The sequence below is a fragment of the Hippopotamus amphibius genome, chromosome 12 (assembly GCF_030028045.1).
Source record: "Hippopotamus amphibius kiboko isolate mHipAmp2 chromosome 12, mHipAmp2.hap2, whole genome shotgun sequence".
Classification (NCBI taxonomy): Eukaryota; Metazoa; Chordata; class Mammalia; order Artiodactyla; family Hippopotamidae; genus Hippopotamus; species Hippopotamus amphibius.
Genome location: NC_080197.1, coordinates 94,646,763 through 94,718,851, shown reverse-complemented (window position 1 = coordinate 94,718,851; position 72,089 = coordinate 94,646,763).

Genomic DNA, 72,089 nt, shown 5'->3' with positions numbered 1-72,089 from the left:
TCTTAATCACTGCACCACCAGGGAAGTCCCTGCTGTTTTGGTTTTAAACTCTAGATTATTTCTTAAAGATATTCTTTGCATAGATCCATCTTTCTGACTACTTATAGTTTTCTTGTGATTAAAGGACTTACATTTCTTGAAGTGAACGTCTGCTGTTGAATTCTTTCAGCTTCTGTATGTCTGGAAAGGTCTTTATCTCACCTTCATTTTTTAAACAGATTTATTGAGGTGTAATTTACTTAGTATAAAGTTCACCCTTTGTAAGTTTACAGTTCAATATATTTAGAATTCAGTAAACATAAAATTGTGCAACCATTCTAAAATCAAGTTTTGAATATTGCCATCATCCAAAAAATTCTAGCATTCCTTTTTGCAGTTAATCCCTGCTCCAGGTCTCAGCCCCAAGCAACCACGAATTTACCTTCTGTTTATAAATTTGCCCCTTCTAGGCATTTCATATAAATGGGATTCTGCAACATAATGTTTCATATCTGCCTTCTCTTATGTAATGTGATGTTTTTGTGGCTTATCCACATTGTAGTAAGTGTAAGTAGTTCATATTTGTTGTTGCTAAATATCACTTCCTCATATGGATATACCACATTTCATTCTTCTTTTCACCAGTTGGTGAGCATTTGGGTTATTTGCAGTTTTTGCTAATGATGAAGAATATTTCTATGGACATTTATATACAGGTCTTTGTGTTGATATATGTGTTATTTCTCTTAGGAGTGATTACCTTCATTTTTGAGAGAGATTTTTACTGGGTGAAGAATTCTAATTTAACAAAAAATTTTTTTGTTCATTATTTTAATGATACTGCACCATTGTCTTCTAACTTGTATCCTTTTATGTGAAAAATCTGCTGTCATCCTCATTTTTGCTTCTCTCTACATAAAGTGTGCTTTTTCCCTCTGGTTCCTTGTTAGCTTTTCTATTTGTCACTGGTATTAAGCAACTTGATTTTGAAGTGTCAGTGTAGTTTTCTTCATGTTTCTTTGTGTTTCGTGATAAGCTTCCTCAATCTGTCAGTTTATGCTTTTCATCAAATTTGGAAATGTGAGGTCATTATTTCTTCAAATGTTTTTTTTTTCATCCACATCTCTCTCTCATCCCATCAGTTCTGCTTCTCAATAGTCCTAATGTCCACTATTTTCATTCCTTCTCATTTTCAGATACAGCCTTCCACTAACTGACCTCCCATCACAGACAATTACACCTACCAGATGGTGGTTTGTTCCTTTTCTTCTTTGCATTCACACTCCCTACACTGGGCGCTGCATAAACATTGAGTGCAATAAATGTTTCAGCTGTTCAAAAATTGTTCTAAAATTTATGTCATAGTTAGCTTTGTTCACCATTGTTAACCATGCTGGTTGTCATTAGAGACTGAGCCTTGGTTAATCCCAATGACTTCTCCAAATGACAATAAGTGACACATTTTAAGAAAGAAGTGCCTTAAGAGAGTACTAAACACAGCAGAAGGAGTAACTCTGGGCCTGGAGGTGTGTAGGGTTTTCTTAAGAAAAGCATCATGGAAGAGGTGACATTTGAATTGCATCATGAAGGAATTGTAAGAGTGTGTCAGACAAATAAGAATGGAAATAACATTCTAGGCAGAGAAAACACTGCACTCAAGACTCAAAAAAAATGAAAGAACTAAGGATCTTTTGTGCACAGTGAGAAGTTAAAAAATTCTGTAAGGTATGGAGAGGTTATTGGGCAAGTTGTTGAAGGACTATTCCAAAGGTGACAGTCCTATTAAATCCCTTTTAGAAAGTTTGTTGAGTAAATGGTGTGCTAAAAATATTAAAACAAACAAAAAAACACTGGTGGCTTTGCTTTTTGCATCTGGAATTTCTCTAATTGTCCACCACGGATAATTGTTCCAAGGCCAGGAAAGCCAACATTCCCTAGCTCCCTCTTTCAGACTGCCCTTGGTATAGACAACTTTCCTGGACTGATGACTCAACCTCCACGCTGATCTCCCTCCAGAATTTGACTTTTGTATATGCCTTCTGGTTCTATTGACCATGATCTCTGGAAAGAGCTTTACACCCTCCTCTTCCCATGCCCACCCCCACAGACACACACACACACACACACACACACACACACACACCTTGCCTTGGGTTATGTAGCAGTTACCTGCTGGGTCTCCACTCCCCCCAGCCTTCCTCATCAGACACTGGGATCAGGCAATTAGCAAAACAAAGTCAAAGGATGTTTTCAAGCAAAGAAAAAATGTGTTAGTGTCATCAAGACTATTAATATTGTCCTTTTTTTCTTATTAAATGTAAAAGCAATAGTCATTAAAATGTTAGAGTTCAAAGAAAACCAGGTAATGAAACTGTAACAAATTTTCTCAAGTGATAGGCCTACGAATGGCAATTTTGACAAATTAATTAAGGGCATAAGAACACACTCAAACACAATAAAAATAGTAAACTGTATAAGTTTTTTTCCCAGAATTAAATATTTGTCTAATATCCATTTTCTTCCCCACCATGAATTTCATTAATCAAAATAACATGAGAAGCCAGGAAAAGAGACAGAGAAGGAAGAGTGTGGTGTAAGATAACAAACACAAGTACTCATTATTAGACTGTAATGCAAAGTAATATTAAAATGTAAATCCCCAAAGCATGAATTTAGAGAGATTTGCATGATATCAGTAAGTCATTTATTATTAGTTTTTGTGCACTTATAGATAAATGTAGCCAAGAAAATCTCCATTTTCCCAGCTGCAAATTTTATGACTATGGTGTAATATTAAGCTATTGAATTGAAGAGTATTGTCCGCTTAACTACTAGTTTTGAATATAACATGAGTAATCAGCATGAAATAGTATTCTTAGACCCCTCATTGTAATCAGCATGTCATTGTTACAATATTATGGTACCCAAACAAAGTAGAGTCTCCTCATTCTTAATTTTTGAAAAAGTGTTTAAGGCATAAATTATAATAATTTCCAAACACATGAAGGACAGATTTGTAAGATTGCATCTTTCTCCTAAAAATGATAAGAAATTCACTAATGAGTCCATTAGACAGAGTCCATTAAAGGCGACAGGACAAAGATCTCTTGGAGACCTCATCAAGAGGAGACAATAAGCAGGATTAATTCAGAGTCCATTCAGCTTTCTGTGCTCAGATGGGAAATGAGATTTGAGTGACAACTTTATTTAGCAAGTCAAAGACAGCTGAAAATTTTATGAAATGGTGCAACTCACACGCAAAACAGAGCTGAGTTTTAGTAGGAGAGTTTGATTTGATACTGTGAAAAATGTGAATAATGCTCATTAGATATCAGTTAATAAAAGGCATGAAATATAAATTAACTTCAGGTTTGATCTGCATAAAGTTGACTTTGTGTTTGTGATAGTGGTGTTATCACTATACATTTATTAAACGGGATCTCAGTTATTGTTCTCCTTTTATACTCAACTCATTTGAAATCATAATAGTTCCTATTAGTTAGGCTTCATTTAAAACTATCATTGATTGTTTAAACATCCATCCTTGGAAATTTATTTATAATTGCTATTTTTGGTGCTCAGAGATTTTGCTTCATTCAAGAACAAATTTTTAAATTAAGAAAATGTCTCATATATACACACATACAAAAATAGCACAGTTACTGATACTTCAACAGCTCAGAAGATTGAATTCTAAATTTTTAGGGGGTTAGTGGAAATATTCCCATCTGAAAAAGCATAAAGCTGTATGAATTAAAACCCACTGGAAATAATAATGCACATATATAAATTTTATAATAAACATAAAATTTATTAAACTATTTATATTGTTATATTACATATTATTCTAAAAGAAGCTAAATTTTAAATAAACAATATGATGACAAAGCCTAACTATTCAATTGTATTCTATTGTATTCTATTGTAATCATGACAACACAACTTAATGTTCACAGAATTGTAAACATAAAACAGTCACTGAATTTTTTTACATTTTTAATGTCTTAACGATATATAAGTTCAACAGATATTTGTGTATGTTTAAGGATGTTTTGACAAAATAACTGTCCTTCTGCAACCATTTCTAAATTGTTAATACATTAACCAAAATAGCGCTAATGAAAAAAAAAAAGTTGTAGCTGGCAAATTCAGGTTACGCTGATTTCTGTTATTTTAAGAAATGAAATTCTCAGCGCTAGGTCCATTTCGGGGGTATTTTAGGTTCGTTAACCATGGGCAACCCATGACTGTAATATACCACTATGTCCCTGGACATAAGCCCAAGAGACATAAGTCTGAAAATTCAAATGAGATCACTTTCACAACAGTACCCCAACATTCAAATGTAACATTTCAGAGTTTTACTTCCTTTTTCTGATTCTATACTTATATTTCTTTCCTCTTATACTTAAAATTTGTTTCCTACTAACCTTAGTATTCATTCTTGCTCTATCCTACAACATTAACAAAAATAAATTCAAAATAACTGTATCAATATTATTAATACTGATGGGAAAACTACTGGTATTTTTCACAGTTGTTTTTTGTCCTTAGAATATATACCATTAAATGTATGCAGAGTTCTAAAGCCATTAGAAACACTTTTGTGTGTGGTTCTTCCCAACGTGGCATAGAGTTAAATTCGTATGCACTTGGAAGGCTTCCTTTATTTACAGCTCTGCGGTGCTTCATTAAAAGCACATACCATGGTTACCTCAACCATCCCTCTGTGAATGTACCTTTGTGTTGTTTCCAGTCTTTTATTACAGCTTGCCTTTAATTCAAATCTCACTATGCACCTGTGATACTATTACCTCTATTTAAATATGAAACTGAGATTCAAAGAAATTGAGTACTTTTCCCAAGTTTGTATAGCTGTCGGAAACCAAAAGCTTGCTGCGCATTTCTAGGTACAGAGCCTCACAGCATCCCCATCACCATCATCATTAACCGTTTTCTGCGCTTCATTGTTTCCAGGCATCTTTGTGAAAATGAACAAATGAACAAAAGAAAAAAAGCAAGTCTCCACAGGCACATTTGGATCCAAGTGAATATGTAAAGAAGGCCTGGGTGGGAGGAGAAATTATCTAACAGCGACGGCCAGAACCATCTCAACACCACTCCTACCCAGCCACCTCGTAAGACATAAGAGAACTCACTATACACCCTCGCATTTGCTTAACCAAAATGCCATATCTAATTGCCAGCAAAGTGGAGTGGAATGCACAAATCCTTTGTGACAATGGATACTGATCATATCTGCTTTGGTATCAGTGTACAGAGTTAACATGGAAATAATACAATTTTATTAAAATTCCCCCCTATTCAACAGTATGAGATCCAACAACAAAATACCTGATTTGAGTCTAGGTATAGTATACGAAAAAACAGTGCGTGATGAAGAATTTGTTTTTGAAGCCCTAATGACTTTCCTGCTCATGGGCTGTTTTTACATGACAGAAATTAACCACAACTTTGAAATGGCTGCTAAGATGTCAATGTTTCAAAAATAACAAAAGCCCACCCACTGCACAGGAGTGGCTTGCTTTCCTGCAGGGGTGTGCGTCTGAGATTCAAGGGAAACATTCTGCAGCCCCTTTTCCACTGATGCTTTGGGGTAGAAGTAGGGGGAGGTAGTGAACGGATTGTTCCTCTGCATGCAGGAGAAAAAAACAGAAACTCCCCTTAGTTTGAATTTATATTTAATTTTCATCAAGCTTACTTTGTCCTAGAAGATAGTGTATTACAAAGTTTCACCTCTGGGATTCAAGATGGCAATCCATCTCTTTCCCACATCTAAAACTGGAATTGGCAGTATTCTTCTTATTCTGTGAACTACTTTTAAATGACATGCAGGAGAAGAAAGACACTGTAGTTAAATATATAAAAATAAATTTTCTTGGCTTACAGGGTAGCAAACAAATATCTATGAGTAATGCCCCTATATCGCCAGCTAGCAGGGCACTTAATAAAACCCAAACAACTGTCACACACAGGTTATAAGGTCATTTCTCACATATAAGATAAACTAGAAATCTATCCAAAGGATAGAATCACGGAGAACGTTATGAAGTTTGCTGGAAAATAAAAAATGAGTTCCACATGTTATTTCATTTCCCAAGGGCACTTTGATCAGCATACACACATATTGTCAACGCATGCTGGGCCCCGGTGCATGTTGGGGACACAGAAACAAGCAAGTTCAAAATTGTAAATGTCATTTAGTAACAAATTAAATATTTGCCACAGGTGACAGGAAAACAAATAAGTAAAATAAAGCTGTATTTTTTTTGGCTGCCAACAATGTGGAGAAAGACATAAATGTAAAATATGAAGACACTGTCCTTCAGGAAGGTAATGATAAGGTTTATATTTATAACATTTCCATTTAAAATAGTCACAGAGGCTTGCACCTGTCAGTGTTTGTTGAATGAATGAATGAATGAAAATGAATGTTGTAGGAAAGTGCCTTTATGTGGTTGTGGAGGAGAAAAGGGAGTTCACGGACATGGTTTCCGAATGGTTTACGAAGCAACAATCAGATTTCCAAATAAAATCTAAGACCAAAGAAACCATTAGTTTTCAACACTTTCCAATATTGTGCACACCTGCACAACAAAAATTCTAGCCTAGTGGTGTTTCAATTTCAGTTATGCTAAGATTCACCTGGACATTTGTCCAAAATGGAGATTCTGATGCAGGCCTAGAAATTCGCATTCAAATGCGGTCCATGTGATTCTGAGACAAAGTGGCAGAGACAGTATTTCGAGAAACACTGCTCTATACCAAGCGGCAGGCCTGAGGAGAGGTTTGGGCTTTCCCTCTCTCCTCTGTGGATTTTCTTTGATAGCAGTTTTTATCTCGTTTGCTTTTATTGTCTGTACCACACCTCACTGTCCAATACCATACAGCCTTCTTATTGGGAAATACTATTTCTTAAGCTCAGAGTTTGTATTTGGAATGTATTGTAAATTAGAATCATTCCCACAAAAGCCAACATTTAAACAGAGAAGATCAGTGAATCAAGAGTCTGGATTCTCTGGTCATTAAATGGAATCTGTAGTACAGGGAAGACAGAGAGTGAGGAGTAGAAAGATGCTTTAAGGCTTTTCTTCAGGTAGAGAAAGACTCTGTAAAAAGGATGAGAAATTTAACATGTAAAATTTTTTTTCTTTATATTAAAAATGAATTAAAAGTAATTAAAATACATTTAAGGGTTGCCTGATAAAATTCAGGATGGTCAGTTAATTTTGAATTTCAGATACACAGTGAATACTTTTCTAGTGTAAATATCATCCTGTATTTTCATTTGCTAAACATGGTAGCTCTAATACTTAGCATGCAAAACTATTGTTAAAAACTACTTCTCTGGGGGCCATAGAGTGAAAAGCGTGGGTGATGTATTTTTGAATGGATCCCTGATATAATTGAGATCTGACTTCCACTTGAGGGAAACTTTACAAGATATTTCCCCTACCCTGGGAACTACCACTTATATCAGACATCTGAGAAATTTCCCCAAAGACTATTTTACTCAATCAATATAATTCTCTACCAGCAAGATCCTCTTAATACCCCACAGACCTTTTTAATGAAAGAGTATAGAGGGCAGTTCAGTGCACATTCATTTTTAAGTGTATATAATTATCTAATAACAATGTTGTATACATTAGGTTTTCTCTTCTTTCCCATGGGAAACTCGTTTGTGCCTTCCTGTTTTAAACATTCTTAAGTTCTGAGTATATTTTGTGTGTCTCTGGTTTTCTCAAGGCATCCTATTTACTTCTTTACAACAACAAGCATTTTTTTTTTTTCAGTTCAGTGCTTTTGACATTTTGGGCCAGATAATCCCCTGTTGATGGGGCTGTTTTATATATTATAAAATGTTTAGCAGCTTCTCTGGCCTCCACCCACTAGGCAGCAGAAGCACTGTCTGAGTGACAACCAAAAACATCCCCAGGCATTGCCAAATATGTGCCCAGACATTGCCACATGTCTCCTAGAGGGCAAAATCAACCCCACTTGAGAATCACTGCTCTGCATGGGTAGGTTGTAATTCACTGCAACTTCTCTTCCTTTCTCTTTCTTTCTTCTTTCTTTCTTTCTTTCCTTCTCTCTTACTCTCTCTCTCCCTCTCTCTCTCTCTTCCTTCCTTACTTCTTTCCTTTCTTCCTTTCTTTTTTTCTAAGATGGGAAAAGAGTAATTTGCCTTGCTTCTTATGGGAAAATGAAAGTGAAATTCTTTGTAGAATTCTAATTTTTAAAAATATGAACAGTCAATTACACCCAAAAATGGGTTAGGAAAAATATTAGTGAATGACATTGGAATACAATGAAGAGCATTTTAAGAAAAACATAGATCACTAAATAAATTATATATATATCAAATAAATTTTTTAACTAAAAAATATATAAACTGCTTGAACACAGTGTTGGGTATTTATCAGTATTGCATATTAATAACTTGGTAAACTATTTGAAGTGATAAAAAATAAGTCATGAAGGAAAGGCTGAAAGATTAAACTCTATAGAAGTTATCTATCTATATAATGTTATTTAGCATAATGATAAAAGTGAAAATACAACAAAAATATACCTTGCTAATAAATAAAAGGAGATAGAGGTATAATTTAGTATATAGTAGAAACCCTCCTATCAAGGCTACTGGGACAGTAGTTATATTGAGTTCATCAAAAAGCTCAAGTTCAAATTATTCATGAGTACCTTGAATAGTTTAGTTTAACTTAAAACATGTAACTGTACAGTTATTCAGCAGTCTTTTGTTGTAGAATCACCTCCTTCACTTTGAATATTAGTCCATCAATAAAATTTCCACATTCACTTTATTGCAGAAAACAAACCAAAATGCATCTGCAGTGGTTTCCAGGATATTTTTCTTTAAGCAAGATAGAATTTGTTTTAAATATGAGGGCAAAAACTCCTCAATATTTATAATGTCTTTCAGTATGTTGCAATTATCTATCCCACTCTATATTTAAAAGTATTTTTCACTTAGCAATTAATCTTTATTCTGTCTTTCTGAAGCATTCAACTTAATTTTTATTGAAATACCTCTCTTCCCACACTCATATTTTGCTGTTTTAAATAATATGAAGTTAAACATTAGTTTTACTTTACATATAAATCCCAAATGTCATGAATGAGTATGGGAAGAGCACAGTTGACTCTTGGTAAGAATACAATACACTGTAAATAAATACACTGTAAATAAAATTGCATAATTATCAATTCTTGGCATATCTCATTTTTACACTCTGATCTATTATCCATTCTGAGTTATTTTTATATGCAAATATTAATAGTGCAAAGAATAGACTGGGTTGGAATTTTCTTCTATTCAAAACATGCTTTTAAGAGCATGAAAAGATAAGCTACAGCTGGGGAAAATATTTCCCTTTGCATTTAGACTTAATTTTCAAATCACCTTGTAAAGTTCTACACAGGAAAAAATAAACAAATGTGATTTTGATTTGAATTGTATTGATTCTATAGGTCAGTTTGAGAAGAATTGACAGTTCTAATATGTTGAGACTTCCAAACAGTAAGTGCTCAATTTATTTAGATCTTTTATTTATCTCAGTAATGTTTTGCAGCTTTCTGGATAGAGGCCTTACAAATACTTTATGTTTTATTCATAGGTATTTCATATTTGTTAACTTATTATAAGTAGCACCTGTTAAATTCTTTTCCCTTTCTTTTTCTGTAATTCGGTATATTTTCCATATATTAATTTTTCCCTTTTCTTCTCATGTTGTGAATTATACTGATTTTTTCATGTTAAACTGAAGTTTCATTCCTTCAATAAACCCAACTTATATACTTTCATATAGACCTAGTTTCAATCTGACTATATGTTGCTTAGAATTTTTACATCTATGTTTATGAATAAAATTGACCTATAATATTCTTTCTAATAATGTCCTTGCCAGGTTTTAATATCAAGAATATGCTAGTCTATAAAATAAACAAATGGGACCTAATCAAACTTAAAAGCTTTTGCACATCAAAGGAAGCCATCCAGAAAAAAAGAAAAGATAATCTGCATAATGGAAGAAAATATTTGCAAACAAGAGACTGATAAGGGATTACTATTCAGAATATACAAACAGATCATATAACTCAATATCAAACAAACAAACAGACCTTATCAAAAATGGGCAGAAGAGTGTAAAGCAATTATATTCCAATAAAGAACTTAAAAAAAAGAAAAGGGCAGAAGACCTGAAGAAGACATACAGATGACCAACAGGCACATGAAAAGATGCTCAACATTGCTAATTATTAGAGAAATGCAAATCAAAGCTACAGTGAGGTGCCACCTCACACCAGTCAGAATGGCCAGCATTAAAAAGTCTGCAGATAACAAATGCTGGAGGGGGTGTGGAGAAAAGGAAACCCTCCTACACTGTTGGTGGGAATGTAAACCGGTGCAGCCACTATGGAAAATAGTATGGAGATTCATTTTAAAAACTAAAAATAGGGCTACCATATGATCCAGCAATCCCACTCCTGGGCATATACCCGGGGAGGATGAAAACTCTAGATATATGCACCCCAATGTTCATAGCAGCACAATTTACAGTAGCCAAGACATGGAAACAAGCCAAGTGCCCATCAACAGATTTAAGAGACATAAAAAAGAATAAAATGTTGCCATTTGTAGCATCATGGATGGGCCTAGAGATTATCATATTGTGAAGTGAGTCTGACAGAGAAAGACAAATACATGATATAATTCATATGTGGAATCTAAAATATGACACAAATGAATCTATATACAAAACAGAAATAGATTCACAGACATAGAAAACAAACTTTTGATTACCGAAGGGGAAAGGGAGGGGGAAGGGGTAAATTAGGAATATGGGATTAACAGGTGCAAACTACTATACATAAAATAGATAAGCAACAAAGATTTACTGTATAGCTCAGGGAACTATATTCAATACCTTATAACTACATATAAATATGTAAACTGGGGGGAAAAATGACAACTCTGCAATGTGATTGTTGTTGAACAATTCAGCGGGGCATTTGTTGGGTGGATGGCATTCCTACCCTTCTCAATTTACTGACAAAATTCCAATAGGACTTGCCTTCCTAAAATATCCGTCCTAAACATTCCAGTAATTACAGTGATCTTGCATTGTGTTTGAACTTTTATAATGCTGTAAACTACTTGGAAATAAATGGACCAGAAAAAAATTAAAAAAAAAAAAAAAGAATATGTTGGTCTCATGAAAGGATTGGAAATTGTTCCTTCTATTCTCTGGAAGAATTTCTGTAAGATTGGTGTTATTTCTTCCTTAATACTTATTAAAATTAGCCATTAAAACCATCTAGCCAGAGTCAAATCTTTAATTAGTGTAAATCTCTTCTAATTTTCTATTATTTCTTATGCTACTTTAAGTTGTATTTTTTAGAAACCTATTTCATCTATATTTTCTAATTTACTGACATAAACTTGTTCATAATAAACAATCAGAATATCAATATTTTCCATGGTATCTGTAGTAATGTCCTTTTTATTTTTTATTCCTCTTATTATTTGTTCCTTTGCCGTTCTTTACTTTATCAGTGTAGTGGAGAGCTATAAGCTTGACTAGTTTCTTTTTTTTATTTTAATCTATTCAATTTTTATAGTGAAAACCATAAAACATAGTGATAAAACTAATTTATTGAATATTTTCCATGTGTCATCCACTTATGCCATATGATTAGTTTCTTAAAAGAGCCAACCTTGAGCTTTATTGGTTCCCTCTATTGTATGTGTTGTGTATTCTAATAATTTCTGCTTTTATCTTTTTTTCCTTTCTTCTACTTTCTTTGGATATAATTTGATGTTCTTTCTCTAATTTCTTGCTATGAATTCTTAGCTCTTTAACTTTTAGTCACTTTTCTGCATTTGGGCTATACTTTCACCTTTAAAAAGTTTTAATATGCAGTAGTTTCTTTTTCATTTAATTCAAAATGTTTTCAAATTTCCACTCTGATTTCTTCTTTAACTCGTAAGTTATTTATAATTGTATTTCTTACTTTACAAAAGCATGGGGATTTTTTTCAATTTATTCTGCTATTTGTTTCTAGTTTATTATCATTGTGTTCAGAGAACATACTCTCTATGATATTAAGCTTTAAATATATTGAAATGCGATTTATGGCTCAAGTACAGGCATATTTTTATAAATATTCTATTCATACTTACTTTAAAAGAGTGTGAAATCTCCACATTTTGTGAACAATGTTCTATGTATGTCAAGTTTTCTAACAACCTTATTCAGATATTTAATATCTATGGGAATTTTTCATCTGATTGTTCTACCATTAGAGAAGTTATCCACATATTTACTATTTTCATTGATTTTTATTACTTCTACCACTCCAATCTTTCATCAAAAATATTTTTCTTCTGCTTGAAGAACAATTTTTGTTACTTTCTTTAGTGTATATCTGCTGTCAAATAATTTGGTTTCTTTTTATTCATCTAAAAATGTCTTTCTTCTTTCTTGCAGGGTTTTTTTTGTTTGCTTTTTTGTTTCTTTGGTTATTGGCTGATAGGTTTCTGGTTTTGAGGGTTCGTTTGTTTGTTTTCTGCAAATAGCATTTTTTTCAGTCGTTACAGACATCATGCCATTATTTTCTGTTTTCCAGTGATTTTTACTGAATGAAAATTCCACTAAAGACAACCTGTTGATTTGTTTTATGTTGTTTAACTGCTTTTAAGACTTTTGTATTTGTCAGTTTAGAGAAAACTGACAATATTGCTGCTGTCTAGTTGTTCCTCTCCTCTTCTGCTGGATCTCTGATCAGATGTGTTACCAAGTTCAGGCTCACACTGCTTGTCACACATCAAAACAATGAATTAAGAGACAAGGTGTTGGGGCAAAGAAGAGTGACTTTATTCAGAAAGTCAGCAGACTGAGAAGATGGCGGGCTAGTGCCCCAAAGAACCATCTTACTTGAGTTAGAACTTAGGTTTCTTTTATCCTAAAAGGATAAAAGGGAGAGGGAGTGGCTGGTTGCTGTAAAACTTCTTGATTCCAAATCCTTTGTTCTTGCAGCTGTCAACATAGTTTTAATCACGATGTTCCTGTAAAGCTCCAGTAAGACAAATGTTATTCTCTGTTCCTTGACTTTTGATCTCTATATGAATGAAAAGTGCTATACCTTTAAAAGTCAAGGCTGAGAGGCAGAGCCTTGAGAATGGCCTATCATGTACATTTCAGGCTATAGGCGACATTCTTTTAGACAAAGTGCAGAGCCAGCGTTACTAAGCACAGGCAACAGAGCACAAATGTTAGAGCTAAAGGAATAGATTCAATACGGAGTCAGGTTTGATCTCCTCTGTGACACATCTATATTAGACCTTAAAATTCTCTTGTCTATGCCTCTTAATCCTTTCTTCTCTACTTTAAATCTCTTATTTTTCATTATTTTTTGTTGTTACTCTTCTAACTTGTTCAATAAATCTGTTTTATCTAATGTGCTGTTATTCTCATCTTTGTGCTCTTAATCTTGATTATAATACTTTATAGCCCTAAAACCAACATTTAATATTTTCCCATGGTTTCCAATTCTCTGACAAAGTAATTGTGTGTTTTTTTCAATTATAAACATATATTTTTAAAAGTCTGTCCGATAGCTTCGTTTCTCCAATACATGAAGCCCTGTTTGTCTATTTCTATTATTTGTTATTTCTACTGTTTGTTCATGTTGTACTGTCACCTTGTGTGCCTGATTTTTTAATTGTATGCCAGACATTGTATCTGTAAAATTGTTTATAAAATTAACTTGTGCCTAAAAATTATCTTTCTCTAGAGAAAATCTGGAACCCTGATTCTCTCTAGGGAAAGATCAGAACACTGTGACCCCACCTCCCCTGGTACAAAGCCCCTTCCATGTCCCCTTCCTCTTGTTTATAGAAAAGCTGAAATCTCCCAGGCCTCCCTAAGTTACAAAAGGGCAGGCTCAAGTAGTTAAAGATTAGGGCAATAGAATTACAGATTCAGTATCTGATGCACATTCCTGAGTTGTCTTACAGTTACTATCACTGCCACCAGAGGGAAAAAGCTGACTGCATGATGACCAGACTGTAGCCATGATATAAGCTGTTCCATCTTGACCAATACTGAATCTATGGCTAGCACAATTCTAAGAACTGGACTTAAGAGAATGGGATTAACACTATTGCTCATAATAGTCTATATCTTTGTGGGCATCAAAACAATTGTAACTCGTCCTGCCTGTATATGTAAGCAGGCAAGTAAAATTGTCAGCAAAGAGATGATACAGACCCATGTCAACACCTTCTACTCTAAGAATACAGTGACCTGTGTCAGCAGGAAGAAGTTACAGAAGATAGACCTTTGCCCATAATCCCATAGAAATGGAATGATGTTCTGATGAGTGGGGATTTGTAAGCAGCTTTTGGCAGGAAAGAGCTCTTTGCAGGAAAGAGCTCTCTGCAGGGGACCCCTTTGTCTTGTCACTATAGCAAAGCCATATTGTAACTAACCTTAAACCGAGCACCCCCATGCTCTACTCATCTCCAGCCCAATCACACCTTTCAAATCTTCTGATCACACGATACCTTGCTTAACCTGTTGGTTTTTTCTATAGCTCAAAGAAGTAGAAATGAAGAATAAGTTATTAACCAATAACAAGATCTCTTCCTTAGCTTCCCCTGCAGTAATCTCACAAATTGTGTGAACAAACTATGTGAACAAGATAGCATCTAAAGAAAGATGACTAGAAGTTGACAAGCTTGCACACAGTGCGGGATGGGGAGGACTCTAACCCCTATCTCAGTGATTAACTGAGATTACTTTCCTTTTCCCTTTAAAAACTTTCATGGCTGAGAAGAATCTTGGGAGTTGGTTTTGGGGGACACTGAGTCTGCCTTCTCCCCATATTGCCCGCTCTCTGATTAGAAGCAATGTTTCCCTTTCTACCAACACTTGCCTCTTCAGTATTGATTTCTGAGTGGTGAGCAGCTGGACCTGAGTTTGGTAAAAGTCTATGTTGTTTTTGTCAACTATTTGGGGCCCCTGGCCATCTGGGACCACCTTCTTTTAGTTCAGAAATAAAAAGGATTTGTAGGAAATCTAGTCCTTTCCAGGGCTGTTTACTCTGGTCTGTCTTTAGTCCTATAATGTAAACCCAAGGAGTATAAACCTGAAGCCAGAAATTTTCATCAGAACTTTTGCCCTCTTTCCAGCCCTGAATCCAAACTTCTATTCCTTTCAGAGCTGTCAAGGGCACCAGTCAGGTTCTCAGTCTCTTATTTCTTTTCTCTAGAACCAACAACCCACACCCTCCTAAGGAAAGCAGCCCCAAACAGGGAACTCACTTCTTTGGATCTCAGTCCTTCCAGGTTCTAGCCTGGTTTAACTCTACTCTCTTGATAACTCTCTGATGTCTTCATTGATAAATCACTGTTGCCCTTTTGAGTTTCTGAGCCCAGAAGAGTTGGGGCAGTTTTCCTATGTGGGTCGTAGCAGAAAGCATCACTGTAGTATCAGTGACAGTAGAAGCTTCCCCAGTATTCCTCAACCATGTAAGACCCATGTTTTCTCCTTGTCTTCAGTGGAAGAATTTCCTAAATTATTTCATAACACCAATTACAGAAGTGGAAGCCAACATGTCTGTGGTTTATGTCTTTTTGGTTCCCTTTGTTACAACACTTTAGCTTTCAGACTGACTAGTAAAACATTTATGAAAGTTGATCTATTAATTCTATTTCTTGGGTAATAAATGATATGCTATATGATATGTATTATAGCATTATATGCATAATAGGAAAATCTATTGAGATATGAATATGGGCCTCATTCTTAGAGGACTTATAAGAAAAACTTTTTCCCTTCCCTCCTTCACACAAGGCACATGTATGCCTTTGTATTATAAAGTTCAAGGCTCTTGTCGGAGTAGAGTTCCTGGGTGCTTAACAAGCTCTTTTTATTCTCTTTATGTCAGAAACTGCCCTCAGGTAAACTCCCACAGAGGCCTTGGTTTGAGAGGTCTGGATTTATGAGGGAAGAAATTAAAATTGTCTGACACAAGATGAGAGTAGAAGTTCGAACCACAAGGAGAGCGAGTTAATGCCAGAAGACTGCAAGGAAAGTCTGGGTTTGCGGGAGGGGGCGGTGCGGGGGCGGGGGGCTGTGCGTAGGATTGAGGACAGTGCTCCAGAAGTAGCCGAGGGAAGCTGCTTGCCTATCAGCGCTGCTACCAGCGGGGCAGGGCTTCTGTGAACCATCATCACTGTGGTCATTTGGAGCAGCCATAAGTGCAAGACAGTGAGGACCACCCTCCCACATTGGGTTATAAGGGAAAACAAAAGGAACAAAGCTGAGCTGAGGCTAGGAACCCGTCTCTAATTTTCTGGAGCCACATGAGCCCCAGGTTTCTGGTAAAACCAATGAAAGACACAGAAACTGTTTCAAAAATGACTGGGATTGTATTTCTCATTAGCCTTCACAGGTGGGAGCCTTAGCCAGACTTCATGTGATTTAAGAAAATAAAGTGACCTTTCTTATACCAGCGGGTCATGAAGCAAGTCATTTAGGTTAGCTTCATAATAGTAAAATATAGAAAACACCCTAAACGTCAGACAACAGGGCAAAGGCAGTCACACTAGAGCAACTCTATTCCATTTTGTGCACTTCTTAAAAACTGTAACTACTCAGATGATTTAGAAATATAAGGAATGTTAATGCAACATTTTTAATGCCAAAAGAAAGCAAAAATTCATCTATGATATCAGTTTTTCAGAAATTGTGTACTGATAAAGGCGAAGTATGGAATAGAATAGAGAATAATGTAGATGATCTTTGGGCAGTACACTTTGGGATAGTGCTTTTCTGTTTTGCTTATCAGCACTACTGCTATTATTATTATATACTTTATCCCAAAGTTAAGTGATTTTTATTTTTTAATGATACATGATTCATTTGTCTGTAAGATTCAGTACAGCTGAATTCTATTCTTTGGTTGATTATTTATCATTAATTCATTTGAAAATGTTTATTAAGCACTTAAAAATGTACCAAACACTATTCTGGGTGATATTATTATACATATTATTTACAAAAAATCTGAATAAACCTCCGGTGGACCACATGCTGGGAGGGGCTAGACATAAACAAAGCAAAAGTACAAATACATGTTTCAACTGCTGACTCAGATTATTCAGATTACTCCTTGCTAAGAATGAGTGGCACATAACACTCTTCAGGGAGCTTTGGAATTAATATTCAAGCGGAGACTCGAAAGATGTAGAGTTAGGTAAAAAGGAAAAGGAAGAAACAGCCTTAGTGGAGATGCATCAAAAAGCATCAGGCCCCGTTTTGAGGCTGGAAATGGGGACAGAGCGTAGGAAGAGAATGGGAGCTGCTTAATGGTTCAAGTTTCCCTGGCATGCATCATGTTTTCTCAGATGAAGTGTTCGTCAAAGCACCACCTCCATGCCATACCCTCTCATACAATTTCAGTTTCTTCCGTCTATAAATTGGTCATTGGAGGAGAGTTTAATAATGGAACTACATGTTGGGACTCATACAGGCAGTATATATAGGGAGGCCACAAGGGCTAGTACAGTACTCTAGGACAAGTAACGGTAGGAGACTGTATGTGCCCCAAAACTGAAAGACGGAGGGAAAGAGCCATTACCAGAACCTGAAACAAGTGTTGTGTGGAGAGGGCCACCTGGAAGGGGCTGTGACCTAGGGCCTGGGCTACAGCCAACTGGCAGCAACCCTGACGGGAGGGCATAATTACCATCACTTTACTCACTTTCCTCCCATTGACCTCCGGATGCTGTTCCCTATTGGCCAAACCCAACCGAAGCCAGAGGGCAAGAGACACCTGGAATGCATGCCACACAGGTCAGGCTCCCAGGTCAAAAACTGAACACTGCAACAAAGAGTAGCCCTCGCTCTCCACAACTAGAGAAAGCCCGCGCACAGCTACAAACACCCAATGCAGTCAAAAATAAAAATAAGCAAATAAATTTATTTTTTAAAAAAACCGTTCTGGTCTCCAATTGGAGGGAAAAAAAAAAAAAAAACCAATAGTTTTCTCAGTGACGTACATTTAGCCAATAGTGGAAGAATCTTAACATATCTATATTGTAGTGTTAGATATTGCTTCACTAGGAAATGGCAATACAACCAAAATGTTTGAATAAATTCCGACTTTTTAAAATTTCAAAAAAAAAAAAAGGCAGTGAGAAGGGTAGGGAGGGGATCTGGAAAGGCACATGGAAAATGTACAGTATGGATGATAAGTTGACCTTGGCTTTGCTGTTGGATAGAGAACCAAGTGCGCCAGCAGTCAAGAAGCCAAGGTCCAGAAAGAGTCACTATTATTGCACCGTTTACTGGCCACATCCAATCTAAGGTCTAATTGGTCCCGAGATATTCTTGCTTTCCAGGATAAGAAGTCAAGGGAAAGACAGTTGGTCACCTGTACTTTTTCCATCTTCTGAACCCCCAGATTGGCTTCTATTCTATGAACTAATTCTATTCAATTGGCCCACACAGTAGGTTAGGGAGAAACAGGATCAGCTAATACCCTTAACCCATCTTTCCAGCAAAGGGCTCACTGAAGCATTCTAAAGTCCTTTTTACTCCTAAAGTGTGACCCATGTTTATTTTTAGTTTTCTATATCTTCTAAAAAGTGCTTTGTCAACAAATTATAGATAGATTTTTCCTTCCCTTTTTCCTTATATACATCCTGGAATGTTTTTACTAGTTCACTTCAGTGTACTAAAATGCCCATTCAGCTTTGAATGTCAGGTTAAAGGATCTATGAGTCCATCTCAGGAACTGACGTGATTTTAATGCACTGCAAAAGAGTGGAGCCAGTAACAAACGCAATCGCTGTACCCCTTTTGAAAGGGAACAAGAACATTCCCACAGCAATTGCCATTGTCTTGAAAAAACTCCTTCCCCATAACTAAATAAAGGAGTTGACACCTTGACTAGGGCTTTGACAATTAGCTACTCAGACTGCTGGTTCCCTAAATGCAATTTGCAAAGTATCTGCAGTCACAATCAAAAAAAAAAAAAAAAACAGTTCCAATCTTATAATGGGAAAGGATTTATTAAATAAGACACAAAAAGCACTACCAGAAAAAAAGTGATAAATTTGATTTTATTAAATAACTTCCATTATCAAAAGGCATCATTAAAAGAGCAGAAAGGTCACAGACTAGGCAAAATATTTGTGATAAACATAGCTGACAAAGGACTCACATCCAAAATATACAAAGACCTTCACACACCCGTAAGAAGATATTAAACAACAGAATTTTTCAAGTGGGTACCAGACAGATACTTCACATATACACACAGAAAAATGACCAATAAACATAAGAAAAAGTGCTAAACAACATTACTCATCAAGGAAACGTTCCCTAAATGAAATTCGGGAATATATCACCAATCCCTCACCAGATCGTCTAAATTTTTAGAAGACAGACACAGTCCCAAATGGTGAGGATGTACAGCAGGTTGAACTCATACGCTATCAGTGGGAACATACACTAGAAAAGTCAGTCACTTGGGTATTTATAAAAACCACGCCTAGGCCTGCCCTATGGCCCAGCACTCCCGCACTGAAGTAATATATATTCAAGAGAAATGAGTGCATAGATCCACCAAAGACACACTCAAGAACATTCATAGCAGTTTTAATCATAGTGATTCCAAACGGGAAACAACCCAGATGGCCAGAAAGAGAATGGATGAATTAGCTCTGGTATTTTCATAGAGTGCACTACTGCTCAGCGATAAAACAAAATAAGCTGTTACATACAACAACACGGATGAATCACATAGACATCATACTAAGTGAAAGAAACAAAAATCAAAACACCGTACAGTATAGGATTCCTTTCATGAAGTTGAAGAAGAGGCTAAACTAATCAATGGAGATAGAAGTTCCGGGTTGGGATATAGCCTGGAAATGAGCACAGGGGAACCTGCTGGGATGCAGGAAATGGTCTGTCTTCCCCAGGGTGGTTGTGATGTGCATACACCTATGTAAAAATTCACTGAGCTGTACACTTAGGATCAGTGCACTTTTTGCTCATTACTGTGTGTATGGTATGCTTCAATTTTACAAAGTAAAAAAAAAAAATGATCAGGACCCATTCCCCAAATTTCCTCAATCAGGATAGCCTCATGTGAAGTTAGCAAAATTAAAATGAATGCACTTTGCAGTTCCCTCAGGTGAAACTCTAACATGACAGACCACCACAAATTCCAAGGGTAATTGAATTGACTCAATACTCTCTCATAATGAAATTCTGCAAGTTTGGATTTAGCTGAGAGCACAGAGACACTCCAAAGGAGCTGTTAAGAAGGATGGTTGAACAAGCTGTTACATTCTTTCTCCACATATTTTTTAATGAAGTAGGTATTTGGATATGTATTTTTAAATGAAATGAGTATTTAAATACACCAGTTACGTAGGTCAATGGAAATCCATTATCGTCAAATAAACTGAATCAAGGACTCTACGATGGGGAAGGATGAGAAAAAAATTTTTTGAAAGTGCTTTGTGCTCATTTGCGGCCAAATTCAATAGCTTTCATGCAGAAACCCAGGGGAGTTTTTATTTAATTCAATCCTTGAATTGTTTCCAGCTAACGGGCTCACTTCTATTTACAGCATTATTTTCTATTAAAGGACAAGCCTGGAAAGTCAAAGAATTTAGAGCTACTGTTTTACTTGAATAATCAACACTTCCAAGGCTGCCTTTATCGTTCTCTTATAAAAGGATGGAAATCAAACTGACTGCTTTTACCAGCTGAGCTGAAACTTTCCAGAAACAGGGATTTGCATAAATATATATACACAGTAACTATAAAAATGTATTCAGCCATGAGAGGAAGCCAGTCACAGTCCTATAATGGAAACAACTGGATTCAGTGGCCTTCTCACACTGAAAGATGGTGAGAAGGAGGTTCGGTTACAACTCAGCTTCTGCATAACAGCAGATGTCACGTGAAGACACAGTAACGTGACCAAAATATTTGACTTAAAGTTACCTTCCAAATTCTGAAAGACTCTTGGTCAGATCTCACAGTAAACCAGTTCTAGTCACTCACTGATCTAGGAAACAACCAAATAACTTATTCTTTTAAAAATCTAAATTCGAACAGGTTTTCACTTGTTCCAGAATCCATCACCTTGGTACTAAAGGCTTTGAAAAATCCCATCCCCAATCAGTTACTTTGAGAGGGTTATCTAGGTATTTATACCAAAGCCTTCCTTTTTATTTTTTAAGTGAATTATAAATTGTAGTTAAACCATGCGTTTAAGTGACCTCTCGGAAGTAATATTCAAAAGTCTCAAGAGGACATATTTCAGGACTTCAAATCCTGTGTTTAAAGCATATGATGGTTTTTATATTAGTTAGCTGTCAAAGCACGGAAACGAAAACTCAGATCTGGTCATTCCTAGACCAAGAATTTCTTTACTAACCACACTGACCCTCCTCCCAAATGTCTCCACCATTGACTTTGAAGTTTATTCCAGTTTCTTAAAGTTGTAATGCAAAAGAACTATTTATTAAGCTACTACCCATTGCTATACCTGGTCACCTTCAGAGGAGCAAATCATCCTTGAGGCATCAAAGATTTCTTCCCTCCAGAGAGTGGGTGTCTGGCTCTGGACACCATCGAGAATAGCTGCCATCAGGAAGGTGAACAAGTGGCCAAGTAGCTCTATTGTTTGAAGAAGTTGGTGCAATCAGATCTTTTTGTGTTTTGAGAATCTAAAAGAGATTCCACTAGACCATCACAGAAGAGACCAGAAGAAGGAAAAGCATCTGGATTCTAGTAAATTCTGACCTGTGTTCTGAAGCCAGGGTGTAACTGAGGTCTTGAAGGTTCTATGTAGGTGAACAGAGAAGAACTTCTGTAAAAGGTCACCAAGACTGTGACATAGCTGCTAATAGAAGACCCACCTTGATACCACTGTATCCTGGGTATCTTATTACTACAGCTAGACCATCATTTCTCATTATTATTATTACAACTACTAATACTACTACTACTTGTTCTAAACTGCCTTTTGGCATCCCAAAATCAAGACCACTTTCTTCTAAGATGATCTCAGGAAAGGAGCCAGGAACAACATTTTTTAGTATCCCTTCTGTGTTTGGTTCCAGGTTAACTAATAAAAGACCCTTACTTGGGATTTGAAAAGTGGAAAAGAAAAAGCCACTATTCTCCAGAGGCAGCTGCAAGCAGATTTGAGCTTCCTTAGAGCATCTTTCAAGGAAGCTTTTAAATATTACCCTCTTGAATACTTCAGGCTGATAATTTTTCTGGAGGCTTGTTCCTACAGCCTTTCTAAGCATTGTTTAAGACTTTCCTTATTAAAGTGTTTTTCAGTCGAAATACAGAGAGTGGCTTCTGTCTTCCTGACTGACGCTTTCCACCTCAAAATTCTGAGATGAATTACCATAACATCATGAGACGTTATGATGCAGTCGAACAGCACTAACCATGGTAGTTATGTTCTACAGAGTGCAAACCCTGAATCTGTGAATACTGAACCACTTCTCCTAGGGGAAACACAGGGTTAGGTTCCTGGGAGCCTCTGGGTGCATTTGCATCAAACAATCAATACATTGCTTTGTTTTGTGTGTGTTTCTCTTTAGAGACGCTTTATTTAATATATAGTTCCTTAATTAACATCAAAATCAAGGCAAAGAGCACTATCACTCATGTCTGAATAAAATGTAACTAACACGTGTATTTCCTCCCAAAGGCTCATCACAGCCTTCTTGCACTTAGGAACACAAAACAGCATTCAGCACTACGCTCAAGGGCTATTTTGAAAAGTTACCAACAAAAAAGCAAAAACTGGAACAAAATGTGGCACTTAGAGCATGAAAGGACACTTGTTTACAGTAGGAGGGCTGCAACCTTGTTTGATATCAATTGGGAACATGTGCTTAGGGTGACAAGTTTTTCATTGCTCTGTGCCTGTCCACGAATAATGGTGAAAGTGCCAAGAGTGTTGATTTGGGGGTTACAGATAAATTTTAGCAAGTAGGCAAATTTGCAAATATGGAATCTGCAAATAATGAGGACTGACTATACTTGAGAAATTAAATGTCTTCACATATTGACACAGTCAGTGACAGAATTAGGACCAGAATCTCTGCCTTCTGCTTCCAAACCTGTTGTCTGCCCTTCCTATGCACATCTATATTCTCTCTTCTCCTTTTATTGCATCCTGTAGGACCAGGGAGCAGGGCTTACTGTGTTTATAGCTTAAGAAATAAATTCATAACTTAAAACTACTCTGAAAACAAAACAAAAGTAACTCAAGACACACTGGCTGGGAAAGCATGTGGAAAGCTATCAGCAATACCACAAGTTTCTGCAGACTTTTCCGTTGTTCAATCAATTAAAAAAAGAAGGAAAATGCAAAGAAGTAGGAATGAGTTAATACTAATAACTCACTGATTGGCCCATATTTTTATAAGTATTTTAGTTTATTCTGATCTATTAATAAAAGGTATACATGTAGAACCAGGTTTCACGGCAAACAAAGAGAGGACAGAACAGGAGTTTTCAAGCCCATCCAGAGAAGAGCTGGGGGGACTGCGGTTCCCCTTCATGCCACATGCAGAGAATGCACACACGGTGCACTTCAGTCCCTTCTTATCCTCCCCTTTCCTGTAATCAAAATAAAACTTTCCTGTTGTTTCATCAACTAGTAACATGGTGGTTAACAACACATCCATTGTTTTCTCTCTGTATTCTTTAGAATTTCAGGGAGCTATGTTTAATGCTTCAGGGTCAATTGTGCACATAAAGTATTTAAAACAGATTGCATTCCAGCTCTCTGATGCCTGAACACTAAAAGAGATCCTGTCTATTGAGCTGAAAGCATTTAAAACCTGTGAAATGCAATGGGATGAATCTGTCCAGAACCAAAAGAAAACCTATATTTATAGCAGCTGATTTATTTGGTTGATATACAGTATGTGCAGTGGTTTATAATTTTTTAAGGCATGTGAACTGGGACACATTAGATATTACAGAAAGAGTGAGTTAATGATTTACAAGACTTCATATCAGGCCTATTGACCTTCTCAATAAGAAAGGTTGGTGGTCGTAATAGCACTGAAAAATGCAGCCCTCGGGAGTCAATTTAATGTAGAATAAACTCTTTAACAGCCAGCAAGATGGCCATATCAGTGCTCCATCTGCAGATTAGGCTGCTGTTGTAAAAAGCATTTTTTAATAAAAAAAATGCATAGGCTTTATTTTTGAAAACATGCGTTTCCCCCTCCCAAACCAGCAGCTTCTGCCACATAAGCACGCTTGCATTACAAGAATATGGGGTGTCAAAAACAACAACAAAGTGATGGGGGCAGGGAACGCCCCATTTTCCCCATATAAAGAATACTGGCAGCAATCTGCTTAGTGTCCTTCTACAAATTAACCACAGGTCACCATACAAAGATGTACCTGTGTGCCCTTTGTCCTGGTTAGACAGTCATCCCATTCTCAATGCAAACAACATTAGTCCATGTACAACCCAATGCAATCAATAAATGGACTCAGCAATTGATAGTACTTCATGTTAACACCCTCACTCTAAAGCTAATCTTCTGAGGACTAGATGTCTCACTTAATTACTAGAGTCATATGTCAAAGGGATTCCAAAAACAGTTGATCTAAACCTATCTCGAACATAGTAAATCTTCAGGAAAAAAACTCTAAAAATCTTCTTCTTTATTAGCACAGATTTTCTGGGAAATTACTCACCTCTCTACCATTGGAATTAAAAAATAAAAATGCATTATAACTTGCATGGTCTTTGACTCTGTTTGGGGGTGGGTGGTGTTTCCATAGCATTCGATAAGCCAAAATCACTCAGGGAAAAAGGAGAAAAAGATCTCTGTAGAAAAAGTCAAACTTTTAAAAATTAAGAAATGTTTTCATTTATGAAAACAAAACAGCAGTTGAGGGAGATTGAATCTGTAAATAACAGTAGAGCATTGGGATGCAAAGTGAAAAACTGAAATGACAGACAGCATAATCTAGTACCTGCTGAGCAATAAGTTTGGTTGCGTCTTCTTACTGTGTGGGTTGTTCTGATGATCAAGCGAAGCTTACCATCCCATAACTTTCCTTCAAAGATTTCCTTTTACTTGTAAATCCCTGTGTCCACCCCTTTATCCTGGAACTTACGCCACTGCCAATTTGTGTCTCTGTCTCCCTACTACGTGGTGAGGTCTTTGACATTGTGACCATTTCTTAGTGATCTTTGAATTCTCCAAAACTAGCGTAGTATACTTAGCACCTGGAAATCATTCAATAAATTTATGTTAGATTGAATAAACTGTGCATATGCAAGTTCTTTCGATACTAATGGTCTTTTCTGTAGTCAGAATCACTGGTACTCACCAGAAGTTCTCTGGAATGCAAGTGTCCTTTTGAAAGTATCCAGTAAGCCAAAATTTAATCAACATCATTCATCCAGCATATCAATATATTCATGGAGCAGCTACTGTTTGGAGTCATTCAAATACGCCATGTCAAGGAGGAAAAGAAGCTTAAGATGTTGTCCTTGCCTTCAATAAGGCTTTATTCAGAATGAGGATATGAAGTTTAAAATCTAATAAGGTAAAGAACACAGAAGACTTAGGAGTCGCACAGGAATGGATGAATAGTTACCAGGTGAAAGGAACAAACAAGAAAACCAAGGGGCACAAACAAAGGAGACATTTCTTTGAGCTGCAGACTGGATGACCAGGAAAAGGCACACAGCAAGAGGGATTTGAGGTAGGTCATAAAGAGAAAACGTTCTATGCTTAGTAAAGAAAGCCCAGGAAAGAGCTGAGTTGAGGGGATTTTACATCCTTTCTCTAACTTCCCTTTCCCCTCTATGCCATTTCCGGTCAGGACTAAAATGGAGTAGCGGCAGAACGAAGATTTTAAAGCAATAATTAGTATGTTCGGGATGTAAGTTAAAAAAAAACATACGCTGTGCAGCTCGTGGGGCTTCTCCTTCCATGCGCACTGGTAAACTGTCTCCAGCGGCCACCTCCTCCGGTGGGAAAGCTCCAGCTCCCAGGGGGGGCAGGGCAGGGCGTCTTCTAAGTCTCCTTTTCTAATATGACTTCTGGTTACAGTGAAGCTTTCAGAAAGGCAAATACCATAAAATGTGACTTTTTAAGAGATAAAATGTATTCTAAAAATGTTGTTTTCGTTTGGAAAAATGCAACCTGACAGATACATTTACAATACTTCATATAAATGCATAGTAGTTTTTTTGTCCTCAATTCAGCTGATAAATCAATCTCTCTCCCTCTCCTCCTCCTTCTCTCCCCCCTCGCCCTCTGCCTCCCTCCCTCTCCCCCTCCCCCCTCCCCCCTCCCCCCTCCCTCTCCCTCTCCCCCTCTCCCTCTCCACACACAGACAGGGAGAGAAACATACACACATAGATTTCATGGTGCAGTCAGTCATCCAAGGATCTTCAAGACATTGTTATGAATTCTTGATGAACTAGTAATAGAAAAAAGAGAGGAAAGACAATTAATTTTTTAGGTTGGTGATCTCCAAAATATTTAAATCTCTGTGCAGGTATACATGCACTAATTGATATTTAAATAAATCTTCAAAAGTTCTTAACTTGGATATCATCCAAGATGGTCTGCCTGCTTCGAGAATTTAGGTCAGTTTTCAGATACAGGTTACTAGGCATTCCCTCTGAAATAGTCTGACTCTAGGTTTGAAGCCAATTTTCCTTAAAATAGTGTTTCTCAGTCTTTTCCCTTGATGCAGCTTTAATGACAGAGGGTGAATCCATTCCCAAAAAAGCCTGAGGGCATGAATTGCTTTGAAGTCTCCTGTTTCGCACCAATGTGTCTTGCTTATCAATATAAAATCAGTTTCAAAAAAAAAGAAAAGGAAAAAATAATGCTCTTAAAGATGTGCATATTAGAATCCCATCTGGCACACTGAGACACCCTGCTGTTTTGTGGCCACCCCACAGAGGCAAGATCAACCCCCCCAACCAAAACTGCTCAGGATGCTGAGACTGATGATACCACAAACTCACTGATAGGATGACAAGGTTGATGACTCACATAATGAGGCTTTCTGAGGAGAGGAAGGTAAGCACTGGTCCAAAATAGCTTGAACAAAGGACAGGGTGAGTGGTTTGGGACTTTTATTGTGGTTGGGGAATCAGGCCAAGGTGAGAGTTTCCATCTGAAGTCCAGGGTTTGAGTAGTTTGTATTTCTGACCCAAGGGAGGGAAAGTGGGGGGTTTCTTACCAGCTTTGCCAGATTTAGGACAAGAGGGAAAGAGGTAGTGGTAAGGCTTGAAAGATATCAGCAGTCAGATATCAAAAACTGAGTCAGACTCTTCATTAAAATTCACCCCTGATGGTTGGCCAATGATGGAAGTGTGTCATGTCTACTTTAATTGAGTTGGGACTGGTTGAAGTAAGCCATGATGGTGTTCTAGGAGGTCTGCAGTATGAGGTCAGTAAGAGTCCAGCATTGTGCACTTTGAGAAGTGAGTACCATTGGGTATTAGTTTCCTATGGCTGCTGTAACAAATTACCACAAACTTAGTGGCTTAAAACAACAAAAATCCAATATCTTACAGTTCTGGAGGTCAGAAGTCCAAAATCAGTTTCTGAGCTGTCTCAAGGTGTCAGCAGGTCTGGTCCCTTCCTAGAGGTTCTAAAGAGAATCTGTTTTCTTGCTTTTTTTCAGCTTCTAGAGGCTGCCCACATTCCTTGGTCTGTGGCCCCTTCCTCCACCTTCAGAGCCAGCAGTGTAGCAGCTCTGTCTCTGATTTTCTGATCTTTATTTCTACTTCACAGCTCCTTCCCTGACTCTGATCATCCTGCCTCCCTCTTATAAAGATCCTTTTGATTACATTAGGCTCATAATCAGGAATAATCTTCAGATTTCAAGAGTTTTAAGTTAATTACATCTGCAAAATCCCCTCTGTCAAGTAGCATATCCACAGATTCTGGGGGTTAGGATGTGGACATCTTTCGGGGGCTATTATACACTCTATCACAGTCAACAGTGTCTAGCGCTTCAAAGGGGATAAGAAATGTTAGTGGCTCTGCGTTCTACAGCTTTGGTATATACATAGACATGGGTGGCCTTAATTTACATTTTGGATATCTGTAAGACAAGAAACTTCTAGAGTTTTTTAAACTCAAAGAGGAGGACCTTGGATATGGAGTTGTTGTTGTTGATATTGGTAGGACCAGGCAGCCAGACCACTGGCAATGGGCCAAAAGTCTAAAATTGTACAAGTGGAGCAGATTGCTGGCCAGGGCAGCCTCTAGTGCTGAGGTAATTGCCTAAAGTTCAGCCAACTATGCTGATCTTTGGGAGGCTCTATCCTGCTCACATTTACAAATTTCTTTCTCCAGCGATCACCAAATCAGTTTCATCAGCATAAGAGACCACCCCCATGGCTTTACTGAGTTTAGGGACTCTGGGCTTAACCCTTTGCCATGTTGATAGGCTGCAGCACTCAAACAAACCCTGAGTCTCTGTCCATCCATTTTGCAGGTGTTTCATAGGGCAGTGGTGTCTTTGGGCCCTTTAAAGGGTATGGGGTGAAGCATTTGGGGCTGCCTTTCTTAAAGGCCTGGGCTATCAGCGCATTCCTTAAATTCCAGAGGATCACAACCTTCTTGATGACAGAGCCTGGGCAGCAGCAGCAAGAGCATCTTTTTGTAGAGTCCTAATGAGCCATGGGCGTTTTGGAGTATGGACCTCAGCACTCCACACAGTGACCACTCTTCCTCATGTGAGTGATGGGCCACGTAGAGTCTTCCCCCCGAGAAGTCTGCAGAACAAAGGCCAGTGCCTACTTGAGACAGAGCCAACAGAGTATCCCCCTGGTCCAGTATCAATCACTGCTTATGCTGAAACTGAGATGCACAGTTTAGTCCAAGACTCATAGATAGGTTCAGGCCAAACCACACTGCCCAGGACCACTTGATGACCAAGACATGGCAATAACCTAAGCGTCCATTGACAGGTGAATAGATAGATAAAGAAAATATGGTTTATATATGCACAATGGAATGTTATTCAGCCTGAAAAAAAGAAGGAAGTCCTGTCATTTATGACAACACGGATGGACCTTGAGGACATTTTGCTAAGTGAAATAAGTCAGACAAGAGAAAGACAAATACTGAATGATCTCACTTATATGTGGAATTTAAAAAACCCAAACTCACAGAAACAGAGAACACATCGGTGGGGAGTAGGGGCTGGGGGAAGTGGGTGAAGGTGGTTAAAAGGTATAAACTTCCAGTTATGAAATAAGTAAGTTCTGGGGATGTAATATCCAGCCTGTTGACTAAAGTTAACAATACTGTACTGTATATTTGAAAGTTGCTATGAGAGTAAAATCTTAAAGTTCTCATCTCCAGAAAAAAAATTGTAACTATGTGAGCTGATGAATGTTAACTAATTATTGCAGTGATCATTTTGCAATACATACATATATCAGATGAAAAGAAAGAAGAAAGGATGAAAGAAAGAAAGAAAGAGAGAGAAAGGAAGGAAGGAAGGAAGGAAGGAAGGAAGGAAGAAAGGAAGAAAGAAAAAGAAAGAGGAAGGAAGGAGGGAAGAAAAGGGAAAGGAAAAGACTCAGTCTTTTCCTCCTGTCCCTAAGTACCAGTTACCAAAGCTTTCAATGACTTGGGTCAGTGAAATCTATAACAGAGGCTCGGTAGGACTTGGCAAATGTAATATAAAGTGGCACAGCTCAGAGCACACACTAGCCAGTAGGCAGGAGCTCAGAGTGCATGCTCACCATTAGCCAGTTAGCAAACCAAAAGCAAGAGAGGAGATAGTCACCATCCAGACTGTTCTGCTCATAGCACCAATCATTTAGTGGTTGCCCTTAGACAGCAGGATCGATGCCCTACCCACAACTGGTTCCGATGTTGAGTTTATTCACACAACTCATGCACTGAGAAGCTCTGAAAGGTTTATTATTCACATAATGTGGCTTTCTGGGGACGCCAGGGCAGACACCCACGCTGGTCCCAAATGGCTTGAGTGAAAGGAGTGAGTGGCTTTGGTTTTTATTGTGGTTGGAGAGTAGGGCCTGGATGAAAGTTGCTGGTGCCAAGGGAAGGCATCCACAGCTTCCATATTGGCTTGCCCAGAGGTGAGGCCAGAAGAGAAGAGAGAGCTGTGAGTATGAAACTGTCAACAGCCAACCATCAAACATGGAGTCAGACTCTACCCCACCATAGGTTTAAGTTAACTGATTTTAAATTTTTTCTGGATTTATTTAGTAACAAACAGAATTTTCATCACTCTTTGCCCTGAAACAGGAATGTTTAAGAACATTCTTTGATTCCCTGAATCTCCAGATATTTTCCTAGTGCCAGGAGCAGAGATTCAACTCTACATGTGCAAAGGAGAAGTGATTAGAAGAAAAATCTAGGACTTCAGCAAAATGCAACTCAGTGATTTAAAATGCCAGAAATTGTTTTATCCTATTCTTATGCTAGAATCAAGAGTAATTAGGAATTACTTTTTCACTTTTTCCCAGTCTTTTATGAATGTATTCTTTTTTTTTTTTACAAGGAAAGTTGAAAACATATGATTTTTGTGACATAGAGTCTGGATCCAAAAGACTACAAAAGCTTCCAGAGAAATAAAGCATTTTGTTGTCATTAAAGCAATTATCCTTCTCAAGGAAAAAAGAATAACTTTCCAAGTTAGATACATCAATAAAGACTGAAAGTTTGTCTGCAAAGAACACAGGTCTTAATTTTATGTGGTCTCAGACTCAGATGGTTTCCAGCCAACTTAAGAGACTTCTTCACAATCAATGGAATCAACAATCTAGTCAATTCAATTTAGTTATTAAGGCAGGTAAAAACAATGGATTGACTATATTTTCGATCCAGTTGTGTTTGGGGAGATATTTCAGTCAGAGAGATATGGCAATAAATTTTCTTTGAAAGGAAATCTGGGTGGGAAAAGAAATGGCAGCGTTAGCTAATAAATGTTGCTTTTCAAACGCACTAATGCGCTCAGATGATTTATCACCATTTGAAAGCTTTGGGCTACTTTACCAAAGAAAATGCATCATTCCTTGAAGTTGTGTAAAATTTTTTTCGAAGTCACATTTATAAAACCCAATACTACCTGAAACGTGCAGACCCAAAGTTGTCCGACTGCTGGATACCTAATGGCCGGCACCAGCAAGACAGCCTGAAGGATCTTCTGCCACCTCATTTCAAAAGGTGAGATTTCACGTATCCTGTATCTCCAGATGTTGGCTTCCCCTGCCCCTCTCAGGAGGGAGTCTAACTGGTGATAGTATTTGAATGATGTTCACAGAAGTCTCCCCAGAGGTGGTATCTGGAGTATTCACTCCTACCTAACTGATGAGAGAAAGATGAGGGGGGAAAAAAAAACCCTAGGAAACCAGAGACTTTGGAAAACACTATTTCAAGGGCTTTTATATCAGTGCCTGTGTGGTTTGCAGAGATAGAGCTGCTCTGATCATCCACAGCCCTGTCGAGTCCCAGCCAAGCCTCGTGGTGTGAGGCAGCCAGGAGATAGTCAGTCCGTGGGAGGGAAAGGAACAGAAACAAGTCCCTCCTGCTTTGTTTTCAAATTAAGGGTAAGATTTTTAAATGAGACAGTACAGCATTTGCGCGGCCTAGTTTGTATCAGCAGCAGCAACAGAGGAAACTTCAACCCCTGAAAACGAAACAGTCTATAATATTGATCATTCATTGCAAGTTCATTGATATTCCGTGGTTTGCTTTTACGCTTCTTACCCCAGGTATAATTCATCAGAAAACACACGTGGCCCTCTAAATTTTTATAAAGAGGCTACTGTTCCAGTTGAAAATAAAAAAGTCCCGCAACCTCCCCTGCACCAAAAAGAGAGAGAGAGAGAGAGATGTGAAAATAATCTGAAGTGAGGTTTCAAGCAGGTAAGTTTCCTATTTCCTCCGCAAGTCCAAGTTGAGAAATCTCTCTCTCGTTCAGTAATAAATAATTATTGAGCACCTACCATGTGAAAAATGTGAGACCAAGCTCCATGGTCATACACATAAAAAATGATAACTGTATTGTGATAAATAATAAATAAGTGATAAAGTGTATCATGGGTGATAGAAGACTTGCTCAAGACGGGAGCAGTGAAGAATTGTACCGTGTGATTAGTTATGCCATTGGATAGAAGTAATCACTCTTGGAAAAAAAAATAACTCATGGATGCACGGATATTTATTTATTCATTTGAATCTATGGATTAAAACGTCATACTGTCATTATTTTGTTGATAAACTGTTTCAGTCTTGGCCATTAGAAGCTCCTTCAGGTTGGCTCCTGTATTGTTTCAATAAACACCACCTCCAGCTTTCTTTTGAGCATTTCCTTAATTTCTGGCACCACAAGGCATTCCAGACTCAGTTTGTATTTTCCCTGCAGTAGCCCAGAATCAGCCACTTCTTCAAGGAATTTGATTCCTTTTTTTGGAGAATGGTGCTTAGAAACCAAGATCTGGGTGCTAGACGTCAGTGATTCTTGGTCCTCTCAGCAGACAGAACTAGGAAGTGTATATGTGAACTCTAACCCCCCTCACACACATATCTATATTTATGCATTTATCTACCTGTATGTGTAATGAAAACCAGAAGCTCACACTGACATGTCTGATTCCAATCCCATCCTACAGGGTTTACTTTAGCCTTCCCTTTTCCTTGTTCATAACTTCTTTCTGCAACAAAGAGAACCCACTTTCATTATCCACTATCTATTTACTTATTTATGCAACTCTACTAAGTGCTTAAAAGAGTTTCATAATTGCTAGTCCAGATCCTGGTGACAGAGAACTAACCTGCTTTTACTAAAGAGATGGCTGTGAGCACGTGTACCATTCTTTTGCGTTGGCTTCAGAGTAACTAATCCAAGAAGCTCTTTTCCAGTTACTTAAGTTAGCTCTTTTCTTTCCCGCCCCCTCAGTGTGGGTATGTTATTTGTAACACAGTAAGTTTGTTTGTTAGTGTTTGTATTATTCCCATTTGTGTTCCTCCCACAGACTGCTTGCTTTTAATGGTTTGTTTACTCGTTAGGTGCGTGAAATAGTACTAGGATTCTAAGAGTCAGAGCTGTACAAAAAGTTACACTCACGAAGTGTCAGTCCTCATTATCCAGCTACCCTCTTCCTGCGTCCCCTTCTTTTCAGCCCATCCCCTTCCACCCCGTAGGAAACCAGTCCCACACATTTCTGGTTTGTCTTTCCTGATTTTCCTTTGGCAAATACTTGTGTACGTGCCTATATCCACTTCCTTCTTACTGGAAGGGAACAACTACAGATACTCTTCTGAGCTTTACTTTTTTCACTCAACAGTGTGTTACTGCTCCATCTTCTTGTTAGACTTCACTCCTGGCTCTATCTTTGGTAAAACTTATTCTTCCTATGGAAATTACAGGGTTTTCTCTGACTTCTAGTTTCAATGAAAATGTCACTTATGGGCTCTGTTTTTGTATTCTTCTTGTTGCACTAGGAGGTTACCAAGAGGAAAAGCAGGTTCAAAACTAAGCTGTTGCCTTATTCCCACTGAAACCACAAACCCACACAGTATTTGCATTTTAAAATGTTTCCCTTTGAAGAAGACTGAAGATGATAACTTTATAATGCAGTTTGAAGCATTAAGTTTCTTCCTGGAGATGTTTGAATTCAATGAGGAGGGAGGGCCCTTTATAAAAACAATATCAAATCATTACTCACGCAGAGTCACTTAGCAAGTAGTTTTCAGTGCCTACTACATGACAGCTTTGTTCTAGGTACTGAGCATACATCAGTGATCAAAACAAAGATCCCATCCTCATGAAGCGTACTTTCTAGAATTCCTTCTATATGGAGATACTCTACTGAGGACTTAAAGACAATAGATATGTGCAAAATAGAAATACATAGGTTCCCTGCCTTAAGAAGTTTCCATTCTCACTAATGGACAGTATGTTCACACTTTTTGATGGGAACTAATGCGCACATTCATGAAAAATACAAAGTGATAGCCTAAGTTCCAAATGATTAATGTGAATTTCATTCTTTTTTCTCTTAAATATTTATGGAGCATCTACTGTGTGGCAGTACTGTTCTAGGCACTAAGGATACAGCAGTGAACAAAAGAGGAAAAATATCCCATTTTCATAGAGCTTATAGTTTTGTGGTGATAGAAAGACCACTGATCAATCAAAAAATATGAAGTCAAAACACATCAAATATCAGGTCATACAAGTGCTCTGGAGAAAAATAAGGCAGGAAAGGGGAATGGGGTGGTTGGAATGCAAATGAAGTTGCAAAGTCTCAGGAAGTTCATTTCAAGGCATAAAGACCTGAAAGATGTGAGGACTAAGGCATCTGGGGGAACGCCTACAGGGCTGGGGGAGCAGCTGGGGGAATTAGGAAAGGAAGAGGTCACTTGCTTGGTTTCCAGGGAGACCTCGTGGGGGAGGTACTGTGTATCTAGGCTTTGAAAGATGACTAGCCTCTGAGATGCGGAGAGAAGAGGAAGGTCACTCTAGACAAGGTAATGGAATCAGTATTGGAGCACAGGCAGGTCCAAAGGAGCGGACCCATCTGGCTGTAGAGAAGAGTTTGGGTAAGGCCAGAGGAGCAGGTTAGAGATTATCACGAGGGTGCTGAATGTAGACCAAGGAGTAGTTCCTTCTCCTGTAGGCACTGGGGAAACCATTGAAAGAGCCTAAAAGTAGAATACACAATACTGTATAGTTTGAACTCCATTTTATTATCAGGGGTAAAAAACACATGTACATACCCTCATAGATAAAGGTCTACAAGGACTATGCCAAATGATAACACTGGTTACCCCTGGAAGATGGAATGAGTGATTTTTACATTTCTTCATACTCATTTACATCTTCCAAATTTTCTGAAAATAATTATTACTTTTACCATCAGAAAAAAATAATAAGCCTTGCCATGATCACAAATGAAAGATCGAACCTGTGCTTGAGGCAGGAGAGAGATGGGCCCCCAAGCTAGGCATTTACAACTGGCCTCCCATTTACATTTCATGCAGCAGGAAAATGTGGGCTTCAGACTAGACACTTACAACTAGTCTCCTGTTTACATTTCCTGAGACAGGAGATAGATGAGCTCCAGGTCAGACATTTAAAATCAGCCTCCTGTTTGCTCTCCAAAATGGAAGTAACAACAGAAACAGGGTAAATGGCCAGGCTTTGTCTCCTGTGGACACCTTAAGATAACAGGCATGGCAGGAACAGGGAAGGGCTCAACCTTGTTTGAGCAAAGGATAAAGCAGTCATATATTTCCTTTCCTGGAGGCAAGGGAGACCTGGCACATGTGCAGAAGGACACCTTGGGGGTCAAAAAGGAGGGGGCACCACCCCATAATCTGTGATGCTAAGGCCGGCCAATAGGCCTCCGGGCTGAAATCCATCTTTGAAAAAAGTGGCGCACACATGTGGGGGAGGGTCCTAGGACAGGTCCGGTGTGGAAAAAGAAACCAGATAATGGGCCGAAGGTAAACAAAACCCCGGAAGAACTGCTGTATATAAATGATGGAACGGCCTCCTTACCATGCTCCTCCTCATTAGGGGGGACCCCCACACCCTGCCTCTCCAGGTGTGCATCTCTGCCTTGCTTCTGTCTTAACCAAACAAACTGTTTCTCTGTGTGCTTCCCCACTTGTTGTGGGGCTATGGCTCTAATGATAAACTTTGTCCCTGTCTTCACAGTTTTGTGCCTTCGTGAGAAATGCATTTTTCACCGGGGGCAAGAGCCAGGAGGTCTGGTGGCTAGGATTCCTGTTTTCATCCAGGCTACCCAGGATTCAATTCCTGGGCAGGAAATTAAGATCTCGCTTCACACCACCACTCACTACTGCCTCTCTGAGATCAGGCATAGCCCCAGAAAGTGTTTTGGAAAAATTAGCAACAGTGGATACAGATGGATGAGAGAAGGAGGAGGCTACTCAGCAGGAGCAACATTTGAGCTCCAGAACACCAGCTCCTTTCTCCTGTAAGGCTGGGCCTGGAGAGTCAGCAAGAAAACAGCTGTGCGGGTGGTGCCACTGTTCCCCATTTCACCCAGCTGTTGGCAGCAGGCCCATTTTCTCCCTCCTCCAGTGTGCAAGGAGAACCTGCTGAATTGAAAAAAGGAAAAAGTCCAAAATCCAAATCCAAAATCCATTAAGATAGAGCCCCTATGTTTATTCCTTTTGCATGTTTGTGCTTCACAGCTCACATTCCAATCTAAAAGTGACAGGAGAATGAACATTCCTTGGGAAGTGAGGTACAGCTCCAATGTATGGAATTCTTCCTCTGGGGTGTGCACAGAAGCAGTCATCCTCCTTCACATAACTCTGGGAAATGAGCTCACCTGGGAGAGGATGCCTCTCATGGAATCTGTCAGGATTGGAGGGCATCCTATGGGCAGGTCTTCATCCCCAAATCAGCGGTGCCAGAAGCTATGGACTGAATCGTGTGCCCTGAAGTCATACATTAGAGCCCTAACTCCCCATGGGAAGTTATTGGGAGACGGGCCTTTGAGGTTAGATGAGTAATTAAGGTTAGATGAGTCCATGAGGGCGGCATCCTCATGATGGGATCAGTGCCCTTATAGGAGGAGATAGCAGAAAGCTTGCTCTCTCTCTCTCTCTCCACCACAAAAGCATAGAACCACCTTTTCTGAGCCAAGCAGCTGAATGTTGATGGTGAAGCACAAACAAGGTAGTTGACTACTCAGTGCTGCCCCCAAAGCCTATCCCACTTCTTTAGTAGACTCACATTGCCCTCTACTCGATATTTCATACCTCTTTCACTCTCTTCAACTTTATCACACCTCAATCCATTCACAGCATACGACCTCGCCATATACTCTAAGGAAGTATATGCCCTCAGATCTAATATGCCCACCCTAAGCCTACCAACTTAGTTAGCCATATAGTCATCCTCTTTACTCCTCGTACATTGGGGAAAAACCATCCCACCCCAACCCCTTCTGTGAAAGGGCAACTGCCTCCACCATCTTTTCCCTTCTCAAAAATTCGGCTCCTTCGGTTACCCCAAGTTATTCCCTTCCTCTAATTTGTATGAGAATGGGTCATATTCTTGTGTATCTCTCACTTTTAAAAAGTATATATATCACACATATATGCACATACATATTCCCATACCCATTTCCAGCTACTGAACCATTCCTCTTCTCCGCTTTATAGACAAATTTCCAGAAAAACCTGTCTACAAAGGCTGTCTCAACTTTATCTCCACGTACTTCATACCCTACCTTATTCCACTGTCTATCTCAGTCCTCCACGGAGACTGTCAAGGTCATCAAAGGCCTCCATGTTGCTAAAACCAGTGAAAATGACTCTCTAGGCTGAAACACTAGATGACCCACCAATGCATACAATCTGTATGCTGAGATGAGCTCCACATTTATGTCTCTAGTCTAGAACATTTTTGGAGCTCTAGAATTACCTTTTGTATTGCCTAGTTGCTACCTTTGATACTGAAACTGGCCTCTGGATACCAACACCAAATTAAATCTTGGAGATAGAGTTTTGAGTGAAGTGGAAAAGAATAGTTTTATTGCTTTGCCAGGCAAAAGGGGCCACAGCAGGCTAATGCCCTCAAAACTGTGTGTCCAGACAGAGAGGGTATTGAGCAATTTTACAGTAATGGTTCAAAGTGGAAGCTGTGATTAGCCCGTGGACATTCTTCTGATTGGTTGGTGGTGAGGTACGTGGGAGTCAGCACCGTCAGCCTTCTGGTTCCAACTGGTCTGGGGTTTACATGCCTGTGGGCAGCATCCAGTTAACTTCTCTTACCTGGTGTGGATTTCAGTATCTGCAAAACAGCTCAAAGATGTTGTTCTGTATACCCCTTGAGGAGGGACCAGGACCCTGCCCCAAGGCTGCACTATTGTTTCCGGACTGTTCCTCCCCTGTCTCCACATCCCCTCCCTTCCCTGATTAGCAATGGTTTGAACCTGCCCTTTGGAACTCAGGAAAGCTCATGGAGGCTGAATGAAGCCTATTTCCTGAATCAAGAAATGGGGGACACAGAAAGGCTTTTGTGCTCAGGAGCTCCACAGGGCCCTGCTTGGTTTCACTTTCCCTTGGATGTCTCACAGTCTTCTAAAACAGCCCCACAAACTGACCTTCCTTCACCTAAATCTTCCTCTTCTCAGTAAATGATACCATTGTTCATTCAATTTACAAGCCAGAAACCTAGGAGATATTTTTTCGTTGCTTCACCTCTCTCATCAATATCCTGCCAGTGTATAGTTCCAAGAGTATAAAGAGGCTGTGTTCTCTGCTCACCTCAACCATAAGTCCCACAGTGCAGCCTTTGTCATCTCTGTCCTATGTGACAAGCTCCTCCTGTCTTGTTTCCTTTATTTCTTCTCTCACCCATCCCATTCTCCACTTGCCTGCCAGGATGATCTTAGGATAGAAATAGAAGACCCTCTTCTCCCATGGATTTCTATTCCTACTGCATAATTCTGTCCCTCCCTTTCTCTCTGACTACGTTTCCAACCCGCTCTCACCATATCCTCTGAGCTCCAGCCACAATAGCCTTCTTTTAGCTTCTAGGACAGACTATGCTACTTTTTTGCTTTGTTTTGTTTTATTTCACATTTTTATTATCTTTTATTTTTGAAGCTCTTTATTGGAATATAATTGCTTTACACTCTTGTACCAGCTTTTGAGGTACACCAAAGTGAATCAGCTGTATTTCTACATATATCCCCATATCCCCTCCCTCCCACGACTCCCTCCCACACTCCCTGTCCTGGCCCTCTAAGGCATCACCCATCATCGAGTTGATCTCCTTTTGTTATATAGCAACTTCCCACTAGCTATCTATTTTACAGTTGGTAGTGTATATATGTCTATGCTACTCTCTCACTTCGTCCCAGCTTCCCCTTCACACACACACCCCCACCCCCTGCCCCCAATCCTGTGTCCTCCAGTCCATTCTCTGCATCTGCATCTTTATTCTTAACCTGTCACTGGGTCTAAAAAAATGGTACTGACTATGCTACTTCTCATCTCAAGATCCTTATTCATGTTGTTTCTTCTCCCCAGAATGCACTTCTCTCCCTCTTTAAATGGCCAAATTCTTTCTCATGCTTTATGTCTTAGTTTTTAAAAGAATGGAAAGTCAATCTTCAATTTTATGGGTGTTGATAAACATACACAGCCAGGTTTTAGTTAAGAATGTAGAATGAATATCAAGGAGGATGAGGGGGAGAAGGAAGAAAAAGAAAACAATTGAAGAAAATAAACTAAAATTGATGAACACATCATGCATCAGGTGCTATCACTTGAGCAGATAACAGAGATGCAGACAGGAGTGAAATGAGACAATGGGGCCAGGGAAGGGAAAAAATGAGCAAGATTGAGGATGCCCTCATGCAGGGAGGTTCCACCTCACATTGTAATAATAACTACAAGGGCAGTTGCTGGAGATGACAGGAAACTGGTAAATGAGCAAGGGAATGACTGATGTTACTCACCAGCCTCAGAATTTCACTTAGAACTTTAGTATAGACTCATCATAGTTTCCTTCCAAGTGTCAGGAGAGAAGCATGGGCCAGGCTGAGCAGGTATGTGTACATGCCATGTTCAGACACCAGCCCAGGGATGTGAGCAGTGGACACCTGTCTACCCAGCTTGGGTGGAAGAGGAGTGCATGGTGGAGCAGAAAAAGGGTAGGGAGAATGGATAGGTCCAAGGAAAAACACTTAAACTTCATCCCAGAGTAACTGCTTAGTGAGTATGTATACAGCATCCTAAGTGCTTAGCATAATGTAGGTCCTTAGTAACTCAGAAAAAACCATTTTTTTTAAGTGCTGCGACTGAAGTTTCAAAATTAAAGTTGTGTGATTCTAGGAAGCTATACCTTAAACCCACTTTTCCAAAAATTAGTAAGTTAGGAAAAAAAAAACCTTTGCTTTGAATATTTTACAATACTTTGTTTTTCGTTTTTCATGCTAACAATATTTTATAGAGATACACTTTACATGAGTCTTATGCACGTGACTCCAGTGCCCAAGTCCATGACGGCTAACAGACGTACTCACCCTCTGTCATCACTGCCCAGCCCAAGAGGACAATGCAATACTGATATTACCATTGGCTCCAAGGTGGGAAGCACAATTTCTTGCACTAGGCAATGCCCGTTGTTGGTGATCAGCCCCCAACACCTTCAGTCTGAGGGGGCCAAGATAATGTTGGTATGGTTGAGTTAATGCCTGGCATAGGAAGGCCATTTTCACTGAAGTTATCTCTACAATGTCAAAGCCCCAATAGATACTATTATGTTCTAAAAGAAGTGCCAACCATAGTAGCTTTATACTTAGGGGAAAATAAGAAAAACATTCTTATGCTTTGGAGAGTAATTTGTGACCCAGCTTCTCTGAGTGGGATTTTTCCAGGTTATTTTGTTTCTGAAAGCTGCTAATAACCCCAGCTCTGCTGGTTTGCTTTACCCTGTGCCCCTCAGAGGGACATATGTACAGTCCTGTCAGGTGTAAAATCAGAGGGACCAGAACCTTAGAAAAATCTGTTATTACCCTGCTTTTGCCTTTGTGTGTCTCACCCTAGTGGGAGGGTCTGTGGTTTCCATGGCAACGATACCTGGCAACAATGCTGGGCAGCCTTCCAGGGACTGGGGTTGGAAGCTGTGAAGCTAAAATACGTCTGTCAGAGGTAATGAAGAGTTCTCTGTGTAAACATTTCTATCTGTCTGCTCCACTCAGCCACCTGTACGGGTCCAGAAGGTAAAGCGAATGATGCAGGGCTAGGGATCTGGGGATGGGAGTGTCAGCCTGAGACTAACATAACACGCATCCCACAGGGCATCTCTGTTGCATATATCATGATAGGGCCAACACTCCCACCCAAATGGACGGCTTATTTATCCAGATAATAGATTAAAAGCTGAGGCTGGGTGACTGCTGGAAGTCTTTGCAAAAGATTTGCAACAATTCTCAGATTCAGCTCTGAAAGCCGAATTCCTTACGTTCCTACTCCCTGCCGTCTTTCATAAATTGCTTTCCCTAAATTTACTCTGTCTGTTAACACGATCATCATTTTTCTACACGTCTAATGCTTCAAGTTGGGCCTTCAACCCATTTTTTTAATTGAAGCAGAGGTGACATACAATAATAGTTTCAGGTGTATAGCACAGTGATTCAACATTTACATACATCACAAAATGATCTCCATGGTAAATGTTGTAACCATCTGCCACCACTCAAATTTATTACAATACTGTTGAGTATATTTCCTGTGCTGTACATTACAGCATGACATTTACTTTCTGACTGGAAGTTTGTACCTCTTAATCCACTTCACCTATTTCCATTCCCCCACCGCCTCCCCCTCTGGCAACCACCAGTTTGGTTTCTGTATCCATGAGTTTGTTTCTGTTTTGTTTTGTTTTGTTTTTTCGATTCCACATATAAGTGAAATCATATAGTATCAATATTTGTCTTTGTCTGACTTATTTTGCTTAACATAATACCCTCTAGCTCCATACATGTTGCACATGGCAGTCAGGATGGCTATTATCAAAAAGACAGCAAATGTGTTGGTGGGGCTGTGGAGGAAAGGGAACCCTTGTACACTGTTGGTAGGAACGTAAATTGCTGCAGTCACTGTGGAAAATGGTATGGAGATTCCTCAAAAAATAAAACATAGAACTGCTATATGATCCAGCAATTGCACTGCTGAGTATCTATCCAAAGAAAACAAAAACACTAATTCGGAGAGAGATAGGACCGCTGTGTTCATCACAGCGTTATTTACAATAGCCAAGATATGGACACAGCCTAGGTGTTCATGAATAGGTGAATGGATAAAGAAGATGTGGTACATATGTGCAATGGAATATTACTCAACCCATTTTTCTAATTGAGTCAACAAACCTTAACAGCTTCTACATCCCATTTTTATATCAGTCATTTATATTGATTCATTTATTCATGCACCCACTCGCTTAAAAAATACCGAGGATGCAACAAAGAACAAAATAGAAAAAAGAAAAAGTTCAGTGTCTGTAGACAGACTAGCACACAGAACCAGGTGATAGCTCTAACTCTCTACTGTGACAACTCAAGTCAGATTTCTGCCCACTAGACTAAACATTTTTCCAGTTATAAAGATCAAGTACTTCTCTAGTAGGCTGCCATTTCTTTCATCCTCTGGACATATGATGAACTAGCCACCACCAAATAGCCTTTTTACATCCACCTATTCTGATAACATTTCTGTTATCTACTGTTTCTACTCCGTTGATGCCTTATTTCCAGAAATAAGTGCTGGTGTTTGATCTCTTCCCCTGCAGGAGCTCTTCATAATTATAGCATCCCTACCAGCATCTTGGCCTACAGAGGCAGCTCCCATTGAGCTTTTCAAGAATACTGGTACTTGATTCACTAGTTTATTTTTCAGTGCCCTCATGAAGTGAGTACCTCTTGGGATTACCAAAGCACATCCCCTACAGAAGATGCTCTCAATATCCAGCCATTCAGGGTGACGTGTTCTGTGGCAGGTAGCCTCTTTCCCTAGCCACCTCAGGGTTCTTAAAACTATCATTTGCACAGAAACCAGAGATCTACCTAGTAGAGGTTTACTTTTATTGGAGTGCTTCATCACAGAAGGCAGCCACTTGTGCTGATTGGAACATACACGTATAAGATTATGGACTTCTCTTCCCTACCTGTAATGCTTCTACCCATACCATTATCCTTGAACTCATATAATGCCTTATTCACCATCATGGTATCCCACACAATATTCCTTTTAACCAAGGAAATTGTTTCATGGCTAAAGAAGCATAGCCCATAGAATCTACTAGTCTTAGCAGGTACCACATCACCCAGAAGTAGTTGCTCTGATCAAATGGTCAAATGCCAATTAAAGGCCCGTTGAAAGAGAAAACCCTAAAAACAATTAGGTTCTATCCTGTTGGATGAAGTACGTGCTTTCAACCAGTGACCAATACATGGTGCAATTTATCCCACGGGCAGAATCAAGAGGTAGAATTTGGGAATAGACCCTCCTACAAACACACCTTACCGTCTACTGAGATAATTTTTGTTTTCTGTCTCTACAGTGTTGGGCTTTGCTGGTTTACGGCTCTTAGTTCACAAGGAAACACGATTCCACTTAAGTTTCTCTGACCATTTAGGTTTCTCATGCTACTGAACCAAAAGGCTCAAAAAGAGCCTCATATACTGGTGGGAAATTTGGGTTCTGCTCCTCATGGGGGCAGAAAGGACTATGTTTGGAAACTATAGTCTTCTATAGGTATCTCAGTATTTCCATGTATAAAATTTGTGGAAATCTACCCACTGAAATAACGACTTCTGAGAATTCAGACCCTTTTAGGAATGAAGGTTTGAGTCATGTTCCAGTAAAGATGCTTTACCACCTGAGTTGCTAGCTTAAGAGAAAGAGAACATCACATAGGTAGCAGAAAGGAAGTTATAAATATCAATCACGTCCTCATGAACAATTACAAAAATGTCACATAAATATTTTCTACCATGTCTGTCATGTAGACATTGCTAATGTTGTCATGTTTTTCTTCACACCTCCTTTCTCCTATTGTTTTACTTAAGTACTACTGTTGGTGTAACAAATCTATAACTTTGCCTTTATGTTACAGAATATTCAGATAGATACACATATGATTTCTGTAGGAAATCTTTCCTTTAGGGAGAGAGTACAGTCTTGGTTAGTATGAAAGATGATTGCATCTTTAGTCAGAAGCATAAAACTCTTACCTTGGTTGGGAGAGTATGGATCCTGATGAGCTGAGGAGAGAGATGTCATTGGTTGTCTACCTGTGTTCTCAGTGCCCCAAGTGCTTCTACACTCTGGGCCTAGGTCTGCATACTCCATTCTTCATACTGGCTTATTGGTTGACATTTTTTTAAATTAATTTATTTATTTAATTTATTTTTGGCTGCGTTGGGTCTTCATTGCTGTGTGCAAGATTTCTCTAGTTGTAGAGAGTGGGGCTACTCTTCGTTGCAGTATGGGGGCTTCTCATTGCAGTGGCTTCTCTTGCTGTGGAGCACGGGCTCTAGGCACGTGGGCTTCAGTAGTTGTGGCACACAGGCTCAATAGTTGTGGCTCATGGTCTCTAGAGCACAGGCTCAATACTTATGGCACACAGGCTTAATTGCTCCATGGCATGTGGGATCTTCCAGGACCAGGGATCGAACCCGTGTCCCCTGCATTGGCAGGCGGGTTCTTAACCACTGCACCACCAGGGAAGTCCCCAAGTGACATCCTGATACGTTCTGCTAGTGGGAGGCACCAAAGGATTGGAAGGTGGCAAGAAGAGAGAAGGGATATTCCTCCTGTTTTCAGTCCCTTTTATCAAACCTCAAGCAAACAGATGATTGAGTCCAGCCCCCAGCTTCTTTAATACTCCCAGCATCAGGCTTTCCGTGTCCCTTCACAGGTACCAGCAATAGTGAAGCCAGGAATTCTTGGTCCTTCCAGCACTAACCATTTCATGCTCCCTCACCCGCTGCACCTGGCCCCCCTCCACAGTCTGCACCCACCCGATCATGCCCACTCCTCAGAAGTCCAAGCACCCATTAGGTCACACCCCACCATCAGAGGACCACCACTTACCTGACTACACCCCTCCTCAGAATTCTGAACACCGGCAGTGAGGGGATGTTTTATTTTTTGTGAATATAAATTCTAATATTGCTTTAAAAGTGGGAATACAGTTCTATATGTTTTCATTACCAAAACAGAGTTCTGTCTATAATAGGAATATCATGTATTCTAACAGTAATCAATCTTTCTAAAGAAGATTCCTTCTCTGTTTGCAATAAAACTTTCATTCATTCACATATTCCTGAAGGAGGGTGAAAAGTGGGGAAATGATGTACTCTCTGTTTTAAATGTCTAGTTTGTTAGGTTTTGTGGGATGTTTTGTTTGTTTGTTTTCTGGCTGGACCCTGCTTGATACAGAGAAGAGTATCAGGTTTAGAGGGAAGCGAATTAGCACCACCATTCATTCATTGTTACTCCATTCATTCATCCCTTCACTTTTCTACACATTTGATACTTATTGGACACCTATTAGGTTTGGAGACTATAAAGATTAGCCAGGCATGGTTCTTTCCAGCCATCAAAGAACTTAGAGTCTAGTGGAGAAAACAGGCAATTAAAGCAGTGAAAGAGTGTAATAGATGGTAGAAGAGTGCTTATCTCAGTCAGGGGTTGGGGGGAGTGAGCATAAGCTTCCAGAAGTCTGATATCTGAACAGAAACATAAAGTGTGAATAGGAACTAAAGGGTAGAAAGTGGAGGTTGGGGAGAAAATATTCCAGGCAGAAGGAACAACAAGTGCCAAGAAAAAAAATGTTTAAGAAAATGTGACAAGTTTAATACATCAGTAAGGATGGAGCTTAGACTGCAGAGTGGGGCTGGGCAGAGCTGGAGGAGATGAAGAGGAAGGTAAAGAGGCAAAGCCAGGCAAGAGAACAGAGGCTGGGTGCATAGGAGGAGATGAGCCTGATGGCTTTTGTAACCTTTCTTCTTCCCTCTCTTGTTCCATACAGTGTTCAGTGCTGAATACAAAGAGGTCTTACTGTGGAAAAGCAATATTGCAGTGAACTGGAGGGTGTCCTTTCCCCAAATTCATATGTTGAAATCCTAACCCCCAAGATGATGGTATTATGAGGCAGGGGTCTTTGGTAGGTGATAAGTTCATAAGGGTAGAGCCCTCATGAATGAGATTAGTGCCCTTATTAAACAGACCCTGGAGTGTTCTTTCCATCGTGTGACTTTGTTACAGCAGCCTGAACTAAGACAAGTGGAGTGTGACTGTAACTTAGCAAGACCCTATGGGGACTTCCAAGATCAGACACCCCACCCCCAGTGTCTTCTGCCTGCCTCTTATTTGTAGAAAATCTTTATTTAGCCTCCTAGACCTTCCCTGAGTTCCAAAGAATAAATATAATCAGAGAAGTGAGAAATGCAGAAAGAAAGGAAAACAGTCAAGCAAGACAAAATAATAATAGTTTAGCCATCAAATGAAGTCAAGGACTTTTAGTTCCTCCTCAAGGGCTATAGATAATATTCTGAACCATGTCCTTTGAGCTGTTTTGTAGATACTGAAACCCTGACCAGGTGGAAGTAGTTAACTGTATGATGTCCACACGAGCATAGACCTCAGACTGGTTGGAACCAGAAGGCTGATGATGTTGACTCCTGATTACCTCACCACCAACTGATCAGAAGAATGTCCATGATCTGATCACGTACCCCACAATTCCCCTCCCTTACCCTGTCTTTAAAAACCTTTCCCTGAAAGCTGTCAGGGAGTTGAGGTCTTTAACCACTAACTACCTGGACTTCTTGCTTGGTACCTGCAATAAACTCTGCATTTTCCTTTATCACAACGCAGTGTCAGTAGTTTGGCTTTACTGTGAGTGGGCAAGTGGACCCAAGTTTGATTCAGTAACACCATGAGTCCCTTACTCAATTCCATAGCCTCGGTCCAAGAGGACCAATAACAACATGTCCCAGGTAAGTCTTCTCACCTCCAGGTTACTTAGTTTCCCCTCAGATGTGGCTCTCCACTTCCATTTCCCTTTAGATCCTTCTCTCCTTTGTCTTTCCTGGGATTTTTCCTTTTCAGACTCTCCCTCTTCCTATGCAAGGCAATCTTGTTCTCTCTCAGCTCTCCCAAACATGCATCATCACCCCCATCACATTTATTCATCTAGTTACAAGAGCCCGCCCTCCTTAGCAGGCAGTCAGGTTACATGTGACAAAGAATATTTTCTTGTCATTGAATGAACATAGTGAATAACCTGAGTAAGTGTTAGGAGTGTGTTAGAAAGTCATTTGAAGAAATTCTGTGTGAAATAGCTACCTCTTCTTTCCAGGCTCACAGTGAGGTTGGCAGCAGAAAGAGACACTCTTAATGCCTGGCAAGTATTCCCAAATCCAAGAAGACTGTGAATTCATCTAATTACTTTTCAGTAAAAGATTTTGTGAACAAAGTACAACCTAAGTACCTTAAATGATTTTTAAACCCATTTCAAATGCTGCATTTGAAGTGACAGGATTCTTTGACTTTTACAAAGAATGTATTCCACGCATAATTAAAATTTTGTTAATGGAATTCTAGCTCCCCTTTATTGCCACATTTAAATCATGTGTATATTCCCACACAAACCATTCCTTGGCACCAACATTTGGGTATTCTCGTCACACTGTCAGAATGCCCAGCTGTCAACCCATCACTTGAAATCCAGAGCAAACACAGAAGCACACAATCATCCAGTCACTGTAACAAAGAGAATCACCAAAATAAGATGCAAAATTACCTGTGTAAAAATAAATTTCTCTCCCTCACACGTGATCTCACTCCAGGACTCCTTCCCTCTGTACTCTCTATCATCGAGTATGATGGCACAGGAGTATATTTTTCTATTTTCCAAACTGTCTACAATGCAAACGTATTTCTTTTGTAATTATGCAGTGGAGACTTTTCATGAGGTATGCAAATATCTGGGAATATCTGGCAAACCAGTGGGGTCAGCCTTCTTGATATGTATTTACACAAGGGACTGAAGAGACTTCTCAGAGAAAAGGTCACAAAACAGAGCCAAGAATGAGAGTCTTGACCCAGTAAACAAACCATGGTCACAAAAGGGATGGATGATCCTGAATACATCCTGTATGGGTTATTGGATGTGTCTGTCAACTTTGCTTTCATATCTGAATTTTTTAAAGAGAGGGTGGCTGAGATAAAAGCTAACATCTCTGTATCACTGAACATCCTTTACAACATTGGGGTACAAGTAGCCCTGGTTGAGGACCCCTCTAACTAGGTATAACACAGGGACAAACATTCTCCCCCATTCACAATGGAACTGCCTTGGCACCTAAAATAATCTGGTGGGAGACTGTGTTGCCTAGCAAGAGGATGTTGGGTCTGGAAGTCACAGAGATGCTCAACTAGGCAGAGAAGTGACTCTCTGCAGATGCAATGGTATTACGAGATGATTCGCACAGAAGAGGCAAAAGTGTCCATTAGATATGAGAGGCACCAGGTGGACCTAGAGGTGGTGTCCAGAAATGTCAGACACAGCGGTGTGCCTGGCAGACGTGATGAACCACTGGAAGAAGACACAGGAGAAGATGAATAAGATCCCCAAGCCACATGGACACATGTCAGACAGTCCTTGGGGACTCCCAGGGAAGCACAGAAAGAATTTTCAAGACACTGAAGCAAGAGTTGAGAAGGACATCTCACAGTGTCTCAAACAGGGTAGGCATGCAAGCTTTTTCCTTTTGAAGTGTGAGTTTAGATGCCAGTAGAGCAGGTAGAGAGTATGATACAAATTGAGTGGCTCAGATTTATAAACATCTCCTCTGCACAGTGTTACGATCTACTGGAGGAAGTGTCTGTCTGCTGGTCCCTGCTGGTTCCCCATAAGCAGTGACTTATCACCCTGTATTTTACGGATTATTGGAGGCTCCTCAGAGGAAAAGTGAAGGTCTGTGGGAGGGGCTCAGGGATCATTTTGTAAATGATTTTGCTGACATAAAAAAAAATAAAAGGTCTTCTCAACTTAAGACAAAGTCACTGCTGTATGGCCATATAATACAAGACAACTCATTCTTCAAAACCATAACCCTTAAAATATTTGAAGACAGCTGTTACATCTCTGCTGAGTCTCTTCTCCTGAGGCTAAACACCTCGGACATCTGTTCCTCAGAAAAGGCGGCTGCGGCCCCTTCCACATGCCAGTTGCTTTGCTCTCTGGTTAGTTAATCCATGTCTTTTTGAATAGGAGTGTGGCTGAATCAGAATTCACAGATATTGACTCAGATTTGCTTTTTAAAAAGTTTTTATTGTCTACAATTATTTTTGTCTTACTGGCAAGCCCCTTTCCTAATCATGTGAAGAAAAATTAGACTTTCCAAAAAATCTCTTTCTTCTGATTTAAAATATAATTTATTCTGCTACAATACACGTTTTTATAGCACCAATTAGCCATACATGATGGGTTAATAAGAGGATGATGTCAACATAATGCAGAAGTCACTTTGGTTCACACACCATTCCTGCTGGGCAAGGGAAGCAGAATTAGCAGCAACAGAATTATAACCTTCAGCAGGATTAGAAAACACCCTCAGCTTGACACCTGCACAAGCAGGAGCTCTCTACTCTGCACTTTAAGAAAATTAAAAATAGGACCATACTAGAGAACTGTTTGTTTCTTAAATGCGCATCTACACCTGGGGCTCCTCCCCGTGCTCAGGACGCCAGCTCACCTGCCTTCCCTCCGCACAACAAGCCTGTACCCTTGCTTGCACAATTGTTTCTCAGAATTCTCATTCCCTAAGGCAGCCTGAGGCCACCAATCCATCCCGGGTGGTCCATGTCAGCCCTGAAATAGACACGATTGTTTGGTTAGTGCTCTGGTTAGCCAGGCACATAGGCTTTTTGAGTGGTTTGCACCTAGACTTATTTTTCCTACAAACCTTGCCATTCTTCCTGAGCAATTTTACAGATTGAGAGGTTTTTCAGGTACAGGTACATAAAGTTGTGACAGAAAGACCCAGACTCAGTCATGTCAATATTCAATCAATACAGAGTTTAGCCTCTCCACAAGTGTGTTTCTCCCTTCTCAAAGCAAATCCCACTCCCAGCCCCTGCTCTTCCCAAAACAGTATGTAAGTTGAGAAGGAGCTTTTGTATCCTAATGGCAGTAGAGATGAGCAAGGGACTCTGGCCTCATTCAGGACGATCTCTGGGTCAACACTGTCCTCTGCTGAGATTTCCCCTCTCGTCTGGTTTCTGGTCCTCTGGGCTGACATTACGTGCCCCATCCTTCCCAGCGTCTCTAGGTTTATGTGAGCTAAAAACCTTGGTCCTTCCTATACCCTTCACTCACAAAGTCCACTACGTGACCCCAGACCTTGCCTGGTCCACAGGCCTCCCAATGCTCTGCGTCACCCCCTGGAAGAGGCAGGAAACTCTGGTTACCCTGCTCAGCCTGTGCAGGATGCAGGCAGCCAGCAGCACAGCCCAGATCCCTCCAACCACGCTGCTGCTCTTCTGTTCTGTACGGCGTTAACCAGTAGAGTGGCAGGACCTCGCCTTATATCTTATCTTCCACCTTCTCAAGATCTGCCTTCTCTTATAGCTCTGTGCTCAGACTGTCATAATGCACCCTGGATATCTAAAGGGAAACGTGAAAATTTACAACCCCTTTTTGTCTGGTTTTCAAGATGACTGCCTCTCTATATTCTCAAGAAAAGTCAAATTTGAGTCTCAATATTTTAAAATATCTTTCCCATTTTTTTCTGGGCTGTTATTTTCCCTTCCCCTGAAACAATGATTGTCAGCGATTTGGGGTGAAGGAGCTGTGAGACAAGGAAGTCAGGTGCACCAAGAATCAAGACGCATTGGCTTCTCAGTACATGGTGTGATGAATTTTGGGTTATTCCCAGCTTTTTGTATAAAAGTCAATATAATTTCTTTTAAAAAAAAGAAAAGAAAAGAAAAAGGACACATTGGTGTGATATGTTTCTAAAGTTTATCAAGGTTTCATGTGATGTCCAGAACTGAACATAGAGGTCTGACGAACAGAGTTCAGTGGAACTAGAATTGGGAGTGAATTGACCTCTATAAAGGGCATTCCTTTTATTACTAAGCATATCATGTTCTTGAGTCATGTAACTAAGTTAAATGGCTGTTGGGAAAGAGAAAATGTGGTCCCCCCTTGGGTCCGCAGGGTGCCCACCCTAGTTGTTTTCTGAGCCAAAGATCCTGCTGAGGTTTCCTCATCTGCTGTTTTCATTGCCATGGGCTGCCTCTGCTCCAGCTGTGGCCCTAGTGATCTATTAGTTTTATTTGTTCTGTTACCTTATGTCTCCAAGTTCCTTTGCTCACAGGAGTTCCCTGCAGCCGCCAAGCACAGGGAACAATGATGCAGCCTTCCCCACAGGCAGCTGGGTCCCAAGCCTCCCCACATGGGACACCGTGGTTGATGAGCACCCGGCCCTTCAGGAGGAGAGGCTGACATCATCCCTTGCTGCTCCCTCTGCCCTCCATGGGGTGCCTAGTGCCCTTGCCTGCTCCATGTCTTGCAACCTGATCAAATACTCTTGCTATTTTTTCTTTGTTTTCAATTAATAAACTTCTACAAGAGGGCTTCAACATCTAGAAAGGGCTATAACAAATGGCAAAATTCATATTAAAGAAGAAACAACAAAGAAATGGGTGCTTTGATAAAAAGCTCTACCTGTTTTCCCCTGGCGCCCTCCTTCCTGCATCCCTAAATACGGAGCATCCCTGCCAAGGAGCCTGTCAGAGACCCTGCACCTGACATTCAGAGCTCAGTGTCCTCTGCAGGGAAAATGTGTTTTTATAATGTTTTTAAAGCTAATTATTATTTTTCATTGTCATTATCTTAGTAGGTGATTTCACTTCAAATGAAATAACTGCCCATTTTCTGGCTAGCTTTGCTTTAATTGGAACAAATATTACAATAAGGATTGGGGAGGCCTCAGTGTATGAAATGGCAGACTTGCTCACTCGTCCTTTGACTCTCTTTCTCCCCTTGAAATGATAAAGAAAAAGTTGTCTAACAGAATGAATTCATTAGTGACAAAATGAAAGCAAAATATGACGTTTGCTCTCAGAACTGAACTCTGGAAGCCCAAGAACCACACTTTAACAAAAGTGTGTTATCTGTCTAAAGAGGAAGTTAGGATACCTGACAAGGCTGCCAGGACCTGAGGAAGAAGCCAAGTTTAAGGTAAACCTGGACCTCCAGGAAATAATGAAACAGGGAAGGAGTGAAACAGACCACAGGTCTGCATGCCCAGAGTCAAGTTACACCTGCTTAGGTGCCCTATGAGGAATCTGTTGTGCTGACGTGCCCCTAAATACACACACTCTGCAGTCAGCCCTCTTCAGAAGAGAGGCCTTCTGGACGCAGGGCCACCCACATCAGCCACCTGTACTCATCGATACAGCGCTCCACTCGCAAAAAGGAATGAAACACCCAAAGAAACTCAAACGAATGGGACGACAAAACGAAGATGAACAAAAAGAACAACAAATCTGAGAAACAGTGGAGGAATCACACTTTAAAAATAGTTAATATCCTAAAAAATATTCAAGAATATATCACATCTTTACCATAAGGACAAACTGCCATGAAAAAGGAACAATTCGAAAACAAGAAAGATTGGAAACATTATGGTCAACTTAAAGTGAAAGATGGATTAAATGATAATAAGAAAGTAGTCAAAGATAGGGCTGGTGATATGCAAAAAAGAGTTGAGGAAATCCTCTAGAATGCTGGAAAAAAGACAAAATAATGGAAAACATGAGACAAGAGGACAAAGGTGATAAATTTTAAAACTTTAATATTCATTTGATAGTTCCAAAAACACAAAATAGAGACACTAGTGTGGAAAATATATACACATATAAAAGAAATAATAAAAGGTGATTTGCCTCAGTTGACAAGGCCAAGGTCTGAAGATCCACACAACTGGCTGTTTCCTATTGAAAGTTCAAGATAGGATAAATTAAGATTTGAGAAACTTCCAGAAAGAAAAAGAAAGCAGACTAACTGCAGAGGAAAAAGCCACAGTTGATACCACAGAATATGGAGCACAGTCCGGAGGGGGAGGTTCCTTCAAATCTAGAAATCTATGTACAGTACAGCCAAATTCTGAATCACACATGAGGTTTTTTTAATGTTTTCTGATAGAGGATAACACAAAGTTTAAAACGCATGTTCCATACATGAAAAAAATTTGGAAGTATGTACCAAGAAAAGTAGAACAAAAAAATAAAGCCATCTGACAAAGAAATGACATAAAATGAAAGGAACAAGAGCAACTCTGACACAGAAATAGTAAAGGAAATGAGATGGAAAACAAAAGAACTCCTTAGGCTCCTAAACTTCGAAGATTTTATTTCAAACAGCAAAATTTTAATTTGCTAGATTATATTTCAATTCATCTCGCATCTAATTATTCTATGTAGTTCTGGAGTAAATAGTTTATAATTATAGTATTCAAAACATTAATAATTTTTCTTATTTTAGAATCAGCCCATAGACAGAATATGAGAGATTTAATTATAAGCACAGAACTGCAGGACAAAACGTAAATGTTATAAATAATATACAATCATAAAAGCCAGGAAATAGATGGAAAAAAGTAAGAGTAATGTAGCTGGAAGAATTGATATTGTTAAAATGACCATACTTCTCAAGGCGATCTACAGATTCAATGTAATCCCTATCAAAATAAAAATGACATTTTTTCACAGAACCGGAACAAATAATTCTAAAATTTGTATAGAAACACAAAATAATTTTGAGGAAGAAGAACAAAGCTGGAAGTATCAACTCCCTGATTTCAAACTAGACTGCAAAGTTACACTAATCAGTGCAGTATGGTATTGGTACAAAAACAGACACATAGATCAATAGAAAAGAAAAGAGAGCCCAGAGATGAAATCACACTTATATGGGCAATTAATATATGACAAAAGAGGCAAGAATATAGAATAAAGTCAGCCTCTTCAATAAATGGTATTGGGAAAACTGGATAGCTGCATGCAAAAGAAACAAACTGGACTACTCTCTCACACCATGCACAAAAATAAACTCAAAATAGATTAAAGACTTAAATATAAGACCTGAAATCATAAAACCTCTAGAAGAAAACATAGGCAGTATACTCTTTGAAATCAGTCTTAGTAATATTTTGTGGGGTATGCCTCGTCAGGCAAGGGAAACAAAAGCAAAAATAAACAAACAGGACTACATCAAACCAAAAAGGTTTTGCACATCAAAGGAAACTATCAACAAAACAAAAAGGTCACCTACTGAACTGGAGCAAGTGTTTGCAAATGATATATCTGGTAAAGAGTTAATATCCAAAATATACAAAGAACTCATATAACTCAACACCAGGAAAACAAACAGCACTATTAAAAAATGGGCAGAGGATCTGAATAGACATTTTTTCCAAAGAAGACATACAGATGACCAACAGACACATGAAAAAATGCTCAACATCATTCATCATAGGGAAATGTAAATGAAAACCGCAATGATATGTCACCTCATATCTGTCAGAATGGCTATCATTAAAAAGACAACAATAACAAGAGTTGGCAACAATTTGGAGGAAAGGGAACCCTCAGGCATTATTGGTGGGAATGTAAATTGGTGCAGCCACTACAGAAAACAGTATGGAAATTCCTCAAAAAATTAAACATAGAACTACTATTTGATCCAGCAATTCCACTCCTGGATATTTATCAGAAGAAAATGAAAACACTAATTAGAAAAGATATATACATCCCTATGTTTATTCCAGTATTATTTACAATACCCAAGATACGGAAGCAAACTATATATCCACCAATAAATGAAAGAATAAAGAAGATGTGGCATATACGATGCGATATTACTCAGTCACAAAAAAGAGAAAGAAATCTTGCCACTTGGGACCACATGGATGAGCCTAGAGTGTATAATGCCAAGTGAGATAAGTCAAACAGAGAAAGACAAATACTGTATGATTTCACCTACATGTGGAATCTAAAAACAAACAAAACAAAACAAAAAAACAAAACAAACGAAGACAGCAAAACAGAAACAGAGTTATAGATACATAGACCAAACCAGTGGTGGCCAGAGGGGTTGGAGATGGGAGGAGGAAAGAGATAGGTGGGGGAGATGAAGAGGTACCAGTTCCCAGTCGCAAAATGAATGAGTCATGGTTATGAAATGTACAGTGTGGGGAACACAGTCAATAATTATGTATTATCTCTGTGTGGTGGGAGATAATAACTAGACTTATCGTGGTGATCATTTTGAAATATATAGAAATACCAAATCACCATGTTGTGTGTCAGGAACTCACAGTGTTGTAGGTCAATTACACTTCGAAAACAAGCAAACAAACTCATAGAACTTCTGTAGCTACCAGAAGCAGGGGGGATGCATGAAGGGGGAATTGGATGAAGGCAGTCAAAAGGTACAAACTCCCAGTTATGAGATAAATAAGTCTTAGGGATGTAATGCACAACATGGTAAATGTAATTAACATGACTGTATGTTATCTATGAAAATTGCTGAGAGTCAATCCTGAGTTCTCATCACAAGAAAAGGAACTTTTTTCTACTTCTTTAATTTTGTATCTATATGGATATATATAGGTGGATGTTCACTAAGCTTATGCGATGTATATAATCAAATCATTATGTTTTGCCTTAAACATATACTATGTTTAAACAATTATATTTCCATAAAATTGGAAGGAAAAAAAGGAGTGGAAAAAAAGAATACGGTAAGAACACTAAATTGTTCATCTTTCGTAGAAAAGTCAATAAATAATGTTTAAAACTGATAAATCAAGGAATAGAGGCATAAGGATATTATTTCAACGTATAATGGAAACCTCCAGAAGCACTAAAAACCAAATCTGCCTCCACAGCTGCCTCTGGGAGCTAAGACTGTAAACGAGGTGCAGCGAGACCAGGAAATTGTACTTTTCACATTATACTCTTCTGTACTGTTTAAATCGTTTACCTTTTGGATGTGCTCATTCTATTACTTAGGACAAAAATGTGGTGAAGGAAACACTATACATGAAAAGCATACCCTTTGTTTGGAGTGTATATATTTTGGCTATTTAAATAGAAAAATAAAATAGGTCCCACTGTATGTTTAAAACTTTTTACAAATCGTGAGCTTTCAGAATAAAGTCTGGGAATCTTTCCATTAGAGACCCAAGTAGCTATGGGTCCACCAGGTGTGTAATCCCCTCCATTATTTGTGGCTTTGAGTTTAGGCATGGAAGCCATTGGCTGAAATGTGCAATAATCTGCAAGAACAAGATAATTGATATTTAACCCTTTGTTAAAGGAGTGAGAATTCAGCATAAGTTAGTCAATCAGATTAGCTAGTGTGTCACAAGGATGCCCAAAATTAATTGGAGTTTTGGTTTGGAAACAAATGGGACAGTAAAAGGGAAGAGCTCCCCTAGAAAGAATGCCCCATTAGGGACCAAGAGGATACCATAGAGTCATTTGACACCTAACGAGAGAAAAAGGCAGGAAGGAAGCTACCTATAGCACAATATTTGCTTTGGGTCAGCCCTGACTGTAAACCTTGACACAGCTGAAGTCTTATCTGAGGTTTGAACGTCACATTTTAGATCGCTTTACTAAAAAAATCATTGATATTTTTTTCACAGGCCTCTGAAACAAAGCTTTATCTGGTCATCCTCAGAAACCAGGGCCAAAGTAATGAGTCTATTTAGGCACAATGGGATCCATAAGGACCAGACGCAGGTATACTTTGTAAATATCAAAGCTGACCCCAAAGCACATTTAACAATGAATCTTTTATAAGAATGAAGACTAGCAAAGCGGCTGCATGAGATATTAAAGCAATATTCACACAATATTAGGTAATGGCTATAAATGCCTTGAGGAATAATATGTACCAACTTGCTGGTATATTGGTTTTAAGTGTAATCGTGTAAGGTCATTTGCATAAAGTTCTTCTTAGCTTATCATCTCTGTGTCTTTTCTTATTCTTTGAAAATTCGTTTCAGCTGTGTAACTAATGGTATCCTGCTGGATACCAGCAGCTAGGTCCGTCTGAAGGTGACAGCACAAGAAGAAAACAGGTGACAAACACAAATCCAAGGTGTTAAAATAAATCATAGGGGATCACCTGAATGAGAAAATATATTAATAAATGGACTAAAATTTTTATCATTTATATTTAACCCTGTGAGTGAGGAAAAGTAAGTATCAGAGAAAATTGATCTTGAGGCCTGTACTTGGACTCAATGAGCAAGGGAAGAAATAGAAAGGCATCTTGCTATCAAACGCAAAGAAAAGGAGGACTTTCCCAGAGCTGTCAAGGAAGTGACAACCCAGGTAGGGCTGGGGCTGGGTCTGGGGCTGGCTGCTGAAACACCTCTCATCCTCCATCCAGCCCCTCCTTAGGCCCCACCTGTCCTGTAATGACACCTCCCCCCACTCCACAGTTGCCTCTAGGGCTTGCCTTGTAACCCTGTTTTCTTTGTATGTTTGGGAAATCTTCACTTTGACTTCCTTTGGGAACTCACCTCTAACTCAGATCATCTGGAGGGAATCTTAAAGAATAAATCTCCAGGGACTTCCTAGGTGGTGCAGTGGTTAAGAATCCGCCTGCCAATGCAGGGGACACGGGTTTGATCCCTGCCCCAGGAAGACACCACATGCCACAGGGCAACTAAGCCCGTGTGCCACAACTATAGAGCCTGCGCTCTAGAGCCCGTGAGCCACAAGTATTGAGCCCATGTGCCGCAACTAATGGAGCCCACACACCTAGAGCACCTGCTCTGCAACAAGAGAAGCCACCACAATGAGGAGCCCGCGCACCACATTGAAGAGTGGCACCTGCTCACCGCAACCAGAGAAAGCCCATGTGCAGCAACAAAGACCCAACACAGCCAATAAAATAAATAAATAAATAAATAAATAATTTAAAAAAGAATAAATCTCCAAGAGAATAAAATATCTGATTAGCTAATCCAATCAGTTTGACGAAATTTACGGAGAGAGCAACTCTTGTTCCAATACAGTTTCTATTTCCTTCCATTTTCATTTTGAAGGCAAACGGAACATTTTTTAGTAACATATCTTCTGCACTACACTGATGGCATAGATTTAAAATTTGCTACAACTGAACTGATATTTCCCATGTTTCTCTGACTTTTTCCTTGTATAGGATCTGAATCTCTGTATCATATTTATTAGATAATTCACCACTCACCGATGCCAGCATCTTGTGAGCACATGAGAGCCCTGCTAATTACCGATCCGAAGCATTCATTAAACTATTCTGAAACATGACAAGCACCACTCTATCACATAAAATAAGGCGCAGGGTATACACGCATGCCTGCTTGTTTAGTGGTAATACGGATTTTAGTGTGCACTTGTCATCCACTTTAGATTCTCATTATTGTCCTGCTCGCCCTAATTCAGTGATGTATCATCTTCCTGCATTTGTCTAAATCAGTTCAGCAGCAGATAAATCAAAGCTTTTCTTGCCCTTGCCCTTCCAAGCTGTTCAAATCATCCATCTGATCATGGAAGAAAGGAAATAATCACTGTTTGGAAGAAGAAAATATCTGCATTAACTCTACAGTAAACCACGTCTGCATCAATGTGTGCAAATATGCACGTAGTACATGTGTGTGTGTACATATGCCTACACACTGACATCACACACATTTGGGGCAGGATCTGAAAGAAAAACATCAAAGCCCCAAAATGTTGTGTTTGTTTGTTTTTTTTAAGAAAAGAGAAAAGCCATTTTCAATTCTTTTCTTTTAAAAATAGAGTATATCCTCCATTTCAAAAGCCACATAAGACCTTATTTTTATATCCTCATGGGCTGTAGGAGCTGGAAATTAATTGGTCCTTTAACTGACAAATCCTTTGACATACAATACACCCTGGCAATCGGAGGCCTGATACATGTTTCTCTTTGTGGTTCAACAGAGGAAGAATCCTAAAGCAGGAAAGACTTCCTGGGTAGTCCTAAAGAACACAGCACCCCTTCTTGTCCTTTTCATTCCTTTTCTCCAGCCCACTCCCACTTTTTGATATTTTATTTTACTTTTTTTTTTTTTTTTTTGCCTTTGGAGCTTTTGCTTCTTTTTCTAGGAAGAATGTTACTAGAAAAAAAATTAGAAAAAGCAAGGGTTACGGCTGTGACAAGGGAAACTAAAGTTTCCACCTAGCCTCCGCTGGCATCCGCTCCATTTCCAACATCCCCATCAGGACAGGGACTGTACAGCTCTTCCCCCTATTGCAGAATTAACTCTGCTGCTCCTGGAGTATTTGCTGGCATGTCAGATATGAAATCAGGACATTCGTATTCTTTCACGTCCTGCAGGATATCACGCAAAACTCCATTTTTACAGAAACTATAAACTAAACGAACAGGAGTCTTCCGTCTTCTGGAAGGGATCCAAACACGCTTCTTTGAATTGATTTTACTCTATGACTTGTGCCCAGGGTAGAACCTAGGTTGAGCTCTGGAAACTGGGATTTTGAATTTCTTTCTCTGGAGGCAAAGGTAGCAGAATGTGGTTGTACATTCTATTAATTTTAATTTATAATTTTATTAAAAATAGCACTTTCCCCATCCTACTTACACTTTTGTTTTATCATTATATATGTTTTTATACATATGCTCTCTCTCTCTCTCTTTTTAAAGGCTTTTTTTAGAACAGTTTTAGGTTCACAACAAAATTGAGAGGAAGGTACAGAGACATCCATATACCCCCTACCCCAATATATGCATGGCCCCCCCACCCCACCCCGTATCAACATCCTCCACCACAGTGGTACATTTGTTACAACGGATGAACCCAGGCTGACAAGTTATAATCATCTAAAGTCTATAGTTTACATTGAAGTCCACTCCTGGTGTTGTACACTCTATGGGTTTGAAGAAATGTATACTGACATATGTCCTTCATTATGGTATCATATAGAGTATTTTCACTGCTGTAAAAATCCTGTTCTCTGCCTTTTCAGACCCCAACCCCAACTCTACCCCTAGCAACCATGGATATTTTAACCACCTCCATAGTTTTGCCTTTTCCAGAATGTCATATGGTTGGGATCACACAGTATGTAACCTTTTCAGACTAGCTTCTTTCACTTACTATATTATGCTTTGAAGTTTCCCCTATGCCTTCTCATGGATTGATATCTCATTTATTTTAGCTCTGAATAATATTTCCACTGGCTGAATATAGTACATTTTATTTCTCCATTCACCTTAACTATGGGACATCTTCTTTGCTTCCAAGTTTTGGCAATTATGGATAAAGTTGCTGCAAACATCTGTGTGCGGGTTTTTGTGTGAAGTTTTCCACTCCTTCGGGTAAATACCGAGGATTGTGACTGCTGGATCATATGGGAAGAGTATGTTCAGTAAGAAATAGCCACAAAACTGTCTTCCAAAGCAGCTGCACTATTTTGGATTCCCACCAGCAATGAATGAGAGTTCTTATTGCACCAGAATTTGATGTATTCAATACACCTTTTTTAATGTAAATTATTAATTTTCTCAGCTATGAAAGTAATTTTTTGAAAGTCAGCAGATAAAAGTAACATATACCTTCTGTAAAGTTTTCATAAGATGCATCTGTGGCTATGGTGTTAAATATACACAAACACATACATTCTCTCTCGGGATTTTGGAGGGCTTTTTTTTTTCTTTCCTTTATAATTTCATCAGCATCCCTAGGCTCATTGCCTCTGTATTATTCCCTTTGTACACTTATTCATTCTTCTCTTTCTTATCCTAAGAAATTCTGTCCAAATTCTTCATTGGGCATCACCCAGTGGAAAGAAAACCTAGATAAGCCTGGAGGTTTTTTTCCTCCTTTGATGTGTTAGTAGTTAGGAGAGAGCTTGCTAAACACCTCCAAGTTAGCTCAAGAAAACAGGCTGATAGAAGTCCCTGAGTTCCAAAGGTTTCTCTTTCTAACAAAGCCACTTCCCTGATTGGGGAGCACAGCGGTAACCTGCTCCTCTAGTCCCTACAGCACACACAGCATCACAGGTCCCAGGCTCCTCTATATGGACCACTGGCCGTGGTGCATGCAGTCCACCTATGCCCCGCACAAGCTCTGGGATGATGAGATTTTGATGCACTATGTGCACTCTGCCACTTCTCTGCTTCTGAGTTTTTCCTCAATAAGGTCTATTTTATACCTGCATCCCCAGTGGCTCTGGTGGTCTATTTCCTGACCTCTCTCTACGTAGTCACTTCAACCTCTAGCTGGTGACTGTTTACCTGTCTTCTCATGAGGCATTCCTCACCATCTAGAGGAGTGGCTTATAAACTACTGTACAAGTTTCTCACTCTAGTCCCAAGGCCAGCATCTTAATAGCATTAATGTTCATTTCTTACAATGACCTTGTTTCTGATTCAAGCAGTTATCTGACAACATCCTTCACAAGAAAGCCATCAAGGCAAGTCCCATTCTTATAAGAATTTGGGAGATTCTGAGCACAGAACCGAGTGAGTGAGGGGCGTGGTTTTTGTCCGGCCAGTTATCTGCAGGTTAAGGACATTTGACTCTGGCTAGACAGATTCCTACCTTTGTTGTCCCTTTACTAGTTGGTTTGCTCTCTTGATTCAGAGCAAGCGTATGTGTCTAGAGGGTAGGGTGGGACGATAGCATATGCTAGTAATGATTTTAATGTTTTTCAAATCGTTGAAGCGGGCATTTAGAATGCTCACCAGTTATTGCCTGTTGCCTCTAAAAATATTTAGAATTTTTCAAATAACCAAGCAGAATAGAAAGTCACAAAGTTATCATGCATTCTTTTATATATAAAAAAGACCCCAATTAAAAATTATAGCTAGAGGTGTCACACTTAAAAACAAAAATTAAGTTACAGTCTGTGTTTGAAAAAAAGTTTAAATAAAGATATCAGCCACTTACCAAACATTTTATATACTAAAGGGAATTTAAGGAAACATAATTCCTTATTCTCTATACATTTCAAAGAAATCTTACAGCAGCATGTGTTCTACACAATTTAGTCAGAGATCTCAGAGGATTCAGAAATATAATCACGGGAAGAGAGCTGTTCCACAAGAAGTGAAAAGAAAAAAAAATGGATTACAACAAGCATACTAAAAAGGAAAAATAATGTTAGATCAATTTCCCCAAGAAACTAGTGATAAAGAAACAGATTTTTGTCTGTTTTTTTTAATGTGCTTTGCTTTTTTATTTCAAATAACATGTTCAGTTCAAAAAATAAGATAAAATCTAACAGAATTATTTTCCAGTTTGTCTCTGAAGAGCTTAGTATTCTAAAATAACAATAACAAACAATAACATATTTCAGGGCTTAGGAATGACTTATTAAGAGATTCAAATTATAGAAATCTGAAAAGAGGGGTGGGGACAAAGGGGATGGTACATTAATAATTCTTTGTAAGTAGCAAGCATTCCTAATGGGAAAATAATTTAATTAACATGAAAGCACTGAATAATTAGTGGTCCTTATCTGACTCAGAACCCATGAACTCAATTATCACTAGTCACCCCATTAGTTAAGGTTAAACTCGAGAAACTTTGGAAACTGTAGACAGGAATGTGATTTGGCTTCAGTATTTGCCAAGTTTGAACACGAAGAATCAGGTAAGGGAGAGCCACACAGCAGCGCACATTTTCACTGCTGTATGTTATTATAGCCAAAACATAGCATTGAGGCCAACAAACTGTGGTAAAACATCCAGCAAGGGCTGAAAAATGTGCGGGGTGAGGGGTACAATTTATTTTACTTTGAGAGGTGGAGTTTGGGAAGACAAGCATGACAGGCTCAAAAAATTCTCATCCTACATACACCACTGTTACCTCCTCACTTCTTTGAGAGCCGAACTGAGGACCCTTGGGACTTCTGTTGTGACATTGGTTTAGAAATCACTGGTTAGGAAGAGCAAATGCAGAGTGTGTCAGGGATGGGGATGTGAATGGATAGGTGAAGGAAGCACTTCTAAAATCCTCCATCGAAGAAAAAACTGGTGTCAGGGTCACCACCCTATCATACAGAGAGCATTGCAGGCCAGGTTAAAGATTTTGTCATCCTCCTAAAAGCATCAGGGAACCCCTGAAAGATTGAAGTGATGCAACTCTACCTCACTGAGGATTTATTGGGTGTGAAAATAGTCAGATACTTGAAAGCATACAGTCTGTCCACAGACAGGCCTTTGGAATTCTGCCATGTTTCTTTGACAGCCAAGAAGCCCAGACTGCCGACCCCTTAGGCATCATGACATGTGCTGCTTGTGCAAGATAACACACCCGTGATAGAGGTTAGTAAATACATCGGTGCGCTAGAAACCAAACCAGAGGAACAGAGTCCATCTGGATGTCATTGCCACGCACAATTCAGAAAATAAGACAGAATCATGATAATGGCCACAAAGCGCTTTAGAAGCCTGTCTGTGTCAATACCACATTCTAGGAAACATTGCAGCGCAGGTGGAACGTCCACGGGGGTGATTCTGGCCACTCTGACATCTTTTCAGTAAAACAATACGTATAGGATCTTCTCAGCCCCTCAAACCTGGCTCACCTATTTACTTGCGTCCGGAAATGGGGTTTCACATAAAATTGAAAAGCACTTATCTGAAAAATGGAAGAATCAGGGATCAGGGGAGCAAAATTCTTGAATTGTAGAGCATCATTTTTCAGATTAAAACAATTAACAACCATTCTGTAATAAAGCTGTTTTTTAAAAACATGATTTTTTTTATACAATTCGTGTGCTTGGATTAGAATTAGTGGGTGGTATTATCATTTTAGTTTGGCTAATATATATTTTCTTGATCATATTTCCCCTTATATTGATTAAGTAAATTCATGTCTTTGGCAGTTTTTTAAATATATAGATAGAAAAATAGTCTTTTCCAAAAATCCCTCTAATAAGTAATGCTGTATTTTAAAAATAATTAGCAAAGGCCAAGGTGGCAGCTTAAGCCTAGGCACCCCAAAGACAAAGACCCTCTTTTGACTGAACCTGAGCCAGGGTCCTCTGAGCCCATTTCTCTACCAGGTCTTGACCTTGGGCTCTGTCCTGGGCCTGCTTAGTCCAGTTTTAACAAGAATCCCGCCAGGTCAGTTTAATGGAAATCCCCCAGTCTCAGTATATGACCACACACATGCTTGATCCCCCCACCCCAGATACCTTATCACCCTGGCCTGCCTTCAGCAAGAATTAACCAAAATCCTGCTTTACCTCTGATGTTTCCTCTTAGTGATTGTCTATCACTGACCGCACCCTGCTTCTTTGCTCAAAATCTCCATTTGTCTTTGTTGCATTTGGAATTGAGCCTGATCTCTTTCCCCTACTGCAAAACCCTCCACTGAGTTAAAACCCTCTTGAATAAAGTCTTCCTTACCATTTTTAACAAGTGTCACAAGTAATTTTTTTTTTCTCTAATACCAGGATTCTTAAGAATCCACACAGAAATGATCAGATAATATTCTGAGAGAAAAACCTTCATCCTTACTGCAAATCAGGAATGGTCATCATACAGATACCAGAGATCTGGATGAATTTCAGTTAGATGCAGTCCCTGTGGTGTGAACTGATGAAAGGCAGGGACCACCATTGTCAGCATCCCTCGGAGAGCACAACATTGGGAAATTAGTGGAAGGTGACACCAACACTTGCAAAAGCCAGAGTTGCAGTAACAGTAGATCAAAGTAATGAGAAGGGTAATGAAGAAGTGTGGTACTTTGGGTCCTCTGGCCTCTAAAGCAACATGAGCCCACCTGTCAGAGAAACAGGCATAAGAGAATCTTTCTCTGGAAATACTGTCCATGTCAGTGTCCTTGAACACCTCTCAGCTATGACCCTGGTCCAGCTGCCTCCCCAATCCCCAAACTGCTAAACCTATGATGGCTGACTCCTGCTTTACTTCTTTCTCCACATTCTAAATAGAGAAATCTTTCTATAAAAATCATTGGCAGAGAAACATACATCAATCTGTATTAAAAACCCAGTGTAATCCTACTTAACAGAAAGTCAATGAGATCGTTTCTTCTAAAGCTAATCATACACTTATCTTGTGACCCAGAAATCCCACTCCCAGGTGTTTGCCCATGTATTAGTCTCCTATGGTTGCTGTTACAAATTATCATAATTTAGTGGTTTAAAAACAATCCAACCTTATTATCCTTATAGTTCTAAAGGTCAGAAATCAACACTGGACTAAAATGGAGGTGTTAGCAAGGCTGCATTTCTTTCTGTGATTTCAAGGGAAAACTCTGTCTCCTTGCCTTTTTAGCTTCTAGAGGATGCTTGTATTCTTTGCCCCTTTTATCTTCAAAACTAGTAACAGTGGATCAAGCCCTTCTCAAGCTGCTCTCTCTCTGGCTCTCTACAACACTTAGGAAAGGCCCTCTTCTTTTAATAACTTATGTGATTTTGTTGGGTCCACCTGGAAACTCCAGGTTAGACTCTATTTTAAGGTCAGCTCATTAGCGACTTGAATTCCATCTGCAACCTTAATTTCTTTTGCCGTGTTAGGTAGCATATTCATAGGTTTGAGGATTAGGGGATGGGTGTCTTCGGGAGCCATTGTTCTGCTGCTACAATCCAAGAGAAATGAAAATATATGTTCATACAAAGACATATTCAAACGTTCATAGCAGTTTTATTCATAAAAGCCAATATCTGGAAACAATCCAAATATCATTAACTGGTGAATGGATAAAGTTGTGATATATCCATATAACAGAATATACTTAGCAGTAACAAGAAACTAGCTGGTACCCACAACATGAATAAATCTCAAATGAATTATGCCGATGGAAAAATGCTAGATATAAAAAGCTATACAGTATAAATCTGTTTGTATGAATTTCTAGGCAAAGCAAAACCATAGTGATAGAAAGCAGATGACAGGCTGCCAGAGGGAAGGAGAAGGGACTTACCGTAAAGGTACACAAGAGAACTTTTTGAAATGATGAGCGGGGTTTATATCATGAGTGTGGTGGTGGTTACAAAGTCATACACATTTGCCAAAACTTATTGGAGCATATCTTAAAATTGGTAAAGTTTATTGTATATAAATAAATTAAAATATAGAAGATAAAATATATAACTATATAAAATATATAATAAAATATAAATTAAATTAAATACATAAAAATAGAATAGAATAAAAAGTGATTTTAAAAAGTCACTAAGAGGACAATCATAGACTGCCTAGTAAGAATGAGTAGAGCCATGAGGCCCATGAAAAATTCTGCAATTCAAAAAATAAATGCAGGGACTTCCCTGGTGGCACAGTGGTTAAGAATCCGCATGCCAATGCAGGGGACATGGGTTCGATCCCTGGTCCAGGAAGATTCCCTCAGAGCAACCAAGCCTGTGAGCCACAACTACTGAGGCTGAGTGCCACAACTACTGAAGCCCACACACCTAGAGCCCACGCTCCGCAACAAAAGAAGCCACCGCACTGAGAAGCCTGTGCATTGCAATGAAGAGTAGACCCCGCTCACCACAACTAGAGAAAGCCTGCATGCAGCAATGAAGACTGAATGCAGCCAAAAATAAATTAAGTAAATAAATAAGCAAACATTAAAAAAAAATTAATGCAAAAAAAAGAGAACTCTGGAAATTGACTTCCTCTGCAATAAATTTTCTAAAAAAGACCCAAAAAATATCAAAATAACAACTGATATTTCTTTTCACCTAGAGAGACACTGTTCATATGAAAGAGGAAGAAAGTGTCATGAAAAAGAAAAATCCTAAGACAAGGAGAAACTGGACAAAGATGTTAAAAAGCCAACATCATATTGCAATTAAAATCCAGAGAGGAGACACTTTCCTCCACGTGAACTAACTGTGTTTATTCACCTTCCCCCGAAGTGGCCCGTGAGCTCCCTGGACACCAGAACCTTGTTCCCTGTGTTCACCTTCTGCCCTTGGTATCCAGCAGAGCCTTGCATTTGGCCAGTTCTCCATAATACTGGTTGAATTAAAGGATGCATTATTTAAAATTAGACAAAATAAAATTAGTTATTACACAACATGGAGCGATATACAATGAAAAAGAAACTAGCCCCTCCATAAGAAGTCAGTGCCACTACTTGTAAGTAACTAGAGAAAGCAAACAGCAGCCATTCCCTCACCGTTTTACCAGCAAACCTCCGAGAGCCCTTCAGAATACGAGCGGGCAGCGCCCTCCGTACGCAGCGTTTTTAAGGTTGGCTGCCTTAAGATTGCAAGGTTCCCCCGCCTTTCCCCTTCTGAATATGAGATCTCATGTCCCCCCAGTGAGTATCTCCTACCCTGCTTGTCACAAAGTCATCTTGGAGAAAGCCTTATGCTGCACTCCGGTGTGAAAGTTTGATGGGAGCTGGGGTGTGGTGAGGGTCGCTGACAACTTCTTTGCTTTTCTTCCTTCCTCCTGCAATGCTGTTCTTGCACACCAGGGGTCCCAACCCCTGGGCCCTGGACTCGTACCGGTCCGGCCTGTTAAGAACCTGGTAGCACAGCAGGAGGTGAGCGGTGGGCGAGCCAGCAGAGCTTGATCTGCCGCTCCCCATCGCTCGCATTACAGCCTGAACCATCCCCCCCACCCCCACCCCACCTCCAGTCCGTGGGAAAACTGTCTTCCAGGAAACCAATCCCTGGTGCCCAAAAAGTTGGGGACCGCTATTGTACTGACACTCTGAGATTGTGGTCTTATTTTCCACAAGAGTAGATATTAAGATAATGCTAATAAAACTTTGTCATCAGGAAAATGCTTATGATGTGACTAAAATTTGTAAAAGCACTAGATGAAAATACACAGAAAAATCCTGGGAGAAAATTAACTACGTGGCTAATAATTTTTATTTCTGTATGGTAGAATTTGAGCCATTTGAATTTTTTATCTGTATACTTTTCTAGCGTTTTTCTTTTCTTTTCTTTTCTTTTTGTCTTTCTGTTTCTGGTTTATTTTACTTAGCATAACATCTTCCAGTTTCATGCACTTTGTTACAAATAGTAGGATCTCCTTTGTCAAGGCTGAGTAACAAAATATGTACGCGTGTGTGTATCACATCTTATTTATCCATTCATCCACCAACAAGCATTCAGCTTGTTTTCGTATCTTGGTTACTGTGAATAAGGCTACAGTGAACATGGGAGTGCAGATATCTCTTCAAGAAAGTTGTTTCGTTTCCTTTGGATATATACCCAGAAGTAGAATTGCTGGATCATGTGGTAGTTCTATTTTTAATATTTTAAGGAACCTTTATATTGTTTCCGCAGTGGCTGCACCAGTTTGCATTCCCACCCACAGGGCTCAAAGGTTCCATTTTCTCCACATCCTCACCAACACTTAGCTCTTGTCTTCTTGCTGATAGCCATTCTAACAGGTGTGAGGTGATATCTCATCGTAGTTTTGACTTTCATCTCCCTGATGATTAGTGATGTTGAGCATCTTTTCATACACCTTTTGGCCATTTGTATGTCTCAGTTGGGAAAACGTCTTTTCAGGTCCTCTGCCCATTTAAAAATTGAATCTTAATATTGAGTTGTATGGGTTAGATTTTGGATATTAACCCTTTACCAGATACGTAGTTTACAAATAATTTCTCCCATTCCATAGGTTACCTTTTCATTTTGTTATTTATTTTTTTTTTTTTATTGAGCATCTAGTAACATTCCCACCCACAGGCACCTGGCCTGTGGCCCAGGCAGAACATTGGCAGGGAATGGAGCTCTGCTTTTTTTTTTTTTTAAGCTGTTTGTTGGAATATAATTGTTTTACACTGTTGTGCCAGTTTTTGAGGTACACCAAAGTGAATCAGCTGTATTTATACATATATCCCCATAACCCCTCCTCCCGCGACTCCCCCCCATCTTTCATTGTTTAAAAGAAAATGACAAACAAAACAATATGAGAGTTCTAAATGAAATGTAACCTACAAAGGAATATCAATTTTTTTTTAATATTGAGCACCAGCTATGTCTAAATACTATGGATTTACAGTCTAGAAGGGATGCCCACTTATACCTATAGTAACAGGCAGAATGTAGAATGTAGTAAGTACCACAGACAACACTGCATGGGAGTTCCAAGCATGAAAACATGAATATGTATGTGAGATCTTTTGAGACAGTATTGAGAACTGTTGTACTTGACATATAAGAAAGGATGAGGAATTTTTATGTATTTACTTGAAATCATTAAAGTAGTTTGGAGACTGAGAAGTAGAGAAGGATGTAGATTCCGACCAGTGGTTTTCAACTGGTTTTCAATCAACGTGATTTTACCCTTTAGCAGACATTTGGCAATATCTTGGAGATGGTTTTGGCTATCACAGCTGATGGGGAGGTATTACTGGTACCTAATAGGATGCTGCTAAAAATCTTGCAATGCGCAAGACAGCCCTCTACAACAAGGGATTACCCAACCCAAAATGTCACCATTGCCAAGTCGAGAAACTCTGAATTAGACAGATAACACTGTAAATATAAAAGCATATATGTATTTACATAGTGGAAAATTCATTTGAGGGATTATAATTTATTAGCTATATAACATTAATACTTTACAATGAGATCACTAATAGGTAGTTGAGTAATTCTGCCAACGCTTGTACTATTCCCAGTGACCATACCCTAAAGGATTTTGAAGGACTCAAATTCCTATATTAACATCAGATTAAAACATGAAAGATTGTTTAGCCCAATTCACGGATGTTGACTGGAAATAAAATAACTGGCTACGCAAACATGAACAGACGAGAAAGATCTGTCTGATTTGTCTCAGATATGATATTTATCCTACAATTACAGATTAGGAGGTGAAAGGGAGGAGACAGAGCCCGTCGTTGTCTAGAGACATTTTTCCGAGTATTTATAGCTCCCTGGGAGTAACCTTTTGTTTGGTAGATAGCAAAATTTGTGCAGCTCGCTGAGTCGGTCATTAAACATTTGCCTGAAGATCTGAATGTCAGCATCAGTGACAGGGTTTCCTAAACCTGTCACATTTCCTCCAGCTGTCATGAAGAATTATAGCTTCTGTGACTCACACTATAATAGCAGCTATTTGTGATATTTTAACCTAATGTACAGCCCCAGAGGAGAAACAACAGAAACAATAAAACATCTGCCAGGGACTTGCTCAAAGGAAGGGCTTCTGAGTGTTCTCAGGATCCCAAGTTAAAGAGTAAAGGCTCGGGTGTCAAACACGAAAGGGTCCACCTTCATTAACTTCCCAGTAATTTATGTCTTGATTATCTCCACACCCCAAAGGGGGACATTCTAATTCACCTATGTTGGCTTTATTTGATAAAATCATCGGCAAAGCCAGAAAACGTAAAGAACCTAATTCTGTGTTTCTATCTCTACGGGCCAGGGTGGGGGAGGGGGCTATTAAAATCAAATACAAAGGATCCTCTTTAACGAGGGTTTATTCTTCTACGTGGATTCCTGCCATCGCTGGATTTTTGTTGTATGGCAGGCAGGGAGGGTGGCAAAGGAACTGGCTGTTTTCTTGTTTAATGAGAAGCCCAGTGTCAAAACCACCGTGGGGATTCCTCCTTTCTTCCTCTTCAGCCTATCAGAGTCCAAGGTTCGCAGCAGGCTCGGGAGAAGCGAGCACCAGCTTTGGAGAGACCAAATCCAACTAAATGAAATAAACCGTGTCATTTCATGCTAATTCAAAGCCTCATTCCAACTGCCGTGTGATGAGCAAGCCAAGAACAGAACTGTAACCCAAACACAAACACATCGCATTGCCAGGGAACGGCTAATGCGGCCTCCCATAACACAGAGCTTTCAAAATGTTTTAAGCATTGATGAATACATCGTTTTGGAAAGAATTCAAACACATGCAGCATTAATTCTACAAATATATCTTTCTCTCAAAAATAATCCCCTTGCCTCGGAATGCGGATGAGGAACTGGGGCCTTTGAGTCGAGGCGCGTGGATGATGTCTTCCGGTCATTTGCTCACCCACAGTACCGCGCCCAGTTCCTGCAGCCTCATTAGCGCATCTTCCACTGCATTTATCTCCCTTTCGGAAAAAAGCACAACCATGCTAGAGCCTTACCCTTCAAAAATGGGAGACACAGTGAAAGTCTCTTTAGGGTGCTCTGTGCAATCACAAGCTTCAGGGACAAAGACGCAAGTGTATTCCACTTTAAAATTCATTTTTGAAGAGAAGGAAATGTGATCCCCTGTGCCATAAAAACGAGCGTGTGAAGATTGATAATCCCCTTTATCCCCATTTACAGGAAGGTGCAGCAAAATCCACACGGGCTATGGAACCCTGTAAATAGGCATTGGGTACCATTTACAAAAGAAGCTGCCCCTAAAAGTAGATTGGCCACACCAGGTCTGGCACAGCAAAAATACACCCTCATTGAAGCCCAAACATTCATCAATACCAAGCCAGCCTGAAACAATTTGAATCTGAGTTGAGCTCTGGACTTATTTCAGTGTAGGCCTATGCAGCTAGCAGACTTGCTTTGTATGAACCCAAGAAGTTCTTCTTCCAAAGGTTCTAACGGGGTGCTGCCAAAGCCAATGGGCAGGCCTGAGCCAGGTCTCTCTTGAACTGCGGAAGCCATCAGGTTAAGTTAAGCGGTGCTTCGAAGTAGGAGAGAAGAGCATTTCAACCTGGCTGTGCCAGTTAGTTATTTACCTGTTTTCTCTACACACTAAGTCTATCCTTCTATCCTCTGCTCGTAATGCTGAAGATAGACCCCTACAAGCTGGCTTTCTATCAGGTCCTGACAATGTGAGGCTCAGGAGTGAAAGTGAAGGGTGAGAGGAGGTCAAAGGACTCCAGCAGCAGCGTCTAGCCCCAGCCCCTGCCTCAGCGGCTCCCTCAGGCTCACGGATACAGCAGCAGCCAGGCGGCTCATCAGAAATCCGAGCACCACCTGGATTGTGCTTACATTTCAAGTTCCTAGATTTTGATGATTCTACATCTTTCCTTCATTTCCCCCCAGTTCCAAGGGTAGTAACGGTTTCCTGTTATTATCTCTGTGTTCCTTTTTTGCTCTTTTAGCCTAACACCTGTGTAATGAATTCTCTGTATTAAATTTCACCCGTTTGCAGTACTTTATACAGCACAAGGTATTCCATTTTCTTAGCAGGATCCTGGCCTGTACAGTAAAGCGTGGCAAAAGGGGTGAGGTTTGGGCGGAAGGGAGGGGACAAGGATAAAGGGAACCTGGGTTTATGGAGAGGTCAAGGGTTCCCACTTGTTGGAAGATGGGTTAAAAGTGAGGCTGTGGGACTTCCCTGGGGGCACAGTGGGTAAGAATCCTCCTGCCAACGCAGGGGACACAGGTTCCATCCCTGGTCCAGGAAGACCACACGTTGGTGTGCCACAACTACTGAGCTTGCTCTCTAGAGCCCATAAGCTGC